Below are 57,401 nucleotides of genomic sequence, written 5' to 3' on the forward strand. Positions count from 1 at the left end.
AAGCCAAGTTTCAAGGTCCATATACAGTGGTGCGCAAGTACACTGAGCAAAATTATCTAGTTGCCACTCCAGAACGGAGGAAAGCACACCAGCTGTGCCATGTAAATTTGTTAAAACCCTATTATGCACGTTCCTCTGAGACTGAACAGTGGGAATCTACAGAGGACGGTAAACCTGTTCTTTTGGCTGAAACAGTTATTTCCTTGGATTCTTCTCAGGCTAGGTCTGTGAATAAGGATGAAGATGTTCCTGGTCCCAACGATTGCATACTGCAGGGTAGATTGAAAAATTCAGAGACACTGGATATTTTAGACAGCCTTCTCACTCATCTACCTGTTGATGGGCGGGAAGAGATGGTTGGCCTGATTCGGAGATTTCCAGGTTTGTTTTCTGATACACCAACACGTACAAACTTGATAGAACATGATATTGACGTTGGAAATGCTGACCCCATTCGTCAGTGGTTCTATAGAGTTTCTTCAGAGAAACTGCATTGTCTGGATGCTGACGTCAGGTACATGCTGAAGAGTGATATAGCAGAGCCTTCTTTCTCCAGATGGGCATCTCCCTGTATCTTGGTCAGTAAACTAGATGGGACAAAAAGATTTTGTACAGACTACCGTAAGGTCAACAGTGTCACTAAGCCAGATTAATTTCCTCTTCCTCGGATGGAGGACTGCATTGATCAAGTCGGAGCAGCTAGATTTGTAAGTCAATTTAATGTTTAATTAATTAATTTAATTTAATTTAATGCACTAATGTTGCGCCATTAGTCAGTGTTCCAATTCATCCCAAAGGTTGAGGTCAGGGCTCTTTGCAGGTCAGTCAAGTTCTTCCACACCGATCTCAACAAATAATTTCAGTAGTAACCTCACTTTGTGCACGGGGGAATTGTCATGCTGAAACAGGAAAGGGCCTTCCCCAAACTGTTACCACAAAGTTGGAAGCACAGAAACGTCTAGAATGTTATTGTATGCTGTAGCGTTAAGATTTCCCTTCACTGGAACTACGGGGCCTAGACCGAACAATGAAAAACAGCCCTAGACCAATATTCCTCCACCAAACTTTACAGTTGGCACTATGCTTTCGGGCAGGTAGCATTCTCCTGGCAATACGCCAAACTCAGATTCGGCCGTCGGATTGCCAGATGGTGATTCATCACTCCAGAGAATGCGTTTCCATTGCTCCAGAGTCCAATGGAGGCGAGCATTACACCACTCCAGCTGACGCATGGCATTGCGCATGTTGATCTTAGACTTGTGTGCGGCTGCTCGGCCATGGAAACCCATTTCATGAAGCTCCTGAGAAACAGTTATTGTGCTGACATTTCTTCCAGATGCAGTTTGGAAGTCGATAATGAGTTGCCACCGAGAACAGACTAATTTTAAGCTCTACGTGCTTCAGACGTCCCGTTCTGTGAGCTTTTGTGGCCTACCACTTTGCGGCTGAGTCGTTGTTTCTCCTAGATATTTTCACTTCACAATAACAGCACTTACAGTTGACCGGGGCAGCTCTAGTAGGGCAGAAATTTGATGAACTGACTTGTTGGAAAGGTGGCACCCCATGACGGTGCCACGTTGAAAGTCATGGAGATCTTCAGTAAGGCCATTCTACTGCCAATGTTTGTTTATGGAGATTGCATGGCTGTGTGCTCGATTTTAAACACCTGTTAGCAACTGGTGTGGCTGAAATATTCGAATCCACTAATTTGAAGGGGTGTGCATACTTTTGTATATATAGCGTATGAAGGGAAAATACTGGCGTTTTGGTGCAGGTACAGCAAACTAGCGCAAAACTAATATTCCGATATTGTATAAACGATACGATACAATATATCGTGAAAAGTATCGATTTTGCCCCCCATCACTACTATGAACTAGTCATTTGTGTAGAGAAAGTGAGTGATTAACTATTTTCAAGTATTGTAGGATAAGTAGATTTGATTAATATGTTTTCCCCCTATGCTATGGGCTTGCTAGATCATTAATCATTACTCTCCTCATCTTACAGTTTAGGCTGTGCATTTGTAATTTAAATGAAGATTTGGCAGAAGGGCTTTAGTTCTTTTAGTTTCTGTTCAAGTCCCCTTTGATCTTTTACATTAGATTCAAAAACATAATAAATAGCATGATAGTCAAAGAGCTCCTTGAAAGTTGTCAGCTCTATTATGTGTAATGAGCGTGTTGGCTCTGATATGCATTACTCTAGCTCTCGAGAACCCAAGGCATTAACAAGGCATTCTGCTTTATCCCAAAGGTTTTCAGCTAGAAGCACAGCTTACCGTTGGGACCATGTGAACTACGATCCCAATGCTCTGTTTTAACGTTTAGAAACGTCAATAATCATTGCTTGCAATACGGCTTTTGAAACATGGAACTTATCTTTCATATCGGCGAGAAAGAATCTTTCAAATAAAAAATATACATTTCATGTAGCAGGTTTGCACAGATCCATCCAACCAAATCTCGCTTAGGGCCCCTAAAAGGCTAGAGCCGGCCCTGCATATGGCTGTGCGCCTCCAGCCAAGGAACTACACTTCCTCCCCTGTTACGCTTACACACAGGTGTTCAAGCACGTTAGATAGCTCATTAGCACAGGTGGTCATCTCTGTCTTCCGTAAACAAGCGCTGTAACTTGGAGATATGGCAGTGTGGGAAAACTAACCCTAACTCTATAAAGGTGTGTAGTAATTTTACCTTTAGTTTAAAAAATATATATTTCTCAGTGATATGAAAGATATGTTCCTTATGTTTCCAAAACCGTACCGCAAGCGTTGCGTGTTAATGCTCAGATTGCGCGTAGGGGCTCTTAACAAAACTCCTCCAGACAGAAAATACCTTCATGAATAGACACTAAAGATAACTATCGTCCATGAGAGGGCTATGCATTACTCCAGCTTTTTGGCCAATTGAGTAATGTACTGTATGTGCTATGCATTAACAGTTTTTCTACCAATCAATAAGAATAAACTGAGAAAGTACATTGAAGGACAGCCCAAAGATACTGTACCATCCAGGCCATATTTAGGCCTGAAGCTGCATGACACATCATAAATTGATCCAAGTATTGAGTCATATTAACATATTGTTGACATTAATGTTGTATGCAGGCATTCCAAGATGGCGTAGCAGTGCAGACGTGGTTTGTTGTCCTCTCGTTTACTTTATGTATTTTTTGTATGTTTTGTATATATTCCAATTTATTTTTCAATCTCTTTTTCTATTTTTAAATTAAATATACCTTCTGGTAACCCGTCTCACTCAATGTGACACGGATCCACTATTTTTTTTAGACCCTATAGCCAAAACTTTCATCAGAAGGTTGCCAGCTAATTAGCTAAGCCTAAGTTACTAGCCATTTAGTCATTGTTAGCCACTGCTAGCGACCTTTACCCTCTGCTCAGGCACCAGCCGTTTCTTAGCCTGGATAATACATGCCAGCCTCTGACTGTTTTTCTCCACTACAACGCCAGATTCCTGCCGTAAACCCCTGGTCCATTGATCATCACAGCTAGCTATCTTCAACTGAGTGACCCAGCCACGAAGCTAGCCCTGAGCCAGGCGCATCTCCCGGCTAGCAAACGAAATTCCCACAACTACAATACCTCTTTCGCCATCTGGCCCGGTCCCTTCGTTGACACGGTCCCCCGCCGTACCACCACGACTGGTCCGCAGACGTAATTCCATCAGCTGTGCCTTCAACCGGCCTTTGCCGGACGACGGAGCAGACGCTTCTACTTACCCCGGACTGCTAACTTTAAACGCTGTGTCTCCCGCGTGCTAGCGTAGTAACGACTACCTAGCGGTTTCCCTGTTTCATCTATTGCTCTACACTGGACCCTATGATCACTTGGCTACATAGCTGATGCCTGCTGGACTGTTCATTTATCACGGGACTCCACTTTGTTTACTTTTGTTTATCTGTCGCCCTAGCCCCAAACTCAGGCCCTGTGTGTAGTTAACCGACCCTCTCTGCCTATTCATCGCCATTTTACCTGTTGTTGACTTAGCTGATTAGCTGTTGTTGTCTTACCCGTTGTTGACTTAGCTAGCTCTCCCAATCAACACCTGTGATTGCTTTATGCCTCGCTTTGTCTCTCTCAAATGTCAATATGCCTTGTATACTGTTGTTTAGGATAATTATCATTGTTTTAGTTTACTGCGGAGCCCCTAGTCCCACTGTACATGCCTTAGATACCTCCGTTGTCCCACCTCCCACACATGCGGTGACCTCACCCAGTATAACCAGCATGTCCAGAGATGCAACCTCTCTTATCATCACTCAGTGCCTGGGCTTACCTCCACTGTACCCGCACCCCACCATACCCCTGTCGGCACATTATGCCCTGAATTTATTCTACCACACCCAGAAATCTGCTCCGTTTATTCTCTGTCCCCAACGCACTAGACGATCAGTTTTGCTAGCCTTTAGCCGTACTCTCATCCTACTCCTCCTCTGTTCCTTGGGTGATGTGGAGGCTAACCCAGGCCCTGCGTGTCCCCAGGCACTCTCATTTGTTGACTTCTGTAATCGAAAGCCTTGGTTTCATGCATGTTAACATCAGAAGCCTCCTCCCTAAGTTTTCTTTATTCACTGCTTTAGAACACTCTGCCAACCCCGATGTCCTTGCCGTGTCTGAATCCTGGCTTAGAAAGGCCACCAAGAATTCTGAGATTTCCATACCCAACTATAACACTTTCCGTCAAGATAGAACTGCCAAAGGGGGAGGAGTTGCAGTCTACTGCAGAGATAGCTTGCAAAGTTCTGTCATACTTTCCAGGTCTATGCCCAAACAGTTTGAGCTTCTAATTTAAAAAATGTATCTCTCCAGAAATAAGTCTCTCACAGTTGCCGCCTGTTATAGACCCCACTCAGCTATGCCCTGGACACCATATGTGAATTGATTGCCCCCCATCTATCTTCAGAGTTCGTTCTGTTAGGTGACCTAAACTGGGATATGCTTAACACCCCAACAGTCCTACAATCTAAGCTAGATGCCTTCAATCTCACACAAATTATCAAGGAAACCACCAGGTACAACCCTAAATCTGTAAACATGGGCACCCTCATAGATATTGACCTCATCCCGTCAGTTGAGGATGCCTGGTGGTTCTTTAAAAGTAATTTCCTCACCATCTTAAATAAGCATGCTCCTTTAAAAAAAAATTGAACTAAGAACAGATATAGCCCTTGGTTCACTCCAGACCTGACTGCCCTTGATCAGCACAAAAACATCCTGTGGCGGACTGCAATAGCATCGAATAGTCCCCGCGATTATGCAACTGTTCAGGGAAGTCAGGAACCAATACACAGTCAGTCAGGAAAGCAAAGGCTATCTTTTTCACACAGACATTTGTATCCTGTAGCTCTAACTCCAAAAAGTTTTGGGACACTGTAAAGTCCATGGAGAACAAGAGCACCTCCTCCCAGCTGCCCACTGCACTGAGGCTAGGCGACCCGTACACCGATAAATCCATGATAATCTAAAATTTAAGCTGGCCATGCTTTCCTCCTGGCTACCCCAACCCCGGCCAACAGCTCCGCACCCCTCGCAGCTACTTGCCCGAGCCTCCCCAGCTTTTCCTTCACCCAAATCCAGATCGCAGATGTTCTGAAAGAGCTGCAAAACCTGGACCTGTACAAATCAGCTGGGCTAGACAATCTGGACCCTCTCTTTCTAAAATTATCCGCCGCCATTGTTGCAACCCCTATTACCAGTCTGTTCAACCTTTCTTTAGCTTCGTCCGAGATCCCTAAAGATTGGAAAGCTGCCGCGGTCATCCCTCTCTTCAAAGGGGGTGACACTCTAGACCAAAACTGTTACAGACCTATATGCATCCTGCCCTGCCTTTCTAAAGTCTTTGAAAGCCAAGTTAATAAACAGATCACTGACCATTTCAAATCCCACTGTACCTTCTCCGCTGTGCAATCCGGTTTCCGAGCTGGTCACGGGTGCAACTCAGGCACGCTCAAGGTACTAAACGATATCATAACCGCCACCGATAAAAGACAGTACTGTGCAGCCGTCTCTGTCAATCACCGTATTCTTATCGACAGACTCAATAGCCTTGGTTTTCTCAAATGACTGCCTCGCCTGGTTCACCAACTACTTCTCAGACAGAGTTCAGTGTGTAAAATCGGAGGGCCTGTTGTCCGGATCTCTGGCAGTCTCTATGGGGTTGCCACAGGGTTCAATTCTCGGGCCGATTCTTTTCTCTGTATATATCAACGATGTCGCTCTTGCTGCGGGTGATTCCCTGATCCACCTCTACGCAGACGACACCATTCTGCATACATCTGGCCCTTCTTTGGACACTGTTAACTAACCTCCAAACGAGCTTCAATGCTTGTGGCCTCCAACTGCTCTTAAACGCTAGCAAAACCAAATGCATGCTTTTCAACCGTTCGCTGCCCGCACCAGCCCGCCCGACTAGCATCACTACTCTGGACGGTGCTGACCTAGAATACGTGGACAACTACAAATACATAGGTGTCTGGCTAGACTGTAAACTCTCCTTCTGACTCATATCAAACATCTCCAATCCAAAATCAAATCTAGAATCGGCTTTCTATTTTGCAACAAAGCCTCCTTCACTCACGCTGCAAAACTTGCCCTCGTAAAACTGACTATCCTACCGATCCTCGACTTTGGCGATGTCATCTACAAAATAGCTTCCAATACTCTACTCAGCAAATTGGATGCAGTCTGTTTTGTTACCAAAGCGCCTTATACCACCCACCACTGCGACCTGTATGCTCTAGTCGGCTGGTCCTCGCTACATATTCGCCAGACCCACTGGCTCCAGGTCATCTACAAGTCTATGCTAGGGAAAGCTCCGCCTTATCTCAGCTCACTGGTCACGATAACAACACCCACCGTAGCACTCGCTCCAGCAGGTATATCTCACTGGTCATCCCCAAAGCCAACACCCCCTTTGGCCGCCTTTCCTTCCAGTTCTCTGCTGCCAGTGACTGGAACAAATTTCAAAAATCGCTGAAGCTGGAGACTTACATTTCCCTTTTACTAACTTTAAACATCAGCTATCTGAGCAGCTAACCGATCGCTGCAGCTGTAAATAGCCCACCCAATCTACCTACCTCATCCCCATATTGTTTTTATTTACTTTGCTGCTCTTTTGCACACCAATATCACTACTTACACACCACCATCTAATCATCATCCTCTGCTCATCTATCACTCCAGTGTTAATCTGCTAAAATGTAATTACTTTGCTACTATGGCCTATATTGCCATACCACCTCATGCCATTTGCACACACTGTATATAGACTTTATTTTTTTCTATTGTGTTATTGACTGTACGCTTGTTTATTCCATGTAACTCTGTTGTTGTTTCTGTCGCACTGCTTTGCTTTATCTTGGCCAGGTCGCAGTTGTAAATGAGAACGTATTCTCAACTAACTTGCCTGGTTAAATCAAGGTGAAATAAAAAATTAATAAAAAAATGTATTTCTGTGATACAAATGACCTGTAAATTATATGGGACTAGGGGTTAGGTCTAGCTACAGTCTCAACCCACTGGTTACAGACGTCAATTTAAAGTCTATTGCACATTGTTTCAACGTCAAAATGATGTGGAAACAATGTTGATTCAACCAGTGTGTGCCCAGTGGGAAGTCACTACAGCCCACATGATTTTGGGCTCTTGTCTGGGCTAGTCATCACTAAATTAATTTAGTGGGGGAATGACATAACACAGACATAGCTGAGGCTGATCATAACCACTGATTCTGTTTCATGACATGGCTTCATGATGAATACATTACAGAAAACTGTAGTCCAATCACATTTTATGCATTCCAGTGGTGCACAATGTGAAACTGTTCCTTTCAAACATAGTTATTGAGGTAATAGGTGAGATCTAGGTGAATACTGAGGACATTCGTGGCACCAAGTCAAACTCAATGAATGCTTGGACCCAACGTAGGCCAATATTGAGAAGTTAATAGCCTTGCTGATAAAAAATATAATTGTGTCATGAGACCATTTGGCTAGGAACTAATTTTTGGTGTATAAGATTATAATTAATGTAATATGAATTGCCAACCCCAAGATGTCTGCTGCCTTCTGAGGCACAGTGGGGATATTTACATTACGGAGCTGATAGACTGGGAACACGATGGAACATTTATCTAAAGTGAAAGAACACTGGACCAAGATCAATGATGCAAAGAACAACTCTTAAAAGAAGACCTCTAACGGCAATCGAAGGACATTAGAGTTTAGCTCCAGCAATTCAAAGAGCTTTGCCTACAAGTCAGCATATAAAGTTGAGAGATGACAGAACCTCTCCTGATTTATACTGGCAGTGCCTCCTCACTGATCCAAGAAAGTCTTTGGAAGTCTGGGAGCCAGAGCCAGTGCTGTTGTCTCCATGTCAGAAACAGACATTTACCCTTGCTGATGGCCAGTCCCGGGGGCACTTGGGTAATCACACTGACCTACAAATTTCTTCCTAGGTGACTTTCGAATGAAAAGCTCTTGGAACTTTGATGTTGATGTAATGGCCAACTGCCATCCACTATTAATGGCACCTGACGTTGTGGTACGAACATAACTCAAACTGGATTTCATCAGGAGAACAGGCTGTTCCGGTCAAGGGAAGCATATTCTCTTTATCTGAAGTATCTCTTAATGTGCTGGCAGAATGATGGGCCTCCTAACTGCATGCTGTGTCATCTCCACCAATGCTTAGACTTTATGGATTACATGTTGGATGTAGGGACCCATGTATTCGACAGAACAAAGCCAAACCAAATTCATCTAAGCATTGCTGTCCTTGTAAATTGGGACATCTTTGTGTCCTTCTCAAATCGCAACATTATCAAGCAACAAAGTTGAAGTAACACCTTGGTTAAGCTATATAAAATATGCATGGTCGTGCCAACATCCACAATTATAGGACATAGATAATTCCTTGTCCATGACTTCTGAAAAAGGTGCATCCATGCATTTAATTACTAATTTTGTTCAGACCCAATGAGGTGAAACAGGAGTAGACACTCATTGAGCTGAGTGATAGCTGTGATTGATATAGGTAACAAAAGCTGCCCTTAATTTAATTAACCACAACTCTACTCATCATCATCCACAAGGATGTGTATGGAATTTTAGGCCAAGGGCTGTTGAAACAGTTTAATGTATGATATTTCACGTCTGAGCTCTCTACTCTGTGGCTGGAGGTGGTATAAATTAGAGAGGTTAGCTATTTCCCTCACACTGACAGCCTCAATGGAGCAGTACATGTCCAGTACAAGTACATGGACACGCTATACAGCCGAAGGCCTGGAAACCTACTCTGAAGTCAATGAAAGAGGCCTTGGCGAATACCTTCGGAAGGGGCAGGATTCATCACGGCACAGTGATGCAGAGAGACAGGGTTTTGTAATGTTCATCATGCATCACAATTAGTAAGTGTTTATGACATGAAAGCAGACAGCTTTGTCAAGATCTCTATTCAGTCAGTTTGCCAATACGCATTTTCATTCAGTGCTTTATAGAACTGGATCATTCTACGAATAGTGTCAAAAATATGTATTTCACCTAATTTTAACATTCTGTCATAAAGAGCTGATATTTAACTTCTTAACAAACATCTCAAGGGGTTAAATTAAGAAGAATTACTATAAAGTGACTAAGCTCAGCAAAAAAAAGGACCCTGTCTTTCAAAGAAAATTCGTAAAAATCCAAATAACTTCACAGATCTTCATTGTAAAGGGTTTAAACACTGTTTCCCATGCTTGTTCAATGAACCATAAACAATTAATGAACATGCACCTGTGGAACAGTCGTTAAGACACTAACAGCTTACAGACGGTAGGCAATTAAGACCAAAGTTATGAAAACTTAGGACACTAAAGAGGCCTTTCTACTGACTCTGAAAAACACCAAAAGAAAGATGCCCAGGGTCCCTGCTCATCTGCGTGAACATGCCTTAGGCATTATGCAAGGAGGCATGAGGACTGCAGATGTGGCCAGGGCAATAAATTGCAATGTCCGTACTGTGAGACGCCTAAGACAGTGCTACAGGGAGACAGGACGGAAAGCTGATCATCCTCACAGTGGCAGACCACGTGTAACAACACTTGCACAGGATCGGTACATCCGAACATCACACCTGCGGGACAGGTACAGGATGGCAACAACTGCCCGAGTTACACCAGGAACGCACAATCCCTCCATCAGTGCTCAGACTGTCCGCAAAAGGCTGAGAGAGGCTGGACTGAGGGCTTGTAGGCCTGTTGTAAGGCAGGTCCTCACCGTCGCTGGACCAGACAGGACTGGCAAAAAGTGTTCTTCACTGACGAGTCGCGGGTTTGTCTCACCAGGGGCGATGGTCGGATTCGCGTTTATCGTCGAAGGAATGAGCGTTATACCGAGGCCTGTACTCTGGAGCGGGATCGATTTGGAGGTGGAGGGTCCATCATGATCTGGGGCGTTGTGTCACAGCATCATCGGACTGAGCTTGTTGTCATTGCAGGCGATCTCAACGCTGTGCGTTACAGGGAAGACCTCCCTCATGTGGTACCCTTCCTGCAGGCTCATCCTGACATGACCCTCCAGCATGACAATGCCACCAGCCATACTGCTCGTTCTGTGCGTGATTTCCTGCAAGACAGGAATGTCAGTGTTCTGCCATGGCCAGCAAAGAGCCCGGATCTCAATCCCATTGAGCACGTCTGGGACCTGTTGGATCGGAGGGTGAGGGCTAGGGCCATTCCCCCCCCAGAAATGTCCCGGAACTTGCAGGTGCTTTGGTGGAAGAGTGCGGTAACATCTCACAGCAAGAACTGGCAAATCTGGTGCAGTCCATGAGGAGGAGATGCACTGCAGTACTTAATGCAGCTGGTGGCCACACCAGATACTGACTGTTACTTTTGATTTTGACACACCCCTTTGGTCAGGGACACATTATTCAATTTCTGTTAGTCACATGTATGCGGAACTTGTTCAGTTTATGTCTCAGTTGTTGAATATTGTTATGTTCATACAAATATTTACACATGTTAAGTTTGCTGAAAATAAGTGTTTATTTTTTTGCTGAGTTGATATTCAATGTGCGGGACAAAATTGAGGCTATGATAAAGAAGTTGGAGCTCTTTTCCGTCTCCATTAACAAGGACAACACACAGGTCTTTCCATCATTGTATGATTTTTTTGTGTGCAAATTAACTCAAGTTTACGGACAATGTAGAATGTGATATAGCGAAGCACCTGAGTGAGCTGGGAGTGCAATTCCGCAGGTACTTTCCCGAAACGGACAACACAAACAACTGGATTCGTTATCCCTTTCATGCCCTGTCTCCAGTCCACTTACCGATATCTGACCAAGAGAGCCTCATTGAAATTGCAACAAGCGGTTCTGTGAAAATTTTATTCAATCAGAAGCCACTGACAGATTTCTGGATTGGGCTGCACTCAGAGTATCCTGCCTTGGCAAATCGTGCTGTTGAGACACTGATGCCCTTTACAACCACGTACCTATGTGAGAGTGGATTCTCGGCTCTCACTAGCATGAAAACGAAATACTGGCATAGACTGTGTGGGGAAAATGATTTAAGACTGAGACTCTCTCCAATACAACCCTACATTGCAAAGTTATGTGCATCCTTTCAAGCACACCCTTCTCATTAACCTGTGGCGAGTTATTCACAATTTTCGATGAACAAATAAGGTTTTCTATGTAAGATGGTTAAATTAAGAGCAACATTATTGATTATTATGATATTGTTATTTGTGCCCTGGTCCTATAAAAGCTCTATGTCACTTCCCACGAGCCGGGTTGTGACAAACTCACACTCATTCTTATGTTTAATAAATCTATCGTATAGTGTGTGTGGCAGGCTTACAAGGATGGCAAAAAACAACATTTGAAAGTGCGCTGACCCTGGTGCTAGAGGGGGTACGCAGCTGGAGGTTGAATGTTTGAAGGGGTACGGGACAACAAAATGTTTGGGAACCACTATTCTAGACGATTCTGTGCTTCCAACTTTGTGGCAACAGTTTGGAGAAGGCAATTTCCTGTTTCAGCATGACAATGCTCCCGTGCACAAAGCGAGGTCCATACAGAAATAGTTTGTTGAGATCAGTGTGGAAAGGCTTGACTGACCTGCACAGAGCACTGACCTCAACCCCATCGAACACCTTTGGGATGAATTGGAACGCAGACTGTGAGCCAGACCTAATCGCCCAACATCAGTGCCCGACCTCACTAATGCTCTTGTGGCTGACTGGAAGCAATGTTCCAACATCTAGTGGAAAGCTTTCCCAGAAGAGTGGAGGCTGTTATAGCAGCAAAGGGGGGACAAACTCCATATTAATGCCCATGATTTTGGATTGAGATGTTCGACTAGCAGGTGTCCACATACTTTTGGTCATGTAGTGTATATGAGAGAGAACGAGAGATGATAGTGTTCTTACACTTTTCCTGCCAAAGGACTCTGAATATGCACATACAGTCAGGTCCAAAATGTATAAACTATGCCTCGCCAAAAACCTGGTTGCTTCTGCCAGGTGTCTGAAACTTGATCACAAGTGGATCTTCTAGCAAGACAATAAACCGAAGCACACATCAAACTTCTCAAGGAAATGGTTCATTGACCACAAAATCTGCTTTTTGAAATGGCCATCTCAGTCTCCGGACTTGAAAACCTATGGTTTGAATTGAAGAGCGCGGTCCATAAGCGCAGATGGAGGATCTCATAAAACATTTTAGAAAAAGGCTCAGTGCCTTGATCCTCGCAGGGGGAGGGTGCCCGAGTATTGAAAATTAGGGGTGCCAATAATTGTGACCCATTTCATTTTGAGAAAAAAAGTACAATTTAAATAAAATCTATAGTATTTCTTAGAGCAATTGTGTTAGTATAATATAATATAATTCCCCCTTTTTTTACATACAATGTATCTCAGTATTTGCATTATTTATTTTATTACGTCTTTTTTGCTCATCTTTATCAAGGGTGCCAATAATTTGTATTCATCAAATATCCTCATAAGAACCACATTGCAAAGACAAGTAGGATGAGTAGCCACACAAGTAGGCTACTCATCCATGGACAATTTATATCGCATTACTGGTCTCCATATTCATTTATACAGCAGGATGCTTACTGAGGCAATTCAGACTAAGTACCTTAGCTCAAGGATACCATCTGGGACTGGAACCACTATCCTGTCCAACATGCCCATGAACTGAGGGGAAAATGTTTTGGAAACTCACACTTTTCAGGGATCAGAGAATGTATCCGATCATGTCTCCTAGCTATTATGGAACATTAAGCATCAAGAAAGAGCTTGAATGTTGGCAAGCATGAGTTCAGGGATGCCATTTAGGTCAGCGACAGATGGGAAAAGAGCTACATTATACACTTATACAATAGTGTACTGGACTCAGACAGCTACCTCACTCAGCAACATTATTTGGGGTATTGGTTGGGATGACCTGCATATTGTAGGGGTAGATTCTCTGACTCAGGGATTTCCAACCTAGAGGGTGGGATATTCATTGATTTGAGGGGTTCAATTATAGATGTATATTTTAATATAGAGATTGTTTGAGATTGTTTATACCGATCTTAAACGCCGCATACATCCGCGATGCTTTAGGCTAAACATGCTGTAAAATGCCAGAGGAAGACATGACTCTTACGCACAGGGGAATATCTTGATTTGTCTCCGTGACATTCAGAAGCTGAGTTAAGACCTTCTCAAGTCGAGGAGTCAAAGGAATTGGACATGGATAGTCTTCGTTTTTTTTGTACTTTTACCCCCTTTTCTCCCCAATTGGTTCTTTTGTGAATGTGAATTTCTCAAATGTAAAATAAAAAGGGGGGCCTGGGGGGAAAGGTTTGGGAACCCCTGTTTTGACTATAACACTGACAATAGCCGATATCCAATGGGTGATCATTGATGCTCATCTTCATGGAGTTGATGTTCATTAATAGTAATGTCATGCATATGCATGTGTTGCGCAAATGAGCACAAATGCTACTACTGTATTATGTGCATACTTGTATGGCATGGCGGGAAAGTTCCATCCATCGCCAATGCACGAACGTGGCTATGTTGCTAGCATCTCACTCTATGGAGTAGCCTAATGTCACATTTTGTACTCCAGGAGACAGAGAGCCCTACCGTCACTCCGTTCCGGGAAAAAATGCTCCCTCATTGGCGCGCGCGCGGCAGTTGGACAGTGCCAAACTCCTGCACTTGCGATTTCGTGCATTCCTCTGAAGTGATGGATGTCCGTCTGACCTGTCCTTACTCCTGAGATGAGGAATATCTCGAGGTGCGGACGCACTAGCGAATAATACTATACTGCCGACTTCAGACATATTTGAGAGTCCCATCACCAACACACAACATTTGTTGTAATGGATAAACGAAGATTGAACAATTCAGAAGGTAGGCTATGTGCCCACATTTGTAGCCTGATTTATGTTGCCCAATTTGGTAGCATACCATATTACATAACGATTTTCCCCAGTTATAGTTTCATTTTATCATACTGCGGCTAAAGGCCACTATCATATTATAAAATGTAATATTTATATATAGCCTATTTTTGTTTATGTTGTTACGGTATGTTGGTTAGGGATCAGCTCCCGTTTTTATGCTTGCTTTGCTCCTTCATCTTCTTCATTTAATCTTTGAATGCATTTTGGCATTGCCAGAAGCAAACATGGTAAATAATAACCTCTACAATATAGGTTCTTGAGTTTAATGAGAAATATCAGGACCAACTCAAACAAGACGATCCCAAGCTTTCATCATGGCACAGGTGGTGCAGGTGCTGCGATGTCTAGAATAGAAGGCATGCATGCCACAAATGTGAACTTTAAGTTAAAGTCCTAACAACTGTATGTTCAATGTGTGCAAATGAAAAATAATAAAACACCCAGCACAAATATTTAATATGTATCAATGGGAGTGACTGAGTGAACTGCCTGTGTATGTTTGAGCAGTAGACAAAGTGATGAAGGGTGATGACCTTGCATGACCAATCTCTTTAGCATGAGTCATGTCAGTCACTTGTGGACACAATGCTCTCCGGTGTATGGGGCACAGTATGACCATTGATGTTATGCCACAGAGCGGCTTGGATTGACTTCCAAAATGAAAATCGAACTCAGCTGCTGCCTTGACCAAACAGTTGAAAAGCAATAGTGTAAGCCACACCATGTAATGGCAGGTATTTCTACTCAACAAAGTGGTTAAACTTGAAGAGCTACTAGCTGAAATTACATAGTTATGACACCATTCAATTATTTGAAGAACACTGATTGCACAGGGCAGATATAAATTCTTAATTTGAAAGGGAAAGTGGCATATGCACAAGAAACCTGTCACGACTTCTGCCGAAGTTGGTTCCTCTCCTTGTTCGGTCGAAGTCACCGACCTTCTAGCCATCGCCGATCCACTTTTCATTTTCCATTGGTTCTGTCTTGTCTTCCATCACACCTGGTTCCAATTCCATCAATTCCATGTTGCGTATTTAGGCCTCTGCCCCCCCCCCCCCCCATATCCTTGCCCGAAATTAATTGTTGTATTGTGCACGGTATGCTGGTATTTACCGGGTTTTGTTTGACCCATTTATTATTATTATTCTATTGACGGTGGTTTATGGTTATTAAACACAACCGTTGTAAATCATTTTCTGCTCTCCTGCGCCTGACTTCTCTGCCGCCAGTAGTATCGCATTACAAAACCATTTGAATATTGTTCATATTAGGCTTCCCTTGCTCAATGGATACACACATCAGGCTAGACATGTTTGTCAATTGTCTTTTCATAATTGTTGTTTTTGTATCAACAGTTGAAACCTTTGGAAGTGTCACTCTGACTGAAATGTGTCATTTTTAACATGGTTTTTAAAGCCCTGTATGCAAACAGCCATCTACTCCTGCTCCTTAGTATGTAATAATACAATTATGTGTGCTCCCCATACTCCTAAATTGAGTTTAGGGAAAAATTGTTACATTTAGGGCTTTATGCTGAGTATTGACATTGAGTCATAGGGCTGCATTGAGTTGGGATGCTGAGCATAACTGCCTCCAATATGACTGAATATTTGGCTCACTGATTTACTTGGCTCAAAGATTCCCTGATCAGTTCTGCCACCCTGTGGAAAAAGGTTGTCTGAGTGATCTACTCATTGAGAAGAAGTGACATTTTGAGGACAAAAACTTCAACATGTATCTTATTCAATTTACTGTGTTATGCATAACTTACTCAAATCAATGTTTTTTCACACAAAAAAATAATAAATAATAAACCCCAAATATTGTTTTCTTTCCCTTCACAGTTGGCTCCAAATAAGGGAAAGCATGGAAGTAAGAGAGAGAAAAGGATCTGCGTTGGAGTAGGGACACAGCCAAATGTATCCTAATGAGAGAAAGAGGAATATATGGTGGATAGTTGTAGAGCTTAAAAGTTTAAACAAACTGCATGTCAGAAACCGCAGGCTGCTTCTAAATGAAACCAGAGAATGATATGGTGCTGGTTGTGACCCTCCTCAGCATTGTGACTATGATCACTGCCTTATTGAACGTTTCAGTCATACTTGCGATCATGAACACCAAAGAACTCCACCTGCCCGCCAACTACCTGATCTGTTCTTTGGCTGTCACTGACTTCCTGGTGGCCATCTTGGTGATGCCCCTAAGCGTCCTCTACATCGCCACAAAGAGGTGGATGTTGGGATGTATAGTCTGTGAGGCGTGGCTGAGCGTGGACATGATCTGCTGCACCTGCTCCATCCTGCATCTATGTGCCATCGCCCTGGACCGCCACTGGGCCATCACCAACGCCCTGGAGTACGCCTGCAAGAGATCCCCGCGCCGCGCCGCCATCATGGTCACCGTCGTGTGGACCATCTCCATCCTCATCTCAGTGCCGCCTCTGTTCTGGAGGCACAGCGGGGATGACAACTTCGGCAACTACACCAAGTGTATCATCGAGCATGACCACATCGGCTACACCATCTACTCCACCTTCGGGGCCTTCTACATCCCCATGGCCCTCATCCTCATCCTCTACTACAGGATCTTCATTGCTGCCCGGACCTTGTACCACAAACAGAGCTCCTCTGGGAGCCTGTGTAAGAAGAGAGCTAGCAGCCACAACTGCCTCAGTAGCTGCTGCATTGCACCAACGTCTCTCTGTGCGTCTGAGCTGTCTACCTCAGATCCCGTGCTAAACACAGAGCTGAATAGAGTCAACGATCCCACCGGCCCAAGCCAGGTAGCGGGGGACTGGGGGACTTGTGATGAGAGGACCCAGATCTGTGCCTCCAGAGAGAGGAAGGCTGCCCTCACACTAGGCCTCATCCTGGGGGCTTTTATCCTATGCTGGCTGCCTTTCTTTGTTAAAGAGTTGCTGGTGGGCATCCGGGTGTTTCATGCCTCAGCACAGGTGTCGGACTTCCTCACGTGGCTGGGATACGTTAACTCACTCATCAACCCCCTGCTCTACACCAGCTTCAATGAGGACTTCAAAAAGGCTTTTAAGAAACTGCTCCGATGTAACAAGCGCAAATAGGACTGCTTTCTTGGCTGTGTCTGGGCTGATTGTTGATTGGCTGTAGAAAATGTATTAAAGAAGCCAATTAACATTCTGAATCCTAGAATACAATTACTGTAAGAGTGGAGTAAAGAATATTTATGAGTCATGACATGATTGCGCCATAAGCTAAAAAGAGCCTTTAAATCTCAGACATTTCATGTGCTATCCTCAATGCGTATTGAGTTACATCTGCCAGGTCTAGTCTCCAACGCAACCAAGGTCGGGAGATTTAAAAACACACCGGTAAACAGAAAGATGAAGAGATAGTACTGCATCTTAAAGGGGCAAACAGCAGTTTAAACAATAACAAAGCGGAGACCCCACCACTTTTTTGGTAAACAGCTGAAGGATGGGGATGGAGAAGTGTTAACACTCAAATTCATAGACAGAGCAATTGATGCAAGGACTGACCATCCATGATATCAATATTATAGTTGTATCTATGTTTTGAGACTATAAAGTGTTTGTTTACAATTACATTGTTTACAAACAATGGAGTAAAACAAGCTTATATTTTGGGTTCTTATGGGGTACAACAGATGAAATATTACGTTTAGATGTTATGTGATACTAGGAATGTTGTCATGTCAGATGATCAAACTTTATGTAGCTGAAGATATCAATCCCAACTCCTATACCGAAATAGCTAATCATTGTCTTACCCTTTTCCCTTCTTTTGCAACGCAGCATGTGGCTTCAGAGGCGATGTTCTTTGGGACCAACATGGTTTTCTTGGACCGTAGTAGGGTTGGATAAGCTCTGGAGAAGCAGCAGCCTGTACACTGATAGACAGGGGCACACAGGTTTGAGAGGGGGGGGTATTTGGAAGGTGTTCTTAATGTTTTGTACACTCAGTGTTTATCACAAATATAAAAGACAAAAAATGTATGTAGCAATCACAGATTGCCCCTTTAATATTCAACATTCATTATTCATTGCTTGCATTCATGTTAGCACTGTCCCGGAGGATTACAAAGCTCGGCCATGGACTAGTCCTCATGGTTTATATAAGAAACCCCATTTATTTCACGACAAATCTTTCACTTTTAGTGTATATATTTACTTATTTTGGGGGGGGGGATTATAATCCTGCATGGAAAGAGGAATCAGATATTCAAAGTATTAAAAATGACTTTAGATTTAATGATTTACAAAGCAAAAGACCACGAACATAAGTTAAACTAATGACCCAATGACCCTGCCTCGCCCTCTGAGACATAACAGCAGTTATCTAGTAACAACATCCCATCTGTTTAAGGGATTAAAAGCTCCCATCCAGAGTCAGGATGGAAGTGTGTTTTGACTTGTGACCGCGTGTGCTGTACCTTTTTTCATTTCAAGGATTATGAGGCAGGTAGCTAAGTGGTCAATGCCTCGCAGAGATCACTGATAAGGTTGGAGGGGTTCACCTAATCCCCGTTGAGCACATGGGCAGAGGGACAGCGGTATAAAAGTTAATGATGGGAGCAGTAGGCTCTTCACTGAACGCTGAACAGGTTTCCACCAAGAGACACATACAACAGGTAATGCTTTTTCCACTCAATATATTGGGTTTCCATTGTATTGTTTCACTGCTGTTTTTGTGTTAATGAGTTTTCAACTATGGTTTTCTTCATTTTTCTTGTCAGGTTATTGCCACCCACCACTATGATGTGCTTGTTTAAATTAACTGGAGTGTCCCTCATCCTGTCCATACTTCTGTATATCGCAGACTCTTATCCAAACAGTGACATGACAAACAGTAAGTTTTACGTTACATTACTTTGAAAGTACTGTTTTTATTAATGGTCTACATGTTCTGGAAACAAAATGATTGGTGAGTTGTTCTTGGAGTAGGTTGTCATTAGAGAGAATATAAATTGGTACATGACCTCCTTACTCCCAAAAAGTGTGTGCTTACAAGGAAGAGAGACAACACATTGGTGTTGCATGGTGCATCAAGTTTACAGATCAGACTGTTCAATAGATTTTCTGTTAATTAATGTCTTTATTATCTTTACAGTGGGCTGTGAAGAATGCAAACTGAGGGAGAACAAAGTCTTCTCAAACCCGGGCGCCCCTGTCTATCAGTGTACAGGCTGCTGCTTCTCCAGAGCTTTTCCAACCCCACTACGGTCCAAGAAAACCATGTTGGTCCCAAAGAACATCACCTCTGAAGCCACATGCTGCGTTGCAAAAGAAGGGAAAAGGGTAAGACAATGATTAGCTATTTCGGTATAGGAGTTGGGATTGATATCTTCAGCTACATAAAGTTTGATCACCTGACATGACAACATTCCTAGTATCACATAACATCTAAACGTAATATTTAAGAACAACTCAAATTTACCAAATGTGTTTTTTAAAACCATCTCTCTGTCTCTTGATTCTCTCTCCTCTCAGGTGGTGGTCGACAACATCAAGCTGACGAATCATACAGAGTGTCACTGCAGCACTTGTTATCACCATAAGTCATAAACTCTCTGTGAGGGCTGGAAATCTCCTTGTTTGCAGAAGTAAAAGCTTGGCAACAGATACTATATATTTTGCACAACTCATTCCTGAAGTTCCTTGTGTTTTAAAAGCCTAGGGCAGTCAAAAATGTTATTTTCCTGTGTTGTATATATATTTTCACACTACGAGGTTGGAATAATACTGTGAAACTGATGATAGTGCCCTTTTAGTGTAAGGTGTTTAAAAAGACCACCTGAAATGTCAGCCTGTTTTGGTGGGATGGATTTGGGCCTGCCTGGTAATGTCATCAGGCGGTAAATTAGTTAATAGACAAATAAGAGAATTCCAAACCTCTCTGCCAATAACAGCTAGTTTAAAATGTTCCCCTTCCACTCAGACCCCTCCCAGGCAGTCCTAGCAAATTCTTGCTTGAGAAATTGCTCTTTGCTAAGAAGCTATTTTTGTTTATTTTTGACCATTTTAATTGAAAACAATCACATTAAGATACTTAATGGTTACACTGAAATGAATTGATATTTAGATAAAAACAGTTGCATTGGACCATCAAGGGAAATCACATATTAGGAAATCATTGTGATCCACCAAAAGTGATAGTCTGCTGAGAATATTTATAGTGCTCTAATGGTCACAATTATATAAAGTTGTATTCCTGTACTGTGTTGATCAAAAAAGACTTTACTGTATGAATTGAATAATTATTCAAATGTCCTTAACATGCATATTATTTTTACACATGATCTCGCCTCTGCTTCTTTTTTTGAGAAACTGATGCCTTGAGTAAAACCCATGGTTTATGGTTTTACGAGAAATAAAAAAATATTGTTCTTCCCAAACTACACCACACTCAATAGCATATGGATCAACAATTTTTTTAAATAATCACACAGCCTCAGGTAGGCCTAGTATGGCCTATGTTTATAGGCCATACTATGAGTTTATATGTCCTCAAGTAGCCTAACAAGCTGTAGGTTAAGCATGATATTTACTAAAATACTTCAGAACTTTGTAGTATTAGATTGCATGTGGGGAACATTATTCGATTACAAACACAGGCCTAGGCTGATGGGCAATACGCAATTTGTACTCTAGGTTATATCTAGTAGGCCTATTAACATAATTGTCAACATCTTATATGAATCTTTCAATTAATAAGTAATGTATTATGTATTTTTGGTTTATCTTATTTTTATATAAGATCATGCACGCTTGTGCCGGTAACACTGATGTAGCGCTTTTATCGTCGTCTCTCCCCTCCCCCTGTCCGTGCGTGTGCAAGTCTGGCAGCGTAACATCTGTGCGTACGCGGTCGTGATTGTTGTGAAGATGGCGGGGGGAGAGACAGAGAAGGAATATGACACAAGGAAAGCTATCGAAGGGCTCCGAGAACGGTTCCAGGAATTGACCACAACGCTAAAAGAAAGCTCGGAATCACTGTCTGAGGCCTCTTTGCGTTTCTGCCAGGAATTCTGCCAGGTCAGCATTTTTTTTTCCAATTACCCATCCTAGTGGTTTGCAGTCTTCCATCCAGCTTCCAGCCTGATGATGCGCGTGTACGTTAGGTACAACAATGTAGCTAGCTCGCGCTAGCCACATCAGAACATAAAAAACACAATTACTCCCTGTTTTAACATACAATGATAGTAGTTAGTGGACTATATACATCATACGTGTTTTCCGATATTTAGTAAATTCTCTTACTTTCGAATTATACCCGAGCATCACTAATTTTCCCAAGCTAGTTAGCGAGTTGCTAGTTGAATGCTGGCTAGCTAGCTAGTTAAGGCTCCTTGATGCTGGGAAGAGCTAGTTAGCTTTTTGTGCAGACTTGTACTCACATGCTCTAGCTGTTAGTGTTTTAGGTTTTGCACGAGAAGAAACATCATTCATCCATGTAAACTTCCATATTTTACTTTAAATTATGGCAACAGAACGTTTTTCCTTTCGTCCATTGTGTTAGTAGATCAATATTGAGTGTGCCTGCAAAAGTATTCTATAGGGCCTGGTGAACCTAATGGTATTCATTTTCATGCACAGCATAGGTTAACTACGTATGCATATTTAATTGTTAGAAAAACAATATTAACTCATCAGCCTGTTTGTGGGTAGGTTTATTCGGTTTTGTGCTTCATATATAGTCTTGGGTTTTTTGTGTAATGTGGCAAACCTGGTGGGCCTTGTTTGAAGCCCCATCTGTGCGAAGTGATTAATTCATTGGTCACATTAGGGATTATGAATGAATCTCATATCAGGCTCCATTTGGAGATAAGACGACAGTAGTGTTTTATCTGACACTGACTGTGTAATAAGAATACACACATGATTGGCTAAATGGTTACAAGGCTAACTTACTAAAACACAGGGTTTTCTCTGCAACCTCTAAATACCTGGTCACCTCAAGATTTTTGTGTGTTTATTATCATGTGCTGAGAATTACATTTTTATTTATTTTCATATGTTGGAGATGCAATGAAATACATATGTTAGGCTACGTTTAGCAATAGCCTGAGTTGTAGTCTATTTAGGACTGTCCTTCTTAGAGGACCCTTACTCATTGAGCAGAGATTAGGCTTCCCTTCGACTGGGGGAAGGGATGACAGGCAGGGAGAAGATCGTAAGTGCTTGTAACATTCAAGCTAGTCTCACACTCAACTTTGAATGTTGTCCTGCATGGGTAGCCTATTAACTACTCCGTGTGGTTTAGCCTATTGTAGGCTACTGCATACACTATAGGCTCCATTCAGCAGCCTCCTGTATAATGCTTGTGTAGCTACAGTGCCTTCAAAAAGTATTCAAACCCCTTGACTTTGCACATTTTATTATGTTACAGACATCATTTAAAATGGATTAGATGTTTTGGTCACTGGACCACAATACCTGACAATGTTTAAGTGGAATTATGTTTTTATATCTTTTTTTTAATATATATACAAATGAATGAAAAGCTTAATTAAATGTCTTGTCAATAAGTATTCAACCCCCTTTGTTATGGCAGGCTTAAGATCAGGAGTAAGAATTTGATTAACAAGTCACATAAGTTGCATGGACTCACTCTGCATTAATAGTATTTAACATGATTTTTGAATGACTACCTCATCTCTGTACCCCACACATACAATTATCTGTAAGGTCCCTCAGTCGAGCAGATTCAACCACAAATACCAGGGAGGTTTTCCAATGCCTCGTAAAGAAGGCCACCTATTGGGAGATGGGTTAAAAAAACAAGAGACATTGAATATCCCTTTGAGCATGTTGTTATTCATTACACTTTGGATGGTTTATCAATACCAGTGGTGGAAAAAATACCCAATTGTCATACTTGAGTAAGAGTAAAGATATCTTAATAGAAATTGACTCTAAAATACACTTAAGTATCAAAAGTAAAAATAATTTAAAAGCAAACCAGACGGCACCATTTTCTTGTTTTGTTTAATTTTCGGATAACCAGGGGCACGCTCCAAACACCCAGACATCATTTACAAACTAAGCATGTGTTTAGTGAGTCCACCAGATCAGAGGCAGTAGAGATGACTGGGATGTTCTTTTGATAAGTGTGTGAATGAGACCATTTTTCTGTCCTGCTAAGCATTCAAAATGTAACGAGGACTTTTGGGTGGTGGAGTAAAAAGTACTTCTTTTTTTTTTAGGAATATAGTTAAGTAAAAATATAAATAGTAAAGTGCAGATACCCCAAAAACGACATAAGTAGTACTTTAAAGTATTTTTACTGAAGTACTTTACACCACTGATCAATACACCCAGTCACTACAAAGATACGGGCGTCCTACGTAACTCTGTTGCTGAAGAGGAAGGAAACTACTCAAGTAATACTGCAAAAACAATCCAATAGAACACATTACTGAGTACCACTCTCCATATTTTCAAGCACAGAGGTAGCTGCATAATGTTATGAGTATGCTTGTAATTGTTAAAGACTGGGGAGTTTTTCAGGATAAAGAAACAAATGGAGATAAGCACAGGCAAAATCCTAGACGAAAACCCTGGTTCAGTCTGCTTTCCACTCGACACTGGGAGATGAATTCACCTTTCAGCAGGACAATAGTTTAAAACACAAGGCCAAATCTACATGAGTTCTTCCCAAGAATACAGTGAATGTTCCTGAGTGGCCAAGTTACAGTTTCGACTTAAATCTACTTAAATTTACATTTAAGTCATTTAGCAGACGCTCTTATCCAGAGCGACTTCAAGACCTGGTTGCCTAGGAATGATCAACAACAAAATTTGACAGAGCTTGCATAATTTTGAAAAGAGAATTGGGCAAATGTTGCACAATCAAGGTGTGGAAACTCTTAGACTTACCCAGAAAGACTCTCAGCTGCAATCGATGCCTAAAGAGCTTGTACAAAGTATTGACTCGGGTAGGGCTGGGTGATTAGGGCAAAATATAAAATCATGTTATTTTATGTTTTTGAATAATAAAAGTTATACATTTGCTTCATGGAAAGTGCGTGATCATAGGCTGGCAACATCCATTGAAATCCTTTAGAATGTGTCTTTCTCAATTCTGATTTGTTTTATACTGTTCAATTCAACTTCAACCAAATCAATTTCTGCATTTCCTGCACTAATTTGAGATCATTTTCACACTGCCATGTAGGGTTGCACGATATGGGCCAACAACCTAGGCCTTATTTTTAACCAAATGTTGCAATTGTGATTTCACTTGTGAATTAGAGAAAAACACTTGGGTAAGCTGTTGAAATGATGGAAATATAATGATTATTCTCCTTTTATAGCTAGAATATAATAGTGGGCACTTTGAATAGTGTTTGACATGAAAATGCCAGAGATGCGTTATTGTGAAAGGGTAGGAACCGAAGTGTTGACAAGTGTTTCCAAGGGGACCCTATAATCTTTGGCTACATTGAATGTTTTCTCTTAGCTACTTCATGTAGCTTACTTATTCATGCTTCGTGTATTCCTCTATGATTTAAAAGATAGTGTTGCACAAACATGCAGATTTAGGTCTACACCATCACTGATACAATCAGGCAGTATAGCTAATTATGTTCTCTTACTCAGTACATTTATTAGCTAGCTAGACAGCTAACTTAGCATTAGCAGCAAAGATGATTTAGGCCCAACTTGCTAAGAAAAGACAAACTAGCTGTTTGCAGATGTAAGAAACACAAATTAAGTGTAATTGTAGAACGCTAGTGGATTTATATTAAGAAGCAAAGTGAAAACGGCATCATTGTCGTCAACATTGTTGCATGGGCTGCGTTGACCATGCAGACTGAAAGCAAGTGTCTTGTTTTCGAGGAACAACAAATGCGCTCCTTGAGTGATGGGGCGGGGCTAGATCTGTGTGGAAACCAGCATGGAGAGGGAGAGAGATGACTCAAGTAGCAAAGTAAACTATTAAAAATGGACAAAACACGGCGTATCCCATTTAACAAACCAAACATTCAAATGCCGTTGTAGAAGGTAAAGTAAAAACCCAAACCGGTCTGTGCATCAATACCAGTGTATTGTAAAAAGCCCTACTCGGGGTGAAATACTTATGTAAATAAGATATTGCTGTATTTCATTCTCAATAAATTTACAAACATTTCGAAAAACATGTTTTCACTTTGTCATTATGGGGTATATTGTATGTAGATGGGTGAGAAATATATTTAATACATTTTGCATTCAGGCTTTAACACAATGCGGGTTAAGTAAAAATATCTTTCTGAAGGCACTGTGTATGTTGGTTCATCTTTCATTTTTTTTATTAGACCACATATATGAGGTGAATGTTCGCATTTTACCAAGCTAAAGCTAGCTATCCCAGAAGTCGCTGTCGAACAAATAATGCTTTATTACAAACGCAGTATTTTAAACACAGCGTTCGTTGCCGGTGTTTGCTTGTTTGCAGACTTTTTTTGTACAGCTTTGACAGTGCTACTGATGGTAGTGGCACTTGGCTTGCACGTGCAAATTCCTAACACACAACATTCTACAATGGAACTGTTATTTGACGTGTATCTTTTTTGACACGCGAAGACACAAACGGCATTCCATGGTATGTCGTGAAGCTTATAGCAGTGCTATTACTGTGTAACTCCGGTAGGGCAACATCTGAAAAATAGCGCACTTGGTAGTGTATGCCGGTGCTCAACCAGTCGGCGAAAGCCAACATCACCCATGACAGAACAGTTGATTGTCAAGGGCAATGAATTCCGTTATCTTGGCGTTAATGGATTTCGCCTTTGCTGTCTCTCTGAAATGTTCTTACTCCATCAATTGCCGGCTGACTTGTTAACTGCTCGATTCACACAGCAGACATTATGGGCTAGGTTAGGAATGCTGTGTCGCACAGAATTGTACATGCCGTCATTGCATCATGTACCTACGTTATATAGGTACGCACGTCGGCGTTAAACTAGACATCGGGCCGATACAGATGTTGGCTTTTTTGGCTAATGTTGGCTGATTTTCCTATATGTTCACAGATATATTGTGCATCCATATTCATTTACATTAGTAATGGACATAAATATTCCTACAGGAGACTGCACTAGGATTTATACAGTGCATTCGGAAAGTATTCAGACCTTGACTTTTTCCACGTTTTGTTACGTTACAGCCTTTATCGAATTTTTAATTAAAAATTAATTAATTTTTTTGCACATTTGTGGCCTGCTGGAGGTCATTTTGCAGGGCTCTGGCAGTGCACTTCCTTGCACAAAGGCGGAGGTAGCGGTCCTGCTGCTGGGTTGTTGCCCTCCTACGGCCTCCTCCACGTCTCCTGATGTACTGGCCTGTCTCCTGGTAGCGCCTCCATGCTCTGGACACTACGCTGACAGACACAGCAAACCTTCTTGCCACAGCTCGCATTGATGTGCCATCCTGGATGAGCTGCACTACCTGAGCCACTTGTGTGGGTTGTAGACTTCGTCTCATGCTACCACTAGAGTGAGAGCACCGCCAGCATTCAAAAGTGACCAAAACATCAGCCAGGAAGCATAGGAACTGAGAAGTGGTCTGTGGTCACCACCTGCAGAATCACTCCTTTTTTGGGGGTGTCTTGCTAATTGCCTATAATTTCCACCTTTTGTCTATTCCATTTGCACAACAGCATGTGAAATTTATTGTCAATCAGTGTTGCTTCCTAAGTGGACAGTTTGATTTCACAGAAGTGTGATTGACTTGGAGTTACATTGTGTTGTTTAAGTGTTCCCTTTATTTTTTTGAGCAGTGTATATAGACACGTGTACCTTTCCAAATCATGTCCAATCAATTGAATAATCAAGTTCAAGTTGTAGAAACATCTCAAAGATGAATAATGGAAACAAGATTCAACTGAGCATCAATATTGAGTCTCATAGCAAATTGTCTGAATTCTTACAGTACCAGTCAAAGGTTTGGACACCTATTCATTCCAGGGTTTTTCTTTATTTATACTATTTCTACATTCTAGAATAATAGTGAAGACATCAAAATGATGAAATAACACATGGAATCATGTAGGAACCAAAAAGTGTTAAACAAAGATTCTTCGATGGAGCCACCCTTTGCCTTGATGACAGCTTTGCACACTCTTGGCATTTTATCAACCAGCTTCATGAGGTAGTCCCCTGGAATACATTTCAATTAACAGGTGCCTTGATGAAGGTTCATTTGTGGAATTTCTTTCCTTGTTAATCTGTTTGAATCAATCAGTTGTTGTGACAAGGTAAGGGTGGTATATAGAAGATGGCCCTATTTGGTAAAAGATCAAGTCCATATTATGGCAATAAAACAGCTCAAATAAGCCACGAGAAATGACAGTCCATCATTACTTTAAGACATGAAGGTCAGTCAATCCTGAAAATGTTAAGAACTTTGACCATTTCTTCAAGTTCAGTCACAAAACCATCAAGCGCTATAATGTAACTGGCTCTCATGAGGACCACCACAGGAAAGGAAGACCCAGAGTTACCTCTGCTGCAGAGGATAAATTCATTAGTTACCAGCCCGAGAAATTGCAGCCCAAATAAATGTTTCACAGAGTTCAAGTAACAGACAGTCTCCTCTTTACAGTTGTGTGTGAATCAGGCCTTCACTGTCAAATTGCTGCAAAGAAACCACTACTAAAGGACACCAATAAGAAAAAGAGACTTGTTTGGGCCAAGAAACACGAGCAATGGACATTAGACCGGTGGAAATCTGTCCTTTGGTTTGAGTCCAAATGTGTGATTTTTGGTTCCAACCGCCGTGTCTTTGAGACGCAGACTAGGTGTATGGATTATCTCTGCATGTGTGGTTGCCACCGTGAAGCATGGCGGAAGTGTAATGGTGTGCTTTACTGGTGACCCGGTCTTATTTATTTAGAATTCAAGGCACACTTAACCAGCATGGCTACCACAGCATTCTGCAGCAATACACCATTCCATCTGGTTTGCGCTTAGTGGGACTATAATTTGTTTTTCAACAGGACAATGACCCAACACACCTCCACGCTGTGTAAGGGCTATTTGACAAAGATGGAGAGTGATGGAGTGCTGTATCAGATGACCTGGCTTCCAGTCACCCAACCTCAACCCAATTTGAGATGGTTTGGGATGAGTTGGACTGAAAAGTGAAGGAAAAGCAGCCTACAAGTTCTGGTGTCATCTAGGCAAGACTCTGATGAATCGAAAATATATTTAGATTTGTTTAACTTTTTGTTTACTATATGAGTTATTTCATTGTTTTGTTCACTAATATTCTACAATGTAGAAAATAGTAAAAATAAAGAAAAATCCTTGAATGAGTAGGTATGTCCAAACATTTGACTGGTACTGTATGTAACAAGGTTTTTCAGATTTTTATTTTTCAAAATTGTCTAAACCCGTTTTCGCTTTTTCATTTTGGGGTATTGTGTGTAGTTTGAAGATTTACCTATTTAAAAATTAAAAAATAATGTTTTTATCCAGTTTCGAAGAAAGCTGTAATGGAACAAAATGTGGAAGAAGTCAAGGTCTTAATACTTTCCCAATTGCGGTTGAATGGAGCATCCCAGGACTGAGTCTCAATGGACTTCTGTATCAGGGCTAGGTTTTGACTTGACACATTTCAAGACATAAAGGAAAATGAACTAGCCAACCATTTCCAAGGGGTGCTGCTTGACAGGACATTGCCTAATATATCTGGCTGTGATACCTTTTTGGTTGGTTATATAATCTGAAACGATGCACTGAAAAACAACATTTCTTAACCTGTTTGGGCTGCAGGGGCAGTATTGAGTAGCCAGATAAAAGGTGCCCATTTCAAACGGCCTCGTACTCAATTCTTGCTCGTACAATATGCATATTATTATTACTATTGGATAGAAAACACTCTAGTTTCTAAAACCGTTTGAATTATATCTGTGAGTCAAACAGAACTCATTTGGCACAAACTTCCTGACCAGGAAGTGGAAAGTCTGAAATCGATGCTCTGTTCTACTTCCTGCCTATAAATGGGCATGATACATATGAGTATACATGCACGTCATACACCTTCCCCTGGATGTCAAGAGGCGGTGAGAACAAATTTTGTGCTTATCTTGGTCTGAAGTGGAATACAAGCTCTTTGTATGACGTGTCCCCCATTTCTGGTTTTCTGGAGAGCGCGAGGCGGTACCTGGATTTGCCTTCTGTTTACCTGCCGTTATAGGCGACTACTATCTCCGGCTTTGATTTTATTTGATACATGTGACCATATCATCGTAAAGGATGTTTTTTTCAATATAGTTTCATCAAATTATTGAAATTTTTTCGGGAGTTTTGCCGTGTTCCATTCTCTGACTTTGTTGACGATGGAGCGATTTGTGCCACTTGGCTAGTGCGCTTGCTAAATCGAGAGGGAAAATTAACGTTCTAAATCCAAACAACGATTGTTCTTGACAAAGGACACCTTGTCCAACATTCTGATGGAAGATCACCAAAAGTAAGAAACATTTTATGATGCTATTTCATATATCTGTCGTGCATGTGAACTAGTCGCCGGCGCCCAACTTTGGGGTACTCAGCTATACCGAAGCTGGATGTCGTAATTAAGTTATTTTTTAGAATTCTAACACTGCGATTTCATTAAGAACTAATGGATCTATCATTTCCTATACAACATGTATTTTTTAGTTATGTTTATGAATAGCTATTTGGTCAGAATATGTGTCAGAAAAAGTGTCGGAAAAATATCGTTGCTGTTTAGACGTTGTGGGAAAAGTAGCTAAGTTAGCACAATGTGTAACCACTGATTTCAGCTCTAAATATGCACATTTTCGAACAAAACATACGTGTATGTATAACCTGATGTTATAGGACTGTCATCTGATGAAGAATATCAAGGTTAGTCAAAAAATATATATTTTACTGGTTTGTTACGATCGCTAACTTTTGCTACTGGGAAATGGCTTGTCTTTCTGGCTATTGTGGTAAGCTAATATAACGCTATATTGTGTTTTCGCTGTAAAACACTTAATAAATCGGAAATATTGGCTGGAATCACAAGATGCCTGTCTTTCATTTGCTGTACACTATGTATTTTTCAGAAATGTTTTATGATGAGTAATTAGGTATTTGACGTTGGTGTCTGTAATTATTCTGGCTGCTTTCGGTGCAATTTCTGATTGTAGCTGCAATGTAAACTATGATTTATACCTGAAATATGCACATTTTTTGAACAAAACATAGATTTATTGTATAACATGTTATAAGACTTGTCATCTGATGAAGTTGTTTGTTGGTTAGTTTGGTTGGTTCTTGGTTAGTTAGGTTGGCTTTGTGCATGCTACCTGTGCTGTGAAAAATGTCTGTCCTTTTTTGTATTTGGTGAGCTAACATAAATATACGTGCTGTTTTCGCTGTAAAACATTTTAAAAATCGGACATGTTGGCTGGATTCACAAGATGTGTACCTTTCATTTGCTGTATTGGACTTGTTAATGTGTGAAAGTTAAATATTTAAAAAAATATATATATCTTTTGAATTTCGCGCCCTGCACTTGAAGTGGCTGTTGTCATAAGTGTACCGGCACCGCCCTGCAGCCATAAGAAGTTAAAGTTTCTTCTCAACCACTACAAGCCAGAATGTTGAATAAAATGTATTTACTCTACCAGTTGTCGGTTCAGTTGGTCCTTTTGTTAATATAAATTTTAGAAAAAATAACCACAGAAGTATTAATAAAGCTGCAATATATAACTTTTTGGGCGACCTGACCAAATTCACATATGTGTGTTTTGCATTGTCTGTCATTTGCATTGAAAGCAAGTCTAAGAAGCAGTAGATCTTTCTATGGCGCAATTTCTATGCTTCCTGTTCTGAAGTGTTTCATTGTTGAGTCTTCAAACAGCTGAAAATACAATATTTTTGGTTATCTAAAATATATTTCACAGTGGTTTAGATGGTAGAATGATTTTCTATGCTGTACTTGCTTGTTTCTGTCACACAAACAGAAATTAGGCAAACTTTACAATTTTAGCAACCAGAAAATGGCAGATTTCTGTATAGAGCAGCTTTAAACCAACTTGAAAACAAGGGTCTCTGTGGCGCTCATGATTTGTTTGTTCATCGCCCGAGGTAAGCGCACAAGATTTAAGTACATGTACGCGATGCACGCATGCTAACCGAAGTCTTGCCGAAGTCTTTACATGGTTTTGAGCATGTGCCAAATAATAGAAATCTCAATGCCGGTAACAGAGTTTGAAAAGGCAGTTTAGTACTTTCCTGTGGATATTTATTCTCAAATTTAGAGAGAAAGGGATACTCTACCAGTTACCTGTGTGGATTAAGTTCAAATGTAATTTTATTGAACATTCTTGCTTGTAGATGTGAGTTAACGTTCCAATTTTGTGCAGTGCATTGTTTGACTGTATGGTGGTTTGTTAATACACTTATTTGAGTAAAAGTCATACTGCATATAAAATAACATCGCAACAGCTGTTATTGAAATGGTTTCGATTCAATTTTATAAATGCCAACAATTTGTACGTTGTGATTCTTTTTGTCGGTTAAATTATTATGAGAAATGGCGGTGGAAAAGCCTTTTTAATGCTCTAATATTGAAATGATACCCATCATATCAAAGTAAACTCGGCGATATTGTGTGTGTGTGTGTGGTTCTCCCACCACGACTCGTGAAACCATGCACTTTATTAGGCTACAGATAGAATAACTAATGAACTTCACAGGATGGTGAAAGTGCACTGTGATTAACTTGATGCTCCTTTCCAATAAATATTGAGGTGACATGATACATTTTTGGCTCTGTTTGACAAATAAAAAATATTCTTGCTCTTATCCATAATCTCATGTAGACTAGCCTACCCGTTGTATCTGCGAGCTGTTCGCTAGAGCGTACGTGCCAAGACTAGTGGGCACATTTGCACTAGGTTAACATGCAAAGTTTATCCACAACAAGTCATTTTGGTGGAAACACATGTATATTTTCTTTATGAAGATTTTAGGATCTTCACATTAAAATCCAATTGGATGGAAACCTAGTTAGTCTGATATATTAGGCAAGACAGGGCCATAAGCTAGCACAGGGATGGGCAACTCTAGTCCACGGGGCCTGATTGGTGACACTTTTGTACCATCCCCTGCTAACACACCTGACTCCAATAATCAACTGTCCAATGTCTATTTCAGTTTTAGATAGTAATTTGTTTAATCAGGTGTGTTGGCTTGGGGGGGGGGGGGGGGTGCCAATCAGGGCCCTGAGGGCAGGAATTTCCTGTTTTCTGTTTTCATAAAAAGTTTTGTTTCGTTGCCACAATACTAAACGAGTATGGTGGTACTGGTGTCGTTCCGGCCCTGATTATTTCCCAATTGTTTTGGTAGTTGTGGTTTTCCCAATTTGCTATTTTAATGGAGTGTAGCTTAATTTACTTGGAAGGACTAATACTTAATGAAATTAGTCCATTTGTCATTTTCTATGATAATTGTCAAGTAGTTAGAAAGTTGAAAAAATACAAATAAATTTAATAGCAAGAACTAATCAGCTTGCCACATTTGATTCCAGACTCTGAGAGCATGCCATGATGTTGTCATTTGTTTACAGATCCTTGTGGAACATGCAGGCCGATGGAAGACTGAGGAGGAGCCACTGCCTTTACTGGAGGCATACACAGTGGCCATACTCAGTTATGCGAAGGCCACGTCCTGTCTCTCCTCCGAATGTGAAAATGTGCCACTCGTTCTTGAAAACCTAGCAATGTGAGTACTCGAGATAGACATTATCTGATTCATATGCATGGATGCTTCATGGAAACAGCTATGCAGTATTTCAGATGGTGCTAGGTCTATGTTGTTGAATGACTGTTTGCATTCCACTTCTGCTAGTGCTACTGACCAATACAACTGTATCCTGCTTAGGGTTGTTATGGTGACCGTATTACCGCCACACCAGCGGTCGTGAGTCATGATGCAGTCAAATTCCAGGTGACCGTTTACTCACGGTAGTTAGGCTTTTCCAAACTGATGCTGCTGATGGTTGTTAGTAGCGTACCAAACTTGCTAACTGCCTGGTACTCTGCACTCTTGTCCCTCTAACTCTGACATCAATGTAATCTAAAATCTAATCAAACACTTCTTGAGCTCATTTTGTGCTACACAATTGCATGAGAAGTTGATGGCCTCTTTTAAAAAGAGGATCCCATTTCTTTTCTATAGGCTAGGCCTGCTATATTTATTTCTCAACTTTCCTAATATTAAGCACATTGCTTCTCTTTAAAACAGGAGTATAGCCTACCTCGCTGGTATGAAAATGAACCACGGGAAAAGCGCCCTCGAGTCGCTATTTAAGTGCATAAATGCCATGTATTTTTTATACGCTGCCCCTGTTTCGTGACGGGTGCGTGATAATGGTCCATTTTAAATCAAAACAAATTTCACCCATATATTATTTTGTATATGTAAAGACAAGATTGAATCAATAATGTGATGGGTGACAATATTAGCCTACCACTTGTGAATTATGAATGTGAATGATGCCCAGCTTAAGGCAAGAAACAGCACATGCTTTTTTAACCTTTTGTAGCCTAGCCCATAGGCCTATATGTTTTGATTAGGTTTGTATCACAACTAAAGCGGCCAAATAACTTAAATTGAAGCGCATTTATCCGCTTTACAATGGGTGTAGGAGCCTAACTGGCATACATACACAACGCGTGAGTCAAGTTTGGGGAAGATATTTTTATGGTGAAAACTGCACCCTTATGGGCCTCTCTAGTGGCACCAGCGGTTTAAGGCACTGCAGTGCTATAGGTGTCACTATAGACCCGGGTTCGATCCCAGCTGTGTTGCAGCCAAATGTGTCTGTCTAAACTTGTAGCCTGTGAGAAAGACCCATTCACGTGACGGAGAGCCATGTGAGTGGGAGGTGCCGAGTGCTTCGGGAATGCAGCCGGGAGAAGGGAATTTGAATATGTTCAGCCCAAGGGCACAACGGCCACTGGCCGCAAAAGGCATGGGTTTTTTAAGGGACATTACGGCCACACAAAGGGGATGCAGCCGGGAAATTCAAGTGCTTGTCAAATTGTGAATGAGAGACTGATGACGTGTGTACAGCTTGCGCAAAAAACAAAGCTGAGCTCATGCAACTTTTTTCAAATCATCATTAGTCGCATCATGTAGCATGTGTAAAAAAATCTAAACGTATAGCCCAACATTTGTATCACAACTGAAGTTACATAACTAAATTAAGCAAATAGGAGTACCTGTTTCTTTATTAACCGCTCAACACAGAATAGTCTTGTGCGCACTCCCTCAAATCGTTTGGAAAAAATATCCTTTCTATTTTATTCAGCTATGTTCAATTGTATGCTTCATACTATAAAATAATGCCATGGAATTCTAAGCAAATCTTGTCTGCTAAACGAACTAGTGTAGCCCACAGCCATATGGCATAGCCATATCAGGGCCTAACATACGGACAACTCAGAGTATACTATTCTGTTCTAATGAAGTAGAATACATTTTCTTCAGACCTGTCTAAAATAATTGATTTATTGTGATGGTGTAGGCTATATTACATGGATTTACTAGACTTATTAAAATGTAGATGTTCCAAAGGTCCGCATCAATGGCTTGTAGGCTATGCGTGGAAGCCAGGAGATTCTAAATGTGTTTGTTAATTAACGGTCAATTACCGTGAGACCGACAGTTATTTGCTTGACAATCACCGGTTGACAAAATGTCATGACTGCCACAGCCCTAATACTCTGACGCGATACGAGCGTTGCAAAATAAATTTAGAAATCTATATTATCCAATTACTGCACCCACACTGCTTGCGCGAGCAAAGGAGTGTCTGCGTTGCCAAGGGCTAAAATAGAAGTCAGTTCTATTTGTGCCGCAGATCGCACTGCAAGTCCTGCCTCTCCCATCTCCTCATTGGTTTATAGAAGCAGGTACCCACGTGCCATCTCCTCATTGGTTATACCCACGTGGGTGACTGAAAGACAAACGAGGTCGGTGGTGGTAATTCACCGAATTTTTGAAAGTTGCCAATCGCAATATAAAGTCCAGAGAAGGAGAAGAGATGACTAGAAACGATTCGGTTGACCTTTTTATGTGTGGATAAATTGTCGGAGTAGGGGACCTTGTGCATTTCAGGTAAAATAACAACTCAATGTATATATCTCAGGACAAATTAGCTAGCAACAGCAAGCTAGCTAAATAGGACAAATTAGCCAGCAAGTGCAAGCTAGCTAGCTAAATTGCCATAAATGTTTAATGCTTTTTGACCTGTCTCAAAATTAATGTAATTGGTTCAGAGTTTTTGATATTTTAACCTGTGTGTTGTGATTTGTGTTTGGTGTGGGGGGAGAAAATACATTCATGCACAATGGCGCACGCACGCAGCCGGTTTGGGTTCCGTGTAATCCTGCCTCACTCATTTCACAAGCTAAATAAATTAGGCTTCCCTTATAAGAGCTGCGGCAGAAGTTCTTTCATTTTAGTCATCTGCACACAACTTTAGCAGCATTAGCATGAACTTAAAGAAACTCATTGAATGACCCTGTTTTACTTGCAGGAGCTGTCTGGAGCTCCTTCTCTCACTGCCTGAGCATGTCCCTGGTGCCTTATGGGGGAAGTTTCAGTCCTCTGTCAAGGTTAGTCTCAATGCTGCTCTTAAAAAAAAAAAAAAAAAACTTTGCATAGAACAGAAATGTATGGATTGAACTTTTTTATTTTATTTTTTGTACTGCCAATTCTCTCTAGAAAAAGAGTGATACGGCGTTGCTTTGCAGCTGAATTGGAATATGCATGCACATATCACAAACCCTATTTGACATAATTGGAGAAACTTGTGTTTTGAAAAGTTGTTTGGTTTGTATATCTGAAAAGTTTTATGAAGTTATTTCCTTTCCTTTATAGTTGGCACACAGCCTTTTGCAAGAAAATGGGAACACACAGCTTCACATGCTATCAGCTATGGCACAGGCGCCTGGTGTGTGGAACAACACCACTCTGTGCAGCATTCTGTCTAATGAGATACCTGAAATTGACAGAGGTTCGTTTTAGCCTACCTGTTTTTTTCTTTCTTCCTAGTAGAAAGTTTTTGCTATATGTGAGTTGACTGATTTAAATGTTGTGGTGACTGCTCAGAAGTGCTATCTGTAATAGTGTTCTCTTTCTCTACTCCCCAGTTAATGAGTTCCTGCAGATGGAAGGTCCTACACTCCTTAATATGCGAATAAAGCACCTTATCAAACAGAATCGAACAGAGAAAGCAGCCGTCTTAGCGAAGATGTGCTCGGAGTATCCAGACTACGAAGGAAAAGGGAACTTCAAGCAGACATACTTTGTTTGCCTGTGTGTGACAAAAACACAAGAACAACTCATGCAAGAGGTGAGTGAATAGCATTTACATCAAGTCATTTACCAGGCAAGTGCATTCAAATAAGGGGGCTGACCAAAGGCTTGTCTTTTAAGAAATTAAACAACTCCTGTTTGATAATGATGAATGAAGATGGCTCTAATGTAAAATGGTCAACTGTGGATGGCAATGAATAACCAAAATGTTTTTTCTGTGCCAGATCACGCAGGTAGACTGTAAGGATGCATTGGAGATGATTTGTAACCTGGAGTCGGATGGGGATGAAAAAGGAGCCCTTTGTTTGTGCTCTGCGTTCCTCAAGCGGCAGCTTCTCCAGGGAGATGTGTATTGTGCCTGGTGAGTATTGCCCTCTTCATTTTCCACTTGCTCTCACAATTCAGAGCGGATGTTGTATGTTGACGACAAACTTTCTCTTGTAAAGCCCTTCGTGTGTAGCAGACCAATAAGGACATACTTTTCTTACAGGGAGCTCACACTATTCTGGAGTAAGCTTTTAATGCGGTCAGAGTCTTCAGCAGATTCATTTCTTGATCAATGCAGAAAGTTGGTCCTGCTATCAAGGAACGTCTGTCATATCCTCTTCCTCATCAAGGTTATCCAGTCCGAGGTGAAATTCTTTGTGTAAAATTGTATATGTTACTGCCTGGATATAGCCTGTAGCGATTTATATTCTCATGACTGACTTTGGCTTTATTATTTTCTCAGGTTGGAGGAGTGGGACTGCCTGTGTGCATTGAAATGTGCATTCGAGCTCTACAAATGGCATCCAGTGACAACACAGACAGCAGGACAACCATCTGCAAAACTATTTCCTGCCTTTTGCCCACTGATTTCGAGGTGAAACAGGCATGCCAACTAACAGAGTTCCTCAATCAGCTTACTGTGAACTCATATTATGCTGTTGAATCACTCTATAATGAACCTGATGAAAAGCGTGAGGATGAGAATCTTCCAGTACCCAACTCACTACGCTGTGAGTTACTGTTGGCCTTGAAGACACAGTGGCCTTTTGATCCAGAATTTTGGGACTGGAGAACCTTGAAGCGCAATTGTTTGGCATTGATGGGTGAGGAGGCATCCATTGTGTCATCTATTGACACTCTCAATGACACTGATGAGGGACTTGAGGATGATGCAGCAGAAAAGGGTTCAGAGTTCAAAGACCTTGAGGATTTTATTTTGAACACAACAAATGAATTGAATGAAATTGCAGATGAAAAAGAGAAAAATAGGGAAGCTAAGAAATTAAGGGAGAAAGGGTTTGTTTCGGCAAGATTTAGGAATTGGCGAGCCTATATGCAGTATTGTGTTCTATGTGATAAAGAGTTCCTTGGCCACAGGATAGTCCGTCATGCACAGAAGCATTATAAAGATGGGGTCTACACCTGTCCAATTTGTGCTGACAGCTTTAACACTAAGGAGATCCTTGAGCCACATGTAGCATCACATGTAAAGCAATCTTGCAAAGAGCGACTTGCTGCAATGAAAGCAACTAGGAAATTGCCCAAGCCAATGCAATCCACCAGCAGTCATTGGAATCATTTGAAAGATAGAGCTGTCGTTAAGCTTGAGGCAGAGACCAATATCATTCCAAATGATGCTAATTTTCTGGATGGTAATCACAACAGTGCTGAAACTGTCATAGTCAATACTCAAAATCCTGTACAAACTACGGTCAGTACTCCAAAGCCTGTACAAACTAGATATGAAGCTGAATTTACAGAGGATTGTGTCTGCCCTGTTACATACTGTCAGAAGGTATTCAAGTTTTTTCGGAGTCTTGTAACGCATGTAAAAGCCCACAAAAATGACGAGGAAGCAACACGTTTTTTGGAGATACAACGACAGAAGGTTGTGTGTCAGTATTGTCGTCGGCAGTTTGTTAATGCCAGACATCTGAATGATCATTTGCAAATGCACTGTGGTGCTAAGCCATACTATTGCATACAGCTGAATTGCACAGCCAGCTTTCACTGCAATTCGGAACTTCTCATGCACAAAAGACAACACACTGACTTTAAGGCACGGTGTATGTTCCCTAATTGTGGAAGGATTTTCAATGAGGCCTACCTGTTGTATGATCATGAGGCACAACATTACCTTACATTCACTTGCAAAATAGCTAATTGTGGGAAGATTTTCTATTCACAGTCCCAGCTAAATTTGCATCAGCAGAACCATGATACAAATGAAGTGCCCATCACAAGTGAGAATCATCCTGAACTTAAAATGGAACCTTCCACCCAGTGCTCCGCTAGTCAAGAGGAAACCTGCTCTGCCTCTGTCATTTTAGATCAGAAGACTGCACATGATTATGTGAAGGAAGGAGTAGTTAAATCAGGTTCGTCAACATCAACAGTTCCTGAGAACCCAAACGGCACAGTGAAAATAAAACATTCAGTCGAGAGCATGTTGAATTCTGTTATCAATCCTAGAAAGGAGTTACAGAAGTGTTATGTTCCACTCATCAAAACTAAGCTCGGATTGGAGAATGCAAAACTATCTCCTGATGTCCCACTCCAAGATATGATTGCCAATTGTGAGGATCAAAATCACTGTGGAACCAATCCCTTGAAAGGGTATCCAAAAGAGGACCTGGATAACCAACCAACTGAAGCTGTTCAGAAAGTGTTACCACAGGCCTTTCCTCTACCAGAAATTAAGAGTGAACCCCCGTTTTTGCTACATCCATATGAAAGCACTCCTGCAATAACTGGTAGAGATGAAGATGCACATAGTTGTCCACTTGAAGCATGTGACCGCAAATACAGTACCCCCAAAAGTCTCTCCCGACATGTAAAGAAAAACCACCCAGTTATTTTTGAAGACTGGAAACTGGCTAAGAAGTACAAGAAAGTTGCCAAAATATCTTCGAGAAAGGTTCCATCCGTGAACAGGACTTCAAAGGACCAAACATCACTTCATCAAGTATCACAATGCAGAAATACTGGACTACAGCAGTTCGAATATCCGATGGCATGTTCAAGTTTACCTGCTGTTTGCCCTCCTTGGGAAGCCCCACCAAATCAAACTGGGCTAATGCAGTCAGAGATGGGTGAAGCGTGGACATCTACATTGAACAATTGCTATGCAGATGTCTTCCATCCGAATGAATACACCAATAAGAGTGTAACACCTTGGCAATCAGAATCTCATCCAACTGGCTATCCATTAGAAAGGGGAAGAGAACATACACCAGCAAATATGCATGGCAGTGCCATCCATCCCATTAAATCAGAATCAAGTTTGATGAATCAGATGTCAGAATATGTGTCAAGTTCGCTTATGCTGGATAATGGAGGACACATGCACAGTGGAGGACAACACTATGGGATAATTAACTCTGGGGTAAATACAGATAGTGTTGATGTTTCCCTAATGAGAAAAAACTATTCCAGTATATTTTCCCAAGAAAGTAATGGTAACAATTTGTCAGCTGGAGGTTTCCTTGCTTCATATGTCCCAGATGAATCTTCCAATCTTAATTCAAGATCAAGGCCATCAACAGACATTCCAAGCAATGTATTGAGTCATGATGGCCAAGTAGCACCAAGAAACACAGTGGAGATGACCAACATTGAGAACATAACCCATTTTACATCACCCAGTTATGAGAATCAGATGAACAGCTCTGTAGATGATATGCTTCTTAGTCCACATGCTTCTATCCAAACAGATTTCTCGTATGATGAGAACACATGTCATGCAGAATCTGAAGCTATCCCTGCAGACGACAAGAATGCTGTTCATGAGACACAGACAGTAAAACGCTGCAGACTCAGCAAGAGAACGAAATGGCCTGCTATTATAAAGAATGGTAAAGTAATCTGCCGAAGATGCTTTAGAGAATTCTCAAGCACGAAATCTCTCGGAGGTCATCTTTCAAAACGCTCCCAGTGCAAACCATTAAATGAAATTGATTTAACGGATGATTTGCCTACATCATTTCTCGACTTTCTCAATGACCCAAATGTTCCTGAAACCAATGGCTCAACAAACAACTTGGTAAATGTTGAAATCCCACAGGAAGTTGTTGGTAATCTCTCCACACCAAATACCTCTGATTTGGCACAAAAGGAAACCTTAAAACCACTGGATTCTCATTCATTAAACACCTTTCCTTCAGTTTTGACAGGTGGACAATCTAAACTCTGCCCAAATAAAACAGGAGTTTGGATAGAATTGATACAGTCAAAAAATCATGTTGGTAGTCAGCAGAAGGAGGAAAAGTCAAATGATAGTCTTGCTGAAAAAAGGTCAAATACAACTTCCATTGCAGCATGTCAAGATGACAAGGTTATAGAAATTCAAAATGCCTTACAAATGTTGGATTTAGTTGAAGCTGCACATGAGAAAAGTTTGCAGGAAAATTGTTCCTCAAAGTACAATGACCGCCAAAGCAATGCAATCTCAAGTGATAATGTCATGCAAAAAGATAGTGATCAAAGCATAACAAAACTGATTATGAAGGAGGACCAGAATCGTGACAATGGCCCCAAGCCGTTCAAGTGTGAAATGGATCATTGTGAATATGGGTTCATGACCAAAGAGGCATTGTTCAGACACCTTGCTCGAGTTCATGATTACACAATTGAGATGATTGAGGACCTCAAGAAAACCCCAGTCAAATTCTCTCCATATCCTTGTCACATTTGCCCGAAAACATTTACCAGAACCACAGGCCTAAGAATTCACTATGAAAAGGTTCACCACCTGACGCAGGCAGAGATGAACAAGTTAAAGGTTGGAAGTCGCAAAAAAAAGTCAAGCAACTCTACTATTGAAACAGAGGTAGAGAGTAGTAATGGAACTGGATCTTCGGTTGTGTCGACTTTAATCAAACAAGAGCCACTTGATATTGACATTGGCTGTCCAACGCAAAGCACAAATCAAGAGGGACATGCACAGTCCTCTGAGATCATTACAGCAGGAGATGTAGTACAAGAGGATTCCTTCCATCAGTCAACAGTTGAGAGAGTGCAATCACCACAAGATACTCTGGAGGACCTTGACAAGTCATTTTACCAGTTAGAATCACCATCAAAGACAGGATACACCAAGAATGAGCCATCAATGACAGCCATGCAAACGAACCACACCCCAGTGTTGAAGCAGAAATTCGGTCAAGGTGACACACTAAAAGAGCCAGAAGCAAGTTCGAACACTAAATATTTTAGCCATGCAACAGAGGCGATATCCAGCCAGGCTGTGAAACCCTCACCTGAAAAGGCAAGTTGTTCAAAATACACAATATCTAAAGATGAGGTTCATGTACAAAAGAAAGAAAAGTTTCAGAAAAGGTTGGGGATTCAACTGTGTGATGCTAACAATTCTTTCAGTCCATATAGGCCGTACCGTTGTGTTCATGAAGGATGCGCTGCAGCTTTTACGATCCAGCAAAATTTGATACTTCACTGTAGGGCTATGCATCAGTCATCCCTTCCCCTGCCTTCAGGAGACCTTGATACTGATATCCCTGGTCAACAAGCTGCTGAAGTCCTGAATAATGAAATCAGATGTCAAGTGAAAGACTGTTCAAGGATATTCCCGGGGATCACCACCTTAGTGCAGCATTACCTCTTGCTTCATAAATTCACTCGCGATAAAGCCACTGTTATGATGTCAAGCATCAAGGTAGGGACATTCCAGTGTGACCGGTCAGAATGTACACTCTCCTTCACATCTGTGGAGAAATACATTGACCACATAAAAAACTTTCACAAGGAAATAAACATCTCTGAGAGAGGCAGTGTGGATCAGACTTTCAAGTGTGAGTATGATGGCTGTGACCGGGTCTACACTACAAAGTCAAACCTCCTTCGTCATGAGATGAAAAAGCATAATTTGATTTATATTCCCAGAACACAGCAACAGAGAACAACAGGCGTCATTCCCAACAATGGTAAAGAGAACATTGAAAACAAATTCAAAGTGAAGAAGAAAAACACTAAGAAGAAAGATGACAAATCACCTGACCACTGGACTAGCTTTGGAAAACCCTCTCTGAAATCTATGGATGAAGCATCTGCCATGTGCACAAAAAACTTCTCTTTGCAATACCCATGCATGATAAAAGGCTGTGATGCTGTTGAGAGGGCTGAACGGAATATATTCAGACATTACACCACACATGGCCTCACTGAGCGATATATAGAGGATCAGAGAAGCCAGTTCATTTTCTGCAAAAAGTACCCACGCTCAAGATTCAAAGATGCAAACAAATCCGAGGGTATGTCAACAGACGCCTCCGCTGAGGAGACGGACCCTAATGAGAGTGAACCTGAGATTTCAAAGACCAACTGTCAGGGGCAAGAAGCGTTGGATGGTATCATTCAACCAGAGGCTAAACTGTCAACTGATGCTAGTTCTGAATCCCAGTCTTCTACTTCAGAGGTCAAAAAGAGGGGGCGTCCCCTAAAATCCGAGCGGCGAGCATTAGCTTGTCCGGACAGAAGATTGACTCTGAGAAATCATTCAGCAGATAAAGTTTACCAGTTGACAGACACTTCAGACCAGGGCTTCACTGCTTCTCAAGAGGAAGAAACGGAGGATGGTGTTGCACTGGACACTTTGTTAAAGTTCCTGGAAACTTCACCATCGACCCACACTCCCAAAAGAAAAATGAGTGGAGGTTCAAGAACGGAGTTGCCATTAAAACAGCAGCGTACTTTTCAGCAGGAGACGTCCAACATTATATGCGAAACACCTGATATATTTATTGAAGCCTGTCAAAACCTTGTAGACTTCAGAAATCCTCTCAGTCTTCAATCGGTGAACAATGTGAAGATAGTAATGGACAAAACCTTTTCCAATGGTGCTGAGCTTTTGCTAAAGCAACTTCAAGATATGCGACCCATGGTTTTAATAAAAAAATGGCTTCATAGTTGATGGATTTCTCACAGCCTGTTTTTATTTTTTACTCTTAACTCAGGATTAGAAAAGTAACATGCTGCAAACATATGTTAATATTGTTCAGATATCAAATGGTTAACTGTTTTCACCATTAAACAATTGAAGGAGTATTTTCTACTTATTATGGTTGATTTTAAGTTTGGGTAATGTATGTTAGTCATATAAGAACCAGGTAATCTATAGGGAACATAGACTTTAGAACATGTTTGTATTTATGAGGCTTCTAGTACTAAAATTGTTTTTGCTAAATGAAGAATTTTAAGGAAAAACAGTTTTTATATATCCCTATGGGATTATATTTTTTGTTTATTTAAATGTTTCGACACTAGTATCTGTAATATTTACATGTCTTCCACAAAGTGTTAAATAAAATAACTGTTTGCCTTTGTAATACTTGTTTGCAGGATGTAATTTACATTCAGTATTATAACGAAACTATGTGAAGAGCCCATTTGACACACACATTGAGTTAAACCACCATAACCCTGAACCTTATTGAAGGCATAAGAACTGATTATAATTTGTAATTGATGTATTTATTCAACCAGGCCGTTTGAGCCCTGATTCCCCGATACCCTTCACATGGCATCATCTACTACTAGGTCCATAATAATGATCAGACAGTGCCTCAGGTAAGTAATGAAATAAATAGGTTCAGAGCAGTGGGTTTATGATGACAAAACAACTCAAGACGGTGCATCATTTTTGTTGGTTGGTTTTACTGATGTCCAGTCACATTGTTGGGTGAGTGTTTTAAAGACTGATCAAAGATTGTTGAAACTCTGTGCTATAATGATCTTGTCATTCTTGAATGAACCACAAAGAGTCATAATACGGAAATGGTTCCAATCGTTTTTCCACCATTTCTTTTTCCCATAGGGGATTTAAGAAACACTTCAGATGGGGTAGTGTTTTGTGTAGGCTTACCCAGGTGTGATGTTTTTATAACTGGAGATCTCTTGTGGAAAAGGTGACTTTTATCACTATAATCACCTGTATTTACCCCCGCCCCCCAAATGAAAGGCTAATGTGACTATCATACTGAACTACAAATGCCTGTCTCAAGCTTCACATCACTCACCAGGGCCATGATTATCTGGATGATACTGCCAAACTGAGGCAAAGGTAAGAATCTCTGGATCTGTTAACTATCTGTTACAAAATGTTGCTATTTGACAATTCTGTTAACTGTCTTGACCAAGTTTTACATTTACGCTAGCTTTTATCTAGCTAGCAACTAGCTCATGGTTAGCTAGTCAGTAGCCTCAGGCTACAAAAAAAGGGAAACCAGGGGAAGTCCATGGCACAAAGTCAGTTATAAAAGGGGTGGGAACCCGGTGTAAATCAGTGATGCCATGCAATATGTCAAACCAATCAAATGCCTTGTTTGGGCGAGATTAGTGTCAGGTGCATCGGTGTGTGAGGATGGTGGTGAAAATTGGAGGTTTAAAACCCCATCAAAATATGTTAATGTATGCCGTGTTTGTGGCGAACAGTACAATTGTAACAGGAAGAAACAACCTTTTGGGAGGTAAATCGTCTTCATTGCGATCGGACTACACATGGGCTTTAGAAAATAAAGCAGAACCTGTCACGCTGAGTGATGGGTTTTCAAAAGCAGTATGTGACTCCTGTCTCAATCTTATACTCAAATATAAAAGAAGTGCCAATGACGTGGAAAGAATCAGCTGTTTTGTGAGGGAAAGGGTAAAGAACGAAAAGATGTGGTGCGGCTGTTTCGACCACCGGAAGTCCCAAAAGAGTGTCTGTTCAGCAAAGCACAGAGAGTCCGACAAGACCAGGCCTATTCAGGGACGAGATGACCAGCTGCCAGATATAGGAATGAATCTGCTACACGCACCGGTTTTTGGTGCATCATCGGCTGTAGGTGACGGCAACTAAAGTGATCACCGTATAGTTAAGGTGCTCTACCTTTGAACAACAAAGCTATCTACAGTGAACTGTTGTCAATGCTAGAGGCCATGCAGCTACAGGTTAACTTTTTGGGGATTGTTTGTTTATTATCCTTGTATTAATCATTGCACTCTTCATAGACTTAACATAGAAAACAGTATTTTGCAAGTCTGACAGGCTCACGTGTCGGCTACATTTAATAATATCTTCAGTTGATCATAGTGACAATTGCAGCCTAGATCATTTATACAGATACTTTGACAGGTGTTTTTTAAATGTATTTTTTAACTTTATTAACCTAGGCAAGTCAGTTAAGAACACATTCTTATTGTCAATGATGGCCTAGGAACAGTGGGTTAACTGCCTTGTTCAGGGGCAGAACGACAGATTTGTTTGACCTTGTCAGCTCAGTCCAACGCTCTAACCACTAGGCTACCTGCCGCCCCTGATGAAGTAACCGATGAAGCTCATTTTATGTGGCACAAACTTTGTATCATTGCAAATGTGTGGCATAATGCATGACGACAGTCTCTCAGATATTAAAACCTTATTTTCCTTTTATTTAAGGTCACTGTTACAACTACTTCTGGTACCAAATCATGAATAGTTAGAGGTCCTTTGGAAAGATTTGGTGTACGTCTTCAAGGTAATCGGCCCAGAGCAATCCCAAAGCATTTGATGCAAGTTTCAGGTTTGTCACAAGTTATCAAGCGACCACTAAATATGGTGACTGCTGAGTGTAGACGATTGACCAGTAAAAGGGTGGACTTTATACTGCAACACACAAGTCCCTTAGTACTGAAAGAGTGTATATGTGATACATTTTTGGATGAATGGAAAAAGTCAGAACCAAGATTGCTGGAATTTTTGCAATGTGCGAGCACTTTCTCCATGGCTGGCTACAGGAAAAAGAAAAAAGTTTCAGAAGGCACAAATAAGTGCACAGTGGCCATGGCAACTGCCACTATTTTAAGGGCACATTAAAATGTATGTGTACAAAAATGCTTCGTAATGCGCTTGTCATACATAATGGTGGGCCAAAAAGAGATGCTTTGACTGACTATCCAGGCTCGGTGTCTGTGTCCAGGAAGAGTACACTGACAAAGTTGAAACAACAGATTGGTGAGTCATGGGATAAGAAATGCCTCCAGTGGAAGATATAAACAGTTGATGTCGGAAGTTTACATACACCTTAGCCAAATACATTTAAACTCAGTTTTTCACAATTCCTGACGTTTAAGCCAAGTAAAAATTCCCTGTCTTAGGTCAGTTAGGATCACCACTTTATTGTGAAGTGTCAGAATAATAGTAGTGATTTTCTTTCATCACATTTCCAGTGGGTCAGAAGTTTACATACTGAATTAGTATTTGGTAGCATTGCCTTGAAATTGTTTAACTTGGGTCAAACGTTTCGTGTAGCCTTCCACAAGCTTCTCACAATAAGTTGGGTGAATTTTGGCCCATTCCTCCTGACAGAGCTGGTGTAACGGAGTCAGGTTTGTAGGCCTCCTTGCTCACACGAGCTTTTTCAGTTCTGCCCAGAAATGTTCTATAGGATTGAGATCAGGGCTTTGTGATGGCCACTCCAATACATTGACTTTGTTGTCCTTAAGCCATTTTGCCACAACTGTGGAAGTATGCTTGGGGTCGTTGTCCATTTGGAAGACATATTTGCGACCAAGCTTTAACTTCCTGACTGATGTCTTGAGATGTTGCTTCAATACATCCACATAATTTTCCCATCTCATGATGCCATCTATTTTGTGAAATGCACCAGTCCCTCCTGCAGCAAAGCACCCCCACAACATGATGCTATCCCCCCCGTGCTTCACGGTTGGGATGGTGTTCTTCGGGCTTGCAAGCATCCCGCTTTTTCCTCCAAACATAACGATGGTCATTCTGGCCAAACGGTTCTATTTTTGATTCATCAGACCAGAGGACATTTCTCCACAAAGTACGATCTTTGTCCCCATGTGCAGTTGCAAACCGTAGTCTAGCTTTTTTATGGAGGTTTTGGAGTAGTGGCTTCTTTCTTGCTGAGCAGCCTTTCAGGTTATGTCGATTTTATAGGACTTTGGAAATTGCTCCAAAGGATGAACCAGACTTGTGGAGGTCTACAATTGTTTTTCTGAGGTTTTGGTTGATTTCTTTTGATTTTCCCATTATGTTAAGCAAAGAGGCATTGTTTGAAGGTATGCCTTGAAATACAACCACAGGTACACCTCCAATTGACTCAAATGATATCAATTAGCCTATCAGAAGCTTCTAAAGCCATGACATCATTTTCTGGAATTTTCCAAGCTGTTTAAAGGCACAGTCAACTTTGTGTATGTAAACTTCTGACCCACTGGAATTGTGACACAATGAATTATAAGTGAAATAATCTGTCTGTAAACAATTGTTGGAAAATTACTTGTCATGCACAAAGTAGATGTCCTAACCGACTTGACAAAACTATAGTTTGATAACAAGACATTTTTGGAGTGGTTGAAAAATGAATTTTACTGACTCCAACTTAAGTGTATGTAAACTTCTGACCTCAACTGTGTGTGAGAGAAGCTCAGCAAAAAAAACCTCCCTTTTTCAGGACCCTGTCTTTCAAATATAATTAGTAAAAATCACAAACCTTAATTGTACATGGTTTAAACACTGTTTCCCATGCTTGTTCAATGAACCATAGACAATTAATGAACATGAACCTGTGGAATTGTCGTTAAGACATTAACAGCTTGCAAACAGTAGGCAATTAAGATCAAAGTTATGAAAACTTAGGACACTAAAGAGGCCTTTCTACTGACTCTGAAAAACACAAAAAGAAAGATGCAAGGGGTCTCTGCTCATCTGCGTGAACGTGCCTTAGGCATGCTGCAAGGAGGCATGAGTACTGCAGATGTGGCCAGGGCAATAAATTGCGGTGTCCGTACTGTGAGACGCCTAAGACAGGGAGAAAGGACGGACAGCTGATCGTCCTTGCAGTGACAGACCACGTGTAACAACACCTGCACAGGATCGGTACATCCGAACATCACACCTGCGGGACAGGTACAGGATGGCAACAACTGCACGAGTTACACCAGGAACGCACAATCCCTCCATCAGTGCTCACTGTCCGCAATAGGCTGAGAGAGGCTGGACTGAGTGCTTGTAGGCCTGTTGTCTGGTGAGGACCTGTCTTACATCATCGGCAACAACGTCGCCTACGGGCACAAACCCACCGTCGCTGGACCAGACAGGACTGACAAAAAGTGCTCTTCACTGACGAGTCGCAGTTTTGTCTCACCGGGGGTGATGGTCGTATTCGCGTTTATCGTTGAAGAAATTACTGTTACACCGAGGCCTGTACTCTGGAGCGGGATCGATTTGGAGGTGGAGGGTCCATCATAGTATGGGGTGGTGTGTCACAGCGTCATCGGACTGAGCTTGTTGTCATTGCCTGCAATCTGAATGCTGTGCGTTACAGGGAAGACCTCCCTCATGTGGTTCCCTTCCTGCAGGCTCATCCTGACATGACCCTCCAGCATGACAATGCCACCAGCCATACTGTTCGTTCTGTGCATGATTTCTTGCAAGACAGAAATGTCAGTGTTCTGCCATGGCCAGCGAAGATCCCAGATCTCAATCCCATTGAGCACGTCTGGGACTTGTTGGATCGGAGGGTGAGGGCCCCCCCCCCCCACAGAAATGTCCCGAAACTTGCAGGTGCCTTGGTGGAAGAGTGGGGTAACATCTCACAGCAAGAACTGGCAAATCTGGTGCAGTCCATGAGGAGGAGATGCACTGCAGTACTTAATGCAGCTGGTGGCCACACCAGATACTGACTGTTACTTTTGATTTTGACCCCCCCCCCCCCCCCCCCCCCCTTTGTTCAGGGACACATTACTCCATTTATGTTAGTCAAATGTCTGTGGAACTTGTTCAGCTTGTCTGTTGTTGAATCTTATGTTAATACAAATATTTACACATTAAGTTTCTTGAAAATTAACGCAGTTGACTGTGAGCAGACGTTTCTTTCTTTGGTGAGTTTGAGACCTACAGTCCATACTGTACACATACATAGCCTATTGGCTAGAAAAATGTAACTCCAAACACATTTTCGCTAAAAGCAGCTGTTTAGCTCAGGGGCCTTTTTCTTGCCATGGAACCCTGCCGAGACAGACTGGTGACCTAGGGACCCCAATCATGTTAACCCCCCCAAAACATTATTCACTTGTCTTATCAGATGAATGATAATGACAAGGATTTTCAAATGAATGGACTTGGTAAATAGTTGGAAGAGAAAGTAATAACTCTAGCATACCTTTTTCTAGCTAATAGGCTAACTCTCAATCTGGTTTAGCTGGTTGAGCAAAGGTGAGCCATGTGTTGGCAAAATATATGTCCAGGGTCCTGTTTCCCGATAGCGATGGAACTAAGGCTGACAAGTGTTTAAACATGCATCTTTCCAACAATGGCCAAAGATGTAACATGCGTTTCCCAAAACACCACGCAGAGAGAACGCTCGCTTAGTGAGATGTTGGGGCATGTGTCGATACTAATAGGATCGAAAGAAAGTGAGCACTGCTCTGATCCGCTTTCTCCATTCAAATCTTACCTTAATTTTATAATTATTTCACAATACTGATGACGGATCAGCTCCAAGAGCGATATTAACACCTACAGCTGCAAATATTGAGGTGGCTTATTCCAATGCCTACCCAATAAAAATGGACTAAATCACTGATTTGGCACAACATTGCGCATGTTAGGTTACATACACATCATGAAATATATTGAGAGAAATTATTAGACAGTAGCCTACAAGTAGCAGAATAGAACTCCATTGTCAAACCAAATACAATGTTATTTGTCAAATAGGTCTTAAACGAGGTGTAGACTATGCTTACATACTTACTGGCCCTTACCACTATTGCAGAGAGAAACATTTAGAAATAATAGAAAAATAACACAATGAATAAATGCACAATAAGCAACTAACTTTAGCTACAGTGCCTTTGGAAAGTATTCAGACCCCTTGACTTTTCCCATATTGTTACATTACAGCCTTATTCTAAAATGTATTTAAAAAGTCTTCATTAATCTATGCACATTACACCATAATGACAAAGCAGAAATTAGGTTTTTAGAAATGTTTTATGTAAATGTCATATGTATATATATTTTTTTATTAAGTATTCAGACCCTTTACTCAGTACTTTGTTGAAGCACCTTTTGGCAGCGAAACATTGCATTGAGTCTTCCATGGTATGACGCTACAAGCTTGGCACACCTGTATTTGGGGAGTTTCTCCCATTCTCATCTGCAGATGCTTTCAAGCTCTGTCATGTTGGATGGGGTGTGTTGCTGCACAGCTATTTTCATGTCTCTCCAGAGATTAGATCGGGTTTGAGTCCAGGCTCTGGCAGATCCACTCAAGGACATTGAGACTCGTCCCGAAGCCATTCCTGCATTGTCTTGGCTGTGTGCTTAGGATCGTTGTCCTGTTGGAAGGTGAACCTTCTCCCCAGTCTGAGGTCCTGAGCGCTCTGGAGCAGGTTTTAATCAAGAATCTCTCAGTACTTTGCTCCGTTCATCTTTGCTTCGATCCTGACTAGTCTCCCAGTCCCTGCCGCTGAAAAACATCCCCACAGCAAAATTCTGCCACCACCATGCCTCACCCTAGGGATGGTGCCAGGTTTTCTCTAGATGTGACGCTTGGAATTCAGGCCAAAGAGTTCAATCTTGGTTTCATCAGACCAGAGAATCTTGTTAATCATGGTCAGAGTCCTTTAGGTGCCTTTTGGCAAACTCCAAGTGGCCTGTCATGTGCCTTTTACTAAGGAGTGGCTTCCGTCAGGCCACTTTACCATAAAGACCTGATTGGTGGAGTGCTGCATAGATGATTATCCTTCTGGAAGGTTCTCATCTCCACAGAGGATCTCTGGAGCTCTGTCAGTGACCATCGGGTTCTTGGTTACCTCCCTGACCAAGGCCCTTCAACCTTGATTGCTCAGTTTGGCCGGGAGGCCAGCTCTAAGAAGAGTCTTGGTGGTTCCTAACTTCTTCCATTTAAGAATAATGGAGGCCGCCGTTCTTGTCGAACTTCGAAGCTGCAGAAATTTTTTGGTACACTTCCCCAGATCTGTACCTAGACACGATCCTGTGTCGGAGCTCTACGGACAATTCCTTCAACCTCATGGCTTGGTTTTTGCTCTGACATGCACTGTCAACTGTGGGACCTTTTTATATAGACAGGTGTGTGCCTTTCCAAATCATGTCCAGTCAATTGAATTTACCACAGGTGGACTCCAATCAACTTGTAGAAACATGATCAATGGAAACAGGTTGCATCTCAGCTCAATTTCGAGTCTCATAGCAAAGGATCTGAATACTTACGTAAATAAGGTATTTCAGTTTTTTTAATACATTAGCAAAAATGTCTAAACCAATCAAGTTTATTTTATATAGCCCTTCGTACATCAGCTAATGTCTCGAAGTGCTGTACAGAGACCCAGCCTAAAACCCCAAACAGCTAGAATGCAGGTGTAGAAGCACGGTGGCTAGGAAAAACTCCCTAGAAAGGCCAAAACCTAGGAAGAAACCTAGAGAGGAACCAGGCTGAGGGGTGGCCAGTCCTCTTCTAAACTTGTTTTTGCATTATCCGGTTTGCTTAATATAAGGAATTTGACATGATTTATACTTTTGCATTTAATACATAAGTATATTTTAGCAATTGCATTTAATTTTGATACTTAAGTATATTTAAAACCAAATACTTTTTGACTTTCTTACTCCAGTAGTATTTTACTGGGTCACTCGTTATTTTCTATGAAGTTATCTTTTTACTTTTACTCAAGTATGACAATTAGTTACCTTTTCCACCACTGGTGACTTCCTAAAACAAAATGTGACAAAATAGTAGAATGTTGTTTGGTAATTGAAAGTTATTTCCCCTCGATGGGGCACCATTTTCAGCCATTTACTCTTAACTGCATGAATTGAACGTTGTCTGAACCCCTGTGGGGAGCCTACATGTTTTAATGCTCTAGGCCAGGGATTCCCAAACTTGGTCCTACCCCCCCCCCCCCCCCCTGCTCTACTTTGGGTCCTGACCCATAGTTTAAAAACCCCTGCTCTAGTCTATGGCTGTAAAAGTCATCTGTCATGTACTGTCCATGCAGTCTCTATTGGGGTTCCCCACTGGACAGCTCTTATCTGGCATGTCTTAAAGGTAATCTCTCTGCTCATCACTTGAGACGAGCAATCAACCAGGCTCCTTTGTATCTGCATGGATGTTAACAAGATGTTTGTTCTCTACAGTTTCATTGTAACAGCTGTGGGTCTACTATAACTTGTGCTTCACCCATCCTACTGGCTCCAAGGAGACTGAGGTTATCAGGTCATGGGGCTCTGTCCACAACCTCCCCATTTCTGATTGTTTGCTACCTGCTGCAACAACCGATTTGCAGGGCCTGCCTGACTCATAAAGCTTGCACACAGTAATAATTGTTTGTAACAATAATAAAGCAATACAGCGAGGACCAGTATGTTTACAATAATGGAAATCTAATGCTGAATGCTGATCAACAATATAAGATTTTTAACAATGACACGTATTCTTCTTGTGGTGCTTGACATGGAGGGACTTTAGGGAATGGGAGGGCCTGTGGAGAGTGTTTGACTGAGGCTTTGCGAGGGGTGGTCAATGAACTGTGCTACAGCCATTTCTGCACCTTTAAAAAAATAAGTTTTTACATTTGCTTTAGTTTGTTACATTTGGTTTTTGGTTCTGAGATTACACTGTAAGTAAAACTTTAAATACATCTATTATATGAAATATACGGCCGTGTTTGATAGCTGCATCTACGTAATCACTTAAAACTTATGACCTCAAACAGTCTACAATCTATAGGGCCTGCTTGAGAGGGAACAGGTCCCAACCACCAGGGATTGAAGCTCTTCCTGATAGCCCATCCCCTGGATCTGAGGAGAGACTTTCTCATCTCAGCAATGCTGGAATAGTATGCACACAGCGCAGTTTTTATACATGGCAACTCACAGTAGCTGTCCTTTTATAAAAATGCATAACGTGGCTACAGTATCGGTTTGCTACATTCATTTAATTTTGGAACTCTTTGCCACTGTTTGCAATCATCTAGGACAGACTGACAGTGGCCAGGTCCTAATGTCTGAGCGACACTGACAACAACGACGACACTGTGTACAGCATGTGTGTGTTCTAAGGCAGTCTTGGGGGCTTCTTCCTAAGTCACTCTTGGTCTCAAAACAAGGACATCTGCACCTGTTTAAGAAAGTGTAAAACATAACATTGTGAATGTAGTTGTTGAACATATAATTTGTGGTGGGGGGTTGGGTGAGGTAGCCTGGTGAAACAAGACCGACACATGTATACCGCGCCCCAATAACGTAACTACCATCCTCCTTGGTAACTTTTGACAAATCGACCCCTAATTCTACATGATTGATTTGAGCATGATTGATTTGTGTGTGTGAGAGAAAATTACTCGCATGAAAATGATGTCCATCACCCACACTTTGGAATCCAAGACCTAGGTGAATTCCTCTGACATCTCAAGGTATGATTTATAGGTGTTGGGGATCTCCAAAACAAATCCGCAGGTCTGTGATTGGGGGCTTATCACGAAGTCGTCACTCTTCGTCTGCACCTGTATAAGAAAGTAAGACCGAACAGAACAAAGAAACACTAAATTACAGAAGTCGCCTCTTTGACATTGACGTTGACATTGAGACTGGTGTTTTGTGGGTACTATTTAATGAAGCTGCCAGTTGAGGACTTGTGTGGTGTCTGTTTCTCAAACTAGACACTCTAATGTACTTGTCCTCTTGCTCCGTTGTGCACCAGGGCCTCCCACTCCTTTCTATTCTGTTTAGAGCCAGTTTGCGCTTTTCTGTGATGGGAGTAGTACACAGCGCTGTACGAGATCTTCAGTTTCTTGGCAAATTCTCGCATGGAATCACCTTCATTTCTCAGAACAAGAATAGACTGACGAGTTTCAGAAGAATGTACTTTGTTTCTGGCCTTTTTGAGCCTGTAATCGAACCCACAAATGCTGATGCTCCAGATACTCAACTAGTCTAAAGAAGGCCAGCTGTATTGCTTCTTTAATCAGGACAACAGTTTTTAGCTGTGCGAACATAATTGCAAAAGGGTTTTCTGATGATCAATTAGCCTTTAAAAATGATCAACTTGGATTAGCTAACACAACGTGCCATTGGAACACAGGAGTGATGGTTGCTGATAATGGGCCTCTGTACGCCTATGTAGATATTCCATAAGAAAATCTGCCTTTTCCAGCTACAATAGTCATTTACAAAATTAACAATGTCTACGCTGTATTTCTGATCAATTTGATGTTATTGTTATTTTAAATGGACAAAATGTGCTTCTCTTTAAAAAAACATGGCCATTTCTAAATGACACAACTTTTGAACGGTAGTGTATATGTACATATTACCTCAATTACCTCAACAAACCTGTACCCCCGCACATTGACTCTGTCACGGGTGGGGAGTAATGGATTACATGTAAGGGATTACAAAAAACGGTAACTGTAATCCGTTACATTACCAGCAAAAATATTGTAGTCAGTTTACTGATACTTTTGAAAAATTTGATTACTTCGAGGATTACTTTAAAATTTATTTAAAATTTATTAAGGATGTTTGCGGAAGAAAATCTTTGACACTTCTCTGCTTTCACAATGACATGCAAATGAGCATTGAAAAAAGGCTCAAGTTTAAGTTTGTTCCACCTGAACGAGTCTGACCACAAGTCAGAGACCACTATGATGATACCAAATGTGCTTAATGGATCGTGGGTAAAGAGCAGGAATATACTTTTTTTGTAGGCTACAGTCCAAGCTGTCTTTCAATGGTGCGGCGTCCAAAGATTATTCAACTTGAATAAATGCTTGGAGGTAAGGATGGCAGCAGTGGTGTAGTCTACGGCGATACGGATATCACTTATTATTGATATCTACATAGCGCATTGATGTGAATCACACGGCTGGACTCTCATTTAGCTATTTGCACTTTATGGATTGTGGCTGTTGTGGATGGCTGTTTACAAATCTAAATGGTTGAATTCAAGAAGTTTAAGCTGCCTATCAATCATTGTTTTTGAAACCAGTGGACAGCCAGTGAAAAATGCGCTCTTGCAACAGCTGCAGAGTGCGGATCCAAGCCTATGGAATAAGTGGGGCTTTTATTGATCAATTTAATTCACGCTGATAAAAATCCATAGGACTTGGAATTACTGAAATTTTGATAGACTTTGGTTTTTAATGTAAAAATAATTGAATCGTATTATATGTACTAGAAAGCTATGGGTTAGAAGAAGCCTACATAACCACCCCATAAAGTAAAATGTAACATCCATTTATGGCCACTGTAAACTTGAACATAGATTTATCCTGCAATAGATGTCGTTCAATTGGTAACATACATTTTTGTCTTCTAATGTCTCTTAAGGGGAAAGTAATCTAAAAGTAACGGAATGGAATCAGATTACGTTACTGAGTTTGTGTAATCAAAAGGTTATGTTTTAAAATTTGACAGGTAACTAACGGATTACATTTAGAAAGTACCCTACTCTGTACCGGTACCCCCTGTATATAGCCTCGTTATTGTTTATTTGATTGAGTTTGTTTAGTAAATATTTTCTTAACTGCATTGTTGGTTAAGGGCTTGTAAGTAAGCATTTCATGGTAAGGTCTACGACCTGTTGTATTCAGAGCATATAACAAAACATTTAATTTGATTCTGCTGTACTTGGTTCTGTTATTCTTCTCTTTGGAGATAGAGGCAGCTGACATGAAAGTTTCATCTGCTGGAAAGATATAGACTTAAAATGTTTTCTTTTCTGAGTTTGTATTGTTCGACCAATGAAGTAGATGGGTCTAGCGCTCCCTTCGTAAAGTCTCGCATCTTAAATTCCAAATCATTGACATGCCCTAGTTTTCTTTTTCCATTTGGAAAGAGAAGTGCCTTTAGTGACCTCCAACAGCTCTGCCATAGTAACCGTCTTTGGTGCCTTTAATTGTCTTGTCCCACCACCTTTTCTTTGCCTGTAACTTGGCAGAATGAGTCGACTCCAACTTGTTCCAGCCATCCAATTTGGAAAGTACGTTCTGTTTTCTTAGCGTTGGAGTTGCCACAAAGTTTTGCAGACTACTTATGACTTTTCTTTAGGCTTATGGAACAATTAAAAAACGGATCTGCAGCTTTGAAAACACTGGATCCCTGGAGAGCGGCCACTTCTCTTTTGCAGTACTGCCTTACGGCAATACGATCACCAAATCTGGGCACGTATTTTGCGAGTTAGGCATCTGTCATGACCTTGACGGCACTGCAGTAAATCTGAAAACAAAAGAGGAGAGTAGTTACAACTTTGTGCAATTAACTTTATTTGATGGATGGTTATAGTGGATGGATGAATACATAGCTCAATTAAAGCAAGAATCCTTCATTGAAACAATAGGAAAGCGGCCAACCCTGCCTCTTTTGGTAAAAAGCTGAGTAATGGGCCTGGTGTAATGTAACAACTCTCAAATTCATACAGAGCTATGGATGCAAGGACTGACCATCCATTATATGAAAATAAAAACAAGATCAAATTTGGGTTCTGATGAGGGGGGTGACTGTTGAACTAAGCTCATAAGGCATTTCTAAGTTTAATATTTTTCAAGAATTAATGCGTGTGATTTTTTTTTTTTTATATATATTTTTTT

At 41.2% G+C, this 57,401-nt stretch overlaps 3 protein-coding genes across 4 annotated transcripts; all 3 read left to right on the forward strand.

Moving 5' to 3' along the window:
• Positions 1–14,037: 14,037 nt before the first annotated feature.
• LOC129812617 (5-hydroxytryptamine receptor 1E-like) lies at positions 14,038–18,327 on the forward strand. The gene is made up of 2 exons (XM_055864334.1): positions 14,038–14,424; positions 16,325–18,327. Exon 2 carries the CDS (start codon positions 16,495–16,497, stop codon positions 17,557–17,559), a length of 1,065 nt encoding a protein of 354 aa, XP_055720309.1. The 5' UTR covers positions 14,038–14,424; positions 16,325–16,494; the 3' UTR covers positions 17,560–18,327.
• Positions 18,328–18,389: 62 nt separating this feature from the next.
• Positions 18,390–20,774, forward strand: LOC129812618 (glycoprotein hormones alpha chain 1-like). Of its 2 annotated transcripts, XM_055864336.1 has the most exons (4): positions 18,390–19,106; positions 19,212–19,324; positions 19,586–19,773; positions 19,966–20,774. In XM_055864336.1, exons 2-4 carry the CDS (start codon positions 19,231–19,233, stop codon positions 20,038–20,040), a joined length of 357 nt encoding a protein of 118 aa, XP_055720311.1. In that variant the 5' UTR covers positions 18,390–19,106; positions 19,212–19,230; the 3' UTR covers positions 20,041–20,774. The 2 variants fall into 2 exon arrangements, with proteins under 2 accessions (XP_055720311.1, XP_055720310.1); XM_055864335.1 differs by having other exon boundaries at positions 18,390–19,324.
• A 528-nt stretch (positions 20,775–21,302) lies between these two features.
• Positions 21,303–44,131, forward strand: LOC129812616 (zinc finger protein 292-like). Its single transcript, XM_055864333.1, has 8 exons — positions 21,303–21,510; positions 33,046–33,200; positions 36,022–36,100; positions 36,366–36,501; positions 36,638–36,840; positions 37,028–37,164; positions 37,294–37,435; positions 37,534–44,131. Exons 1-8 carry the CDS (start codon positions 21,361–21,363, stop codon positions 43,714–43,716), a joined length of 7,185 nt encoding a protein of 2,394 aa, XP_055720308.1. The 5' UTR covers positions 21,303–21,360; the 3' UTR covers positions 43,717–44,131.
• The last annotated feature ends 13,270 nt before the right edge of the window (positions 44,132–57,401 follow it).

This window comes from Salvelinus fontinalis, chromosome 16 (assembly GCF_029448725.1).
Source record: "Salvelinus fontinalis isolate EN_2023a chromosome 16, ASM2944872v1, whole genome shotgun sequence".
NCBI lineage: Eukaryota > Metazoa > Chordata > Actinopteri > Salmoniformes > Salmonidae > Salvelinus > Salvelinus fontinalis.

Coding starts and splice junctions, on each gene's coding strand:
- LOC129812616 (XM_055864333.1), top strand. CDS start 21,361: ATGGCGGGGGGAGAGACAGAGAAGGAATATGACACAAGGAAAGCTATC. Junction 33,201..36,021: donor GTTCTTGAAAACCTAGCAAT/GTGAGTACTCGA, acceptor TTTTACTTGCAG/GAGCTGTCTGGAGCTCCTTC. Junction 36,502..36,637: donor GATACCTGAAATTGACAGAG/GTTCGTTTTAGC, acceptor TCTACTCCCCAG/TTAATGAGTTCCTGCAGATG.
- LOC129812617 (XM_055864334.1), top strand. CDS start 16,495: ATGAAACCAGAGAATGATATGGTGCTGGTTGTGACCCTCCTCAGCATT.
- LOC129812618 (XM_055864335.1), top strand. CDS start 19,186: ATGGTTTTCTTCATTTTTCTTGTCAGGTTATTGCCACCCACCACTATG. Junction 19,325..19,585: donor AAACAGTGACATGACAAACA/GTAAGTTTTACG, acceptor TTATCTTTACAG/TGGGCTGTGAAGAATGCAAA. Junction 19,774..19,965: donor TTGCAAAAGAAGGGAAAAGG/GTAAGACAATGA, acceptor CTCTCCTCTCAG/GTGGTGGTCGACAACATCAA.